Source organism: Aotus nancymaae, unplaced genomic scaffold (assembly GCF_030222135.1).
Source record: "Aotus nancymaae isolate 86718 unplaced genomic scaffold, 86718_ANA_hifiasm-v0.15.2.pri h1tg000065l, whole genome shotgun sequence".
In the NCBI taxonomy this organism is placed as follows: domain Eukaryota; kingdom Metazoa; phylum Chordata; class Mammalia; order Primates; family Aotidae; genus Aotus; species Aotus nancymaae.
Genome location: NW_026988480.1, coordinates 165844 through 236308, shown reverse-complemented (window position 1 = coordinate 236308; position 70465 = coordinate 165844). Strand labels below are relative to the sequence as shown.

General features: G+C 47.3%; 2 protein-coding genes and 2 pseudogenes across 6 annotated transcripts; 2 read left to right on the top strand and 2 right to left on the bottom strand.

The window, feature by feature from the left end:
• Positions 1–14118: 14118 nt before the first annotated feature.
• On the top strand, positions 14119–39107 carry LOC135270733 (zonadhesin-like). 5 transcript variants are annotated; one of them, XR_010338860.1, is made up of 8 exons: positions 14119–16008; positions 17419–17548; positions 18370–19235; positions 20164–20284; positions 22278–22454; positions 23079–23971; positions 24083–24135; positions 24219–24311. XR_010338860.1 is itself a non-coding variant. In XM_064366655.1 (6 exons), exons 2-6 carry the CDS (start codon positions 20218–20220, stop codon positions 24358–24360), a joined length of 444 nt encoding a protein of 147 aa, XP_064222725.1. In that variant the 5' UTR covers positions 17831–19235; positions 20164–20217; the 3' UTR covers positions 24361–24758. The 5 variants fall into 5 exon arrangements, 2 of the variants coding, with proteins under 2 accessions (XP_064222725.1, XP_064222726.1); XR_010338858.1 differs by lacking the exons at positions 14119–16008; positions 17419–17548 and adding exons at positions 30516–30580; positions 32450–39107 and having other exon boundaries at positions 17831–19235; positions 23869–23971; positions 24219–24289; XR_010338859.1 differs by lacking the exons at positions 14119–16008; positions 17419–17548 and adding exons at positions 30516–30580; positions 38488–39107 and having other exon boundaries at positions 17831–19235; positions 24219–24289.
• On the bottom strand, positions 30536–33802 carry LOC135270734 (ephrin type-B receptor 4-like). Its single transcript, XM_064366657.1, has 4 exons — positions 33684–33802; positions 32927–33120; positions 32590–32745; positions 30536–31015 (listed from the first exon to the last, which is right to left on the bottom strand). Exons 1-4 carry the CDS (start codon positions 33738–33740, stop codon positions 30886–30888), a joined length of 537 nt encoding a protein of 178 aa, XP_064222727.1. The 5' UTR covers positions 33741–33802; the 3' UTR covers positions 30536–30885.
• Positions 39108–52926: 13819 nt separating the features above from the next.
• LOC105707898 (methionine adenosyltransferase 2 subunit beta-like) lies at positions 52927–54019 on the bottom strand (annotated as a pseudogene).
• Positions 54020–56357: 2338 nt separating this feature from the next.
• On the top strand, positions 56358–58123 carry LOC135270724 (zinc finger protein GLI2-like; annotated as a pseudogene).
• The last annotated feature ends 12342 nt before the right edge of the window (positions 58124–70465 follow it).

Below are 70465 nucleotides of genomic sequence, written 5' to 3'. Positions count from 1 at the left end.
AGGTCAAGAGATCGAGACCATCCTGGTCAACCTGGTGAAACCGCGTCTCTACTAAAAATATAAAAAATTAGCTGGGCACTGTGGCGCGTGCCTGTAATCCCAGCTACTCAGGAGGTTGAGGCAAGAGAATTGCCTGAACCCGGGAGGCGGAGGTTGCGGTGAGCCGAGATCGCGCCTTTGCACTCCAGCCTGGGTAACAAGAGCCAAACTCCGTCTCAAAAAAAAAAAAAAATTAGCTGGCCGTGGTGGTGCATGCCTGTGGTTCCAGCTACTCAGGAAGCCAAGGCAGGAGAATCGCTTCAACCTGGGAGGCGAGGGTTGCAATGAGCTGAGATCGCACTACTGCACTCCAGCCTGAAAAAAAAAAAAACAAGAGCAGAGTTTCACTTTTGTTACCCAGGGTGGAGTCCAATGGCGCGATCTTGGATCATCGCAGCCTCCGCCTCCCGGGTTCAGGCAATTCTCCTGCCTCAGCCTCCTGAGTAGCTGGGATTACAGGCACTCACCACCGTGCCCAGGTAATTTTTTGTATTTTTAGTAGAGACGGGGGTTCACCATGTTGACCAGGATGGTCTCGATCTCTTGACCTCGTGATCCACCGGACTCCGCCTCCCAAAGTGCTGGGATTACAGGCGTGAGCCACGACCCTCGGCCTTTTTTTTTTTGAGACAGAGTCTTACTCTGTACCCCAGGCTGGAGTACAGTGGTGCGATCTCAGCTCATTGCAACCGCCGCCTCCCAGGTTCAAGCGATTCTCCTGCCTTGGCCTCCTGAGTAGCTGGAACCACAGGCATGCAACACCATGGCCTGCTAATTTATTCTTTGTTTTGTTTTTGAGACGGAGTTTCGCTCTTGTTACCCAGGCTGCAGTGCAATGACGCGATCTGGGCCCACCACAAGCTCCGCCTCCCGGGTTCAGGCAATTCTCCTGCCTCAGCCTCCTGAGTAGCTGGGATTACAGGCACGCGCCACCGTACGTAGCCAATTTTTTGTATTTTTAGTAGAGACGGGGTTTCACCATGTTGACCAGGATGGTCTCGATTTCTTGACCTCGTGATCCACCCGCCTCGGCCTTCCAAAATGCTGGAATTACAGGCGTAAGCCACCACGCCTGGCCTTTTTTGTTGTTGTTTTTTGAGACAGAGTCTTACTCTGTCTCCCAGGCTGGAGTGCAGTGTTTCCATCTCAGCCCATTGCAACCCCGGCCTCCCAGGTTCAAGCGATTCTCCCACCTTGGTCTCCTGAGCAGCGGAACCACAGGCATGCACCACCACGTCCAGCAATTTTTTTTTGTTTGTTTTTTTTTTGAGACGGAGTCTTAAACTGTCTCCCAGGCTGGAGTGCAGTGGTGCGATCTCAGCTTATTGCAACCCCCGCCTCCCAGGTTCAAGCGATTCTCCTGCCTTGGCGTCCTGAGTATCTGGAACCACAGGGATGCACCACCATGGCCAGCTAATTTTGTTTTGTTTTAGAGACGGAGTTTCGCTCTTGTTACCCAGGCTGGAGTGCAATAGCGAGGTCTCGGCTCACCGCAACCTCCGCCTCCCGGGTTGAGGCAATTCTCCTGCCTCAGCCTCCTGAGTAGCTAGGATTACAGGCACGGGCCACCGTGTCCACCTAATTTTTTGTCTTTTTACTAGAGACAGGGTATCACCATGTTGACCAGGAAGGTCTTGATCTCTCGACCTCGTGATCCACCCGCCTCGGACTCCCAAAGTGCTGGGATTACAGGCGTGAGCCACCACGCCCGGCCTTTTTTTTTTTTTTTAAAATTAGATGGCGATTATGGTGTATGCCTGTGTTTCCAGCTACTCGGGAGGCCAAGGCAAGAGAATCGCTTGAACCTGGGAGGCCGGGGTTTCAATGAGCTGAGATCGCACCACTGCACTCTAGCCTGAGACAGAGTACGACTCTGTCTCAAAAAAAAAAAAAAAAAAAAAAAAAGGCCGAGGGTCGTGGCTCACGCCTGTAATCCCAGCACTTTGGGAGGCCGAGGCGGGTGGATCACGAGGTCAAGAGATCGAGACCATCCTGGTCAACATGGTGAAACCCCGTCTCTACTAATACAAAAAATTAGCTGGGCACGGTGGCGCGTGCCTGTAATCCCAGCTACTCAGGAGGCTGAGGCAGGAGAATTGCCTGAACCCAGGAGGCGGAGATTGCGGTGAGCCGAGATCGCGCCATTGCGCTCCAGCCTGGGTATCAAGAGCGAAACTCCGTCTCAAAAAAAAAAAAAAAAAAAAAAAAAAAAAAATTTAGCTGACTATGGTGGTGTATGCCTGTGGTTCCAGCTACTCAGGAGGCCAAGGCAGGAGAATCGCGTGAACCTGGGAGTCGAGGGTTGCAATGAGGTGAGATCACAACACTGCACTCCAGCCTGAAAAAAAAAAAAAAAGGACGGACGGGGTGGCTCACACCTAGAATCCGACCACTTTGGGAGGCGGAGGCCGGTGGATCACGAGGTGAAGAGAACGAAGCCATTCTGGTCAACACGGTGAAACCCCGTCTCTACTAAAAATACAAAAATTAGCTGGGCACGGTGGCGCGTGCCTGTAATCCCAGCTACTCAGGAGGCTGAGGCAGGAGAATTGCCTGAACCCGGGAGGCGGAGGTTGCGGTGAGCCGAGATCGCGCCATTGCACTCCCGCGTGAGTTAACAAGAGCGAAATTCCGTCTCCAAAAAAAAAAAAAAGACAGTCCTACTGCGCAAAAACGAAGCCCTTCTCTGGCTGCCTGCCCTCGGAGAAAAGCTCCGCTCCCTCAGGCTCCAGGGCTCCCGGGGCCTGCCGACCCCCATTCCGGGGGCGGACCTGGAAGTCCCGAACTAGAGCCCCGCCTTAGTCGCCTACTCCAAAGCCCCGCCCCACCGCGCTGCACCGCGCCTGCGTCGCTGCTCCCCCGCCCCGTCTCGCTACACCGCGGCTGCGCCCCACTCCACCGCCCGGTTCCGCTCCACCGCGCCTGCGCCTCGCTCCACGGCCCCGCCCCGCTGCGCGGCGCCTGCGTCCTGCTCCACTGCGTCTGCGTAGTGAGCGCCAGTGTTGCAGTTGCAGTCCGTCGGGAGCAGTGCGCGGGTCGTCAGGCGGTTGCGGAGCCGTTGGCGTCCGCCGCGAGGGAGCGTCGGCGTGGAGGCGCCTTCTGGCTCGGGCTGGGGCCGGCTGGAGCGCGAACGAGTAACGGCGGCAACAGCGGGCATGGGGACGGCGGCCTCAGCGGCCAGCAGGTAAGGTCCGCGCGGGGGAGGGTGGGTCTTGCAGGCCCGTGACGGGGTGCGGGTTGCGGGCGTGCCAGGGTTGCGGCGGCCTGGCCAAGGGTGCAGGCGAGCGGGCTCCGGTGGGGAATTGTCCTTCCGGCGGCGCCTGCACCGCGCCCACTGCCGGCCGGTCCTCGGCGGGGACCCGGGCGGGGCGGACCTCGACCTCGGGGCGGGCGCGCGCTCCTTCTTCGCCGGCCGGTACTCCGTCTTTTCATTTACTCCGCCCCCAGCCAACATGGCCACCACTCTCCTGTCTCCACTTCCCTGGCCATTGCCGGCCTCTTAGCGCGCGCTTTGTTTGAAGCAGAACTGGGAGGCCGGCGGGCTCGGGATTGGCGGCGCTGTGCAGGCGGACGCGGGGACGGGGGAGGGGCGGGTTGGGTCATCCCGCGGACGCGGGCCTGCCCTCGGGCCACCCTTCCTAGGCCCGGGGGATGGCCGTGGTCCTTGCAAGCTATAGGTTGCCGGAACGCCCATCGGCCAGTCCTCGCGCCGGCGCAGCCCCCTTCCTGATGCGCGCGGCGAAACTTGCGTGCTCTGGAGAGCCACGCACTTTTCTTCTCCTTAGTGAGTGGCCTTGGATGTATTCGTCTAGGAGTGAGAGTGTTGAAATTTGCAATGCGGGACCGCGCAGCCCCTGTGGTTTGGCTTTCTCCGGCGTCCCTTGTGCGTTCTTGGTCTTACAGGTTTCTTTTGAGTAATGGCTTCAGTATTGTCAACCCCATACGCATTTGGAAGTTTGTTTATGCAATTGTTTTTACATTTCTCTTGTTATTTATAATGTTTGAATTAGATTTTGTGTTTTTGGAGAGATTTTCCGTACGTGGTGGAAGCGTTTTTAATCTTGGCAAATATGGATTGTCTATTTTATCATGTTGATCGGAAAGCAATACCAGGAACATTGAAACGTTTTAAAGGCTTTCACTCTCCACTGACTTGTGCAAAAGACGACGTACATACTAAAACGGAAATACCTGTCTGTTTTTCTATTGGAGTTTTCTGGAAGAAATTCTGTGCAATCTGAAAAGATTGATGGAGGATACAGTAATTGCTGTCTACATTGCTTTTGTTAAGCAGTGTAAATTAGACAAACTTGGAGATTTATACCTGGACATACTGAGTTTTTGAACTGTCTTGAAGTGAAATTTTGGAAAGGGCAGGTAAAATGAGGCTTCTTCCAACACCCCCCCCCCCACCCGCCCCAGCTTGGTTAACAGGCAAACACCAAAATATTGTAATATCTGGTAATTTACAGAACGTTGGTTATCAGATTTGATAATTATATATTAAGGTTGTACAATATTTGTATGTCAGAGTTACGGGTAGTAGGTCTTAGATCGTAGAGTCTTATGAATAATACGATTTTTTAATAATCTTCTGAGTAGCGAAATGGTAACTGTTACAATGGTTATGAATTGTCAAGGCAATAGGGCTGGTATATGTCTTCAGTCATGTTTTTATGCCTGAAATCCAGGAAACTGTGTAAATGGATGTTTCCTGAAACAGCCATTGCAATGCCATATGTATTGGTGTCCTTCCAGTATATCTCAGATAATGGTGTGTCTCCCTTACTTGTGAACTGCGGGGTCGTGATATTGCTGCGGCTTGTCTGTGCCCCTCTGCATTTTGTGGGTAGTGTCTCACATTTGGCTACCATATTTATAAGACGAGAGTTATTAATTTGGCTTTAACTGGAAGAAATTTAGGTGGTTTTCACTTCCCAGTGACTTAACTGATTGTACGTAGTTACAACGTTAATGGTTGCACACCTCAATTGCTAGCATCTTTTTTCTAGTGTGTTAGATATATATTCTTTTGGTTTATCATTTAAAAGAATATTGCTGAGAAAGCATATAAATGTTAAGATTGTATTTGTTTATATTTATTGGATGCTTAATTAAATGTTTTTTCTTTCCCTTTTCCTGAATGAAAAGAAACTGGGAGAAGAGAATCAACCATTTTGTGCAAGTACTTTGTTCAGTTGAGAAGACGTGGTATTGTGAAAACAGTGTAGTCTCTGGAGTTAGACCTGGAGTCAGAATGTATATCTAACATACTAGAAAAAAAGATGCTTGGAAGAATGGCCTTCCAAGTCAGAAGCATCTGGGTTGAAATTGAGCTCTACTCCATACTGGGCCAAAGCCATGTAACACATTCATCAGCAGCCTTTTCTTTTTTTTTTTTTTTTTAAAGAAAAAAATGTTTTTAATGTTACTCGAATATGTCAGTTTTATTGTTTCTGTATACACACATTTGTTACTGAAAATTGCAAAAATAGCACATTGAAAGTCCTTTTATTGGAGTTCAAACTTTTGAAAACAAGAAAATTTAATGATACTGTAGCCAGACTACCCAGTGTTTTCTTTACATTGTTGCCCCACAAGTTGGTTTCCTCTGATTCTTGATGTTGGGCTTCATCTCACTGACTTCAGGCTTCTGACACACATGGGAATCTTAGGAGCTACTGGCTCTTTGGGTCACGTCATAGAGGAGAGCTTATTGAAAAGGATGTATTGAGCATCGTGGCTCACACCTGTAATCCCAGCACTTTGGGAGGCTGAGGCGGGTGGATTGCCTGAGATCAGGAGTTGTGAGACCAGCCTGGCCAACGTAGTGAAACCCCATGTTTACCAATAATACAGAAAAATTAGCTGGGTGGGATGGTGCGCGTCTCCCGGGTTCAAGCGATTCTCCTGCCTCAGCCTCCCAAGTAGCTGGGACTACAGGAGCATGCCACTATGGCTGGCTAGTTCTTTTTTTCTTTTTTTTTTGGTAGGAGTTTTGCTCTTGCCGCCCAGGCTGGAGTGCGATGGCGCCATCTTGGCTCACCGCAACCTCTGCCTCCCGCGTTCGAGTGATTATCCTGCCTCAGCCTCTGGAGCAGCTGGGATTAGCCCAGCTAATTCATTTTTATTTTTATTTTTATTTTTGAGGTGGAGTTTTGCTGTTGTTGCCCGGAGTGCAGTGGCGCTGTCCTGGCTCACTGCAACATCCACCTCTTGGGTTCAAGCGATTCTCCTGCCTCAGCCCCCTAAGTAGCTGGAATTACAGGCACGCACTAGCACACCTGGCTAATTTTGTATTTTGAGTAGAAACAGGGTTTCTCTATGTTGGTCAGGCTGGTCTTGAACTCCTGGCCTCAGGTTATCCGTCCGCCTCGGCCTCCTAAAGTGCTGGGATTAGAGGTGTGAGCCACTGTGCCCTGCCCATGTCAGTTTTTAACATGAGTGTGCATGTAGTTGTTAGTATGTTCTTTTATTACCTGTTTAGTGACTACAGGATCTGTGGTTATATGTTCTCTTTCAGTGCTGGCATTCTTAATTTGAATCTCCTCTATTATTTTAGCATCAGCAGATTGTGAAGTTTACTGATTGTATTAAAAGAACAATTTTAAGCTGCGTGCTGACCATCGTAAAGGACTGAGCCTTTCTTCATTCTTTCCCATGGCTCTGATGCACGGTTTCCAGATACCAGTTAGGAAAGAAGTTCCTGAGATGATGGAACTTGTGCTAGTCCCATAGGGCTGCTAGGACAAAGTGACCATAGACTTGGGGGAGCATATTAAAAACAGAAATGCATTAGTCACAGTCTGGGGGCTGGAAGTCCAAGGTTAGGGTCCCAGTGTGGTGAGGTTCTGGTGAGGGCTCTCTTCCTGGCTTGCAGATGGCTGCCTTCTCACTGTGTCCTCGTGTCAGGGAGAGAGCTCTGGGGTCTCTGCTTCTTACCAGGGCCCTAATCCCAACATTAGGTCCCCACTCTCATGATCTCCTCTAACCCTGAAGAACTCCCAAAGGCCCCATCTCGAAATACCATCATCTATCCTGGATTAGGGCTTCAACACAGGAATTGGGCGGGAGAGGGGAACGAACATTCAGTCTGTCAGAGCCCCCCAGTCGCCCCTACTGTCCCCGTTTAGGGGCAGATTTTAGGCCTCAGGCGGGACACAGAGGTGGAGGAAGCACACGTTCTGCCTCCTGGGAGTGGTTGAGCCAAAACAAGGACAGGGACGTGGGGCAGACAACAGCCAGTGGGGTAACCAGCAGGAGTCCCGAGGTGTCACTAAGCCGAGGTGTCACTTTCATCTTTAGGTGAGGAAGTTGACTGAGCACCCACACACAGCAGAGTACAGACCACGTTCCCTTCAAACACGGCTCACTTACCATTCCTCAACCCTGCAAAGGGTAGGTGCTACCTCGTCTCCTGAGGATGGTCCTGGAGGTAGAGGAGTCACGGGAGCTGCACACATCACCCACCAGTGACTCTTCACTCCCCACGTTTTCCCCGATGGGCTGATGTGCGCTGAGCTGGGGATGCCTTGCCAAGATGAACTCTTCTTCCCAAAGGCCACAGAGGGCAGGCCTCTGACACTGCCCACATGGAGCACAAGTGATGGGGTGGAGGGGCATCCATCCCGCTGACTGGTGTATTCTGGGGGAGGATGGGGCCGGAGAGGCCCCAAACATGGCTCCCTTTGTCACTCGGCAGAGGGGCCAGACCGCCGTGTGCCACACAGCTGTGCCCCACCAGCCTCTGTTGCTGGGCCAGCCCCTGGCACCATGACCGCAGCTCTGCATACAGGCAGTGCTGGGACCAGTGCTCTGGCAGTCACCATGGTCCTGAGGCAACAAGGGCCCTGGGGAGGAATCGGAAGTCAGGCAGTGAAGAAGGTATTGGCCAGAAGGGAACCGGGGCGGGTGCCAGGTCCTGTCTGTGCTGGGATCTGAGATTCTGAGAGGTGGGTTAGGGGTAAGGGGGTAGAGGTCGGCCACATGGGGTGAGGGGAGTTCAGCAGAGATGAGGAGGACTGGACAATGTGGGAAAGAGCAGAGCATCCTCCCCAGCCTCAGTCCCTCTCCTGATGCAGTCGTCATCTCACTCTTAGACTCCAGAAGTCTCCCTTCAGCCAACACCTGGCCCCCGAATCCCAGGGCACTTCCCAGACATCCAGTGCCACATCCCAGGCAAGCCCTGCTCTGCTCTTGAGGTCTGTGCCTGGCAGAAGGGCGGCTGACCCTCGGCCCCTCTCGGCCTGGGTCCCAGCTCTCCCTGGCCCTGGGAGCAGCAGACACAGCCACCCTGCACCTGGCAGACTGGCCATGCTTGTACCCGTTTGTGATGGTGGATTGGGAGGGAACTGTTTGAGATACCAGTGTAAATCTGTGTCTGCATCAATTCCACACAAGAGTTGAGTTATCATATGGGAAGGGAATCATAGCTGTGGGGGGCTCCATGCAGCACCCCGAGGGCCCCTGAGGCCAGTCCCTGTGGCCACGGCAAGGAGTATCTGCTTCCGCCAGTTGGACAAGATTCTTTCCTGCCCAGAAACCGGCAGAAGGACTTTCTCTGCTCCCCACCCACCGTCGTATCCCAAACACACCCGTGTGGATGGATGCCTTGACATCTCCCCCCAGCCCAGGGCCTGAGCTCTTCCTGATGAGGGTTAAGCAGGAGCGGCCGCCTCTCCCCGTGTCCATGTTGCGGGCAGTTGCCTTCTCCTCAGCTCCCACGGGGCAGAACAAGAGCCAGCCAGCTCTCAACATCCCAGGATTTTCCAGGGATGCTGATAACTAAAGCAGGCGGGGCCTTGTGAGTGGGTGGTGGGAGGGATCAGGGTTTCCTCAGCATCTGTCAGTCCCTGGAGCATCTGAAGGGGCAGCCTACACCTGGAGGAACGAGTGGGGCTGGCCCCCGTGGGTCCCCAGTGCCTGGCATCTCCCGGTCCCTCTGCTCTCCCAGACCCCCTCCACTGAGCAGCACAGCCCTGAGGACAGAGACAGCAGCCCAGAGAGCGTTCCCAACACCACTATATTTATTCCTATTTACATATGAGACCCCCTAGGCATTGCTCCCACCCCCTTCCCCTCCCTCCTTCCCCCACCCTTCCCTATCAAGCTAAGGCCCAGCAAATCCGCACTGGGGGAGAAGCTTTTGTCTGCTTTGGGGCATCAGATGTCAGAGCCCCACCTGTGGGCTTGGCACCAGAGAGCCTGCCGTGTCCCCCTACTGGCTGCAAGCCCGCTTCTTCTTCTTCTTCCTGGAGACCACGGGGTCACCCTTTCTCTTTTGAGGCCACGAGGGGCCAGCCAGCCCCCAAGCCAGGGATTGCGCCCCAGAGACTCTGAGCCCAGGCCCTAGGTGGGGCGTCTGTTGAGCAGAGGATGGGCCTCCAAAGAGAGCTCGCTCCTGGGACTCGGTGGTGGGAGCCGCTGCTGGGCTGAGGCCTCCTCTCTGAGCAGAGGGAGACTGACGAGCTCCCTGGGGACCCTGTCCTTCTGGGCTGAGGCGGCCTTGGGTGGCAGGCAGGGAAGCCTGAGGCAGCTGGGCTTCCTGTCAAAGACAGAGGGTGTGGCTGTGCCGGCCATCCCGTTGGGCCTCACTCCAGTTTGCATCCTGACTCCCCTCCCTGGCTCCTCTCCATCCCGCTCCATCTGAACCTGCACCTCCCCACCTCGGAGTGGCTCCCCAAGAAGCCGAGCATGCCCCGCAGGGTGGGGTAGACAATCAGGTGGGGCTTGTGTGCCGGGTCCCTCCTGCCCCCGGGGTACCTGGGTTCCCCTCCCTCCCTGCTCTACCTGGGCAAGGGTGAGTCCTTCCTCCTGCTCCAGCTCCTGGCTTAGGGCCAAGAGATCCATCTGTGGATCTGGGGAAAGCAGTTCTTCCAGGAATCGGGGGTGAATGATGTCCTCCACCTGGAAACAGAAGGAAGACGGTGAGAGCTACCTGGGCAGGGAGTAACGTGGAGCCAAGGACACCTGGAGGAGATGCAGAAAGCAGCGAGCGCCCCGTCCCCACCCTTCTGGAGCTGTCGGAGTAACGTGGAGCCAAGGACACCTGGAGGAGATGCAGAAAGCAGCGAGCGCCCCGTCCCCACCCTTCTGGAGCTGTCTCATAGCATGGCGACCACCAGGTCCACACACAGACCACAGACCTGGTAGCATACACACATGCAGACAGAGACACACAAACAGACCCACATATGACACAGGAAAAGACACAGACACAAGTAACGTCCACACTCCACACTCACACCCACGCAGACACACAAAGAAACACAGTAAGAAATGACAGGCACAAACATACAGCAGAGCTTAATTCCAAGGACCTGCGAGTGACCCCCTTACCCACCCCGGAATCCTGCAGACCCCAGCACTTCAGGCCAGCCCACCTTGCTGAGGAAGTCTTCCTGTGAGCACAGCTTTTCAATGTAGCTCAGGAGGCCTGGGTCTTCCCATTGTGCCTCGAGCTCCCCCGTGGCCCCAGCAGGAGGCTCCAGCAGCTCCTCCATGATCTCCGTATACTCCTGTACCAGTTCAGGGGGGATCTCCTCGGGGACCTTGGTGTTCACTGGCCGCCGGGGCGGTAGTAGGTTGGTCTTGGTCTTTGCTGGCCGCTGGGGCCTGGGTGGCGGCAGGCAGGCAGGTGGGGCCTTGGGGCCGGCCTTCCTCGGAAGGTACACTGAGGCAGGGAGGGAGGAGGATGGGTGTGGTGAGGGCTGCTCCTCCTCCCCGCGCCACACAAGGGAGGGCAGGGCTTGGGGACATGAAGTGGGACCCAGCTGGGTCAGGAACACCTGAACCACAGCGCCCCAGAGGAGACGCCGCAGGAGGGGCACATCTGAGACAGCATCGTTTGGGAAGAAGTTTGGAGCCACCGATATGCCGTGTACTCGACCCGCTCGTCCCTGTTCCTGGGAGGATTGTATGTTGAGTTTTGGACAGGCGAGGGGAGAGTAGCTAGGAAACCTGACCAGGTCAATACCCTCCTTGGTGACCATGGTCCGCCCACGAAGTGACCTGGTCGGTACCCAACATATGCCCTTGGGAGCTGTCCTATTGGAGGAGCACATCCCTCTCTTGAAGGAAGGCATGGGGTGTGGGGACAGTGGCCTCCCTCGGCCCCTCTGGCCTTTGCCGTGGCTCCTATGGGAATGTGGGAAGCCGTACCTGGCTGCTTGACCACCTCAGGGGCCAACGGTTTCTGAGGTTCAAGCCTCGGCAGGGCTGGAGGAGGCAGGCACTGGGGCCCCTTCATCCGCTGTGAGTTCTGAAACCGCGTCTCCTCCTCAGCCTCAAACTCCAGGAACCTGGGGTGAAAAAGGTTACAGGCCGTGTTGAGAGGGTCCAGGCCCCCTGCCCCCAGGACCAGGCAGCAGCCGATGGCAGGGATGGGAAGGCGTGCCGTGGACGGGCTGTCCAGGCCCTGCCTGGGGCCTGTCCCCCAGTCCCAGAGGGAGCTTCTCCCAGAGTTCTGGGCTCTCCCTCCCTCACCCGGCCCCCGCAGAGCCCATGGCATCAACAGGGCTTCCTGACTCAAGTCAGGGCCACGAGGCCCAGGAGGGCACCAGGGGGACCCCTCCTCCTGGCTTCAGCTGGCCAGGGGTGGGGTTTATGGCAGAAGGTGTCAGGAATGTTGCCCAGATGCCAGGAGTCATGAGGTTGGGACTATGGGTCCCTGAAGTATAACCCAGGAGCACGAGGCCTGGGAGACCCCTGGTCAGGAGGAAGCAAAAGCTGGGCCCAAAAGTCAGGGCCCCTTTCCCCCAAGGCTCCAAGGCTGCTGTCTTTCTGTCTTAACGGAGGGGACTTCCCAGGAGCAAAGGCAGGGAGGCCAGAGATGGGTCTCATGGTGTCCTGGACGCAGGTCGCCCCTGACCCAGTGCAGGTTTCTCCAATCCTGGCCAGGCCGGGATTGGTGAAAACCGACTTGTGGCCACTGCTGTGAGGAGAGTGCATCCCGCTCTGTCTATAGTCGCCAGCCCCGCTTCTCCCCATCCCCACAGCTGGCGGTGATCTCCTTTGGGCTGTGATGCTGGCTGCTCCCTCCATGACCCCCAGTGTCAAGGCAGGGGTTGGCCCCAGGCCAAGCAGGGCGTGGCTTCCCACCAGGGCAGTATAGAGACCCCAGAGCACTCTAGGAGGGAGGAGCCCAGGAGGGCCTGTGTTTGTCCACACCCTCATGCTCCACGCTGAGAAGCCACCATGGCCACCGGGCCTCTGTCACCTCCTCTTACCCTGCCATGCGGGCTCTGCCCCTGCATCCCAGACTCACTTTGCCGCCATCTGGTAATAGATGATCCTGTCAGACTTGCTGATGTGCTGCCATTCCCGCATGGCCCGCCACAGTTGCTCCTCCAGGGTCATGCTGGGCTTTCGCCGGGCCAGGGTTCTGAGAACTGGGCTGTAAGGTGGTGCAGTCAGTCCCAGTCCATAAGCCTACCCTCCATCCCAAGCCCACCTGGTTCCAACACCCGGCCCCTGTCCTCCCCACACCTGTCCTGCCATGTGTCCCCATCCTGTCCTGTTTTCCCCCACGTGGGCTCCTCAGCCTCCAGGACACGCCCCCAAGATCGAACATCAACACAAGCCACTGGGTGGCCTCTCCTACTGCCCCTCGAGTCCTCAGTGTTGAGAAGTGAACTCAGTACTATGGGTGGAACGTGTGTGTCCCCAGCATTCCTGTGCTGAAGCCCTGAGCCCCAGTGTGTCGGTTCTTGGAGTCAGTCAGGGTTAGAGCAGGTCATGAGGGTGGGTTCCTGTCATGGCATCCGAGCCCCGATAAGGGCAGGAGGAGACAGCAGGGCTGTCCCTCTCAGCCACAAGAGGACACGGCCAGAGGCAGCCCTCTCCAGCCAGGACACCAATCTGCTGTTGCCTTGATCTGGGACTTACGGCCTCTGGAACTGGGAGACGTGACTGTGTCCTGATGAAGCACCCAGTCTGTAGGATTTGTTATGACAGAGCCCGAACTGACTGAGACAGCGCACACACAGAATGACCGGGGAGCGAGGGTTAATGTGCAGGTTCCAGGGCCCCAGGACTGAGCATTTAAGCAGCTTCCTGGGGACTCTGGAGTAAGGTAGCCCCTGGGGACATAGCCTCAGGGTCCTGGAGAGGAGTAGAAACCAGAACCAAAGCAGAGCGGCATCGAAGCCCACTCCACGCCAAGCCTGTGAGCCTGGGGCGACTCCACTCTGAGAATCAGGGTCCCCAGTGCACCGGGACTCAGCTCCAAGGGAGAATGCAACCAGTTCCAGGATGCAGGGGCGGCAAGATTTTTGGGAACAATGATGGGGCCTCCTTACACCTACAGCCTGGGCAGGGGACTTGCCTAGGGAGTGGCCAGTGTGTTGCCTGGTGGTTGTGCTCAAGCTCCCGTGGAGTACGGGTTTGCTCATCAGCGGAGGACACAGGGTCACAGAGGCCCTGCAGGATGGAGAGAGGCAGGACTGGGACTGAATCGACAGACTCTCAGATCTGAGGCGTTGCTGCCTCAGTCACCACAGTCCACAGCCCTGAACTGCTGGGCTCGTGGGCTCGTGGACTCGTGGTGCACTGAGAGCCATCACTGGAGCCCGTGGCTTTGGGGAGCGCTGTCCTAGATGGCCTAGTTCTGATAGTGATAGCAATAGGGACAGTAATCATAACAGCTATCATGTAATGTGTCCCAGCATGTGCCGGGCACTGTGCTATGTGCCTCATATGTGAGCTCAAGTCACCTCCTCACCATCCTCTGAATGAAGCATCATTGTCCCTTCTTCTAGAAGGGATCGAGGGCGAAGCTGCAAATACCTGCCCAGCGTGGACCCTAGTGCGGGGCCCAAGACCATCCCTTGTGCAGGCTCCACCACCGCTGTGCCAGCTGGACCTCAGCAGAACAGTGGGCGTGTGCCGGTTTCCTGCAGCTCCCACCCCCAGCTCCATGTGATGTGCCCCTGGCCTTTGCCACTCAGGTCAAGGGGAGGCACTGGGGTGCACTAAACCCAACCCGTGGCTCATGTTGGACCGGGAACCCTCTCTGATCTGGGTCTTCTGTAAACATTGTCATGAGAATGTTTGAAAGTAAGGATTGGCCGGACTCAGGACAGTGAGGGGCAGGTGAGATGAGGCCCCTGAGAGTCTGTCCTGAGCGGCAGCCAGATTAATGTTGCTGAAAATGTGCCCTTCCATAGCTCCACCCGTCACCTTCAAGACCACCCTGCAAGCTTCCCTGAATGGCGTGACCTCCCGTCCATCCAGCAGCCTCTTTATGGGTGAGCTGCGAGGTGAACTCCGGTGCCCCGAGGACACTCACATAAAGAAGCAGGAAAGCGCTTCCATGTCCGGACTCTGGGGAATGTGCCTCCGGGCCAGGGTCTTGTAGTGCTGCCAGAGTCAGAAGTTGTCATACACGCTCTTGCAGGAGTCGTCCGGTTGGGCCTTGGCCTGGGAGGGAGCCTGGCTGCCCTCTCCATGAGCCCCTTGTGGCCATGGACAAGCATTCCCTGGGGCCATGACGGGGGCGGGCTGGGGAGCCGGTGGTGGTGCTGGAGGAGGAAGGCTCTGGGACCAGCCTCCCTCGCAGGCCCGGGTGCCCCCAATGACGTGGGCAGCCGTAGCGGGCACCGCAGGGGCAGCTGCTAGGGGTCGGGGAGGTGGACAGGTGACACCCCCGCAGAGGGTGCCTGGAGCCTGCCAGACGAGGGGTGCCTGAGTTAGGACCAAGGTCTGTGCCTGAGGGGCCTTCATAGGCCCCGCTTCTGTCTTTATCTGGAGAAGGGCGTTGGAAGCCCCAGCCCAATTCAGGCCTTGGCCATCCTGTCCTGCCACCAGAGGGGTGCTGGGGAAGGCAGACAGCACCAGAGAGCTGCCTGGAGGAACCACTGTAATCACGAGGGTCGGCCCGTGTGCTGGGCTGGGAGCAGGTGTGGTGAAGGGCAGAGCCGTGAACACTGGCATGGAGGTGCCAGGGTTCTTGGTCACACTTGGGTCCAGCACTGGGCATGCTGTGGAGACAAAGGAAAGAGGTGAATGAGCTGGGGTCTCCAGGTCCGCACTAGTCACTGGGAATCAGAGGGGTGTCCCAACAGCTGAGGGTGTGGGACAAGGAAACTCTGCAGCTTGTAAGTGTCCGTGAGTGTGTATCGCATGCTCTGTTCCTCCACGGGAGGGTCGCTTCACTAGAGAGCCTGGCCCTGGCTCCACTAGACTCCCTGACCCCTGTCTGCCAAGAAGCAACAGCCAAGCCTTCGCTGCCTCTGAGGGTCTCCCTGGCAGACCCTGTGAGCCTTACAGGCATCTCCCAAGCCATGGGTCAGGGATGAATCTCTCGCTGGCTTGGTGGCCCTCAGCATGCTCAGCAGCAGGTGAGGGGCCTCCCCCAGGGCAGTGCTATGCACTCAGAAGGCCTATAGGAAGCCAGAAGATTCCTAATATTATGGTCCTGTCTCCTCTTCAGTCTTCCTTTTCCTGAAGCTCTTGAAAACCCCTTTCTGTCCTAGCTCAGCACAACAAAATAAAACCACTGATTAGAGTGGGTGTGGCGATTCATGCCTGTAATCCCAGCACTTTGGGAGGCCGAGGTGGGCAGATAACCTGAGGTCAGGAGTTGAAGACCAGCTTGGTCAATGTGGTGAAACCATGTCTCTACTAAAATACAAAACTCAGCTGAGTGTGGTAGTGCATGCCTGTAATCCCAGCTACTCAGGAGGCTGAGGCAGGAATATTGCTTGAACCCAGGAGGCAGAGACTACAGTGAGCCAAGATTGCACCACTGCATTCTGACCTGGGTGACAGAGCAAGACTCTGTTAAAAAAAAAAAGAAAAAAGAAAAAGAAAGAAAGAAAAAGAGAAAGGGAGGAAGGAAGGAAGAAGGGAAGAAGGAAGGAAGGAAATCATTGGAAAGAAATCTGTCCCAAGCCAGCACCCTGTGAACCCTGAAGATAACCCATATGTGTTATGGCCAGTGTGCAAGTGATTGTCCTGGCACCATGTACGGTAAGTGCTAAACAGGGGTCAGATTTGGGCCACCCTTTCCTCAGTGCTCGGTGGTCCTGGCTGCCACTCAGTTAGCTGTGTTCCCAGGGGGCAGGTCTGAGAAGCAGTGGTGGAACTCCCTGAGATACTTTGATTGCTCAGCCAGCAACAGCTGCACACGATTAGAGCACAGCCAGGAAGCAGTGAGCAGTGGGGCTGTCAGGGGAGGTGTCCAGGGATTTCCACAGCTGCTGGTCATGTTAGAATAGGTCATGGGACAACGAGCCCGTCTCTGGTCCTTTTCCTTTGAGCTCCCAATAACTGAATCTAGTGACCAACCAAGAACCAGAGGTTCTTGGGCCACAGGCCAGGTGTGGCAAAGTTGTCTGGAGCTCATCCCCGTTCACTAGGACCTCATGCAGTCTCCAGTCAAGGGGAATAGGGATACAGCACATGCACCTCATCAGTCAGGACACACATCCTGACTTGAAGGAGAATAATAAGAGGACCATCTTCCTATTTGTACGCTACTCTCCTTCCTCTACTGAATAGGAAACCAGTCTTTCCAGACCCTTCCCCTGAGAACCAGCAAGAGTCCACACCTGACCCCTGTTCACGAGGTAGTAGACATGGAAAAGAGGCAAATTCTTCCTGTCCACAGTAACCCAAAGTGCAGAGGACAGGCCATGAGCTAGCAGACAAAGGAAGTGGGTCTGAAGACCTGAGCTTCCACAAAAGGACGAACAATTCAGAAGAAGCTGGGAAGCCCAGGCCGTGTTGCCTGATCTTCCCCAACTGCCCCCACCCCTGTTAAATGAGAGCCAACAGCCACCTGAACTGACGGAGAAGCCACCTCTGGGGAGGGAGCTGAGAGGCTGCGGCAGTTACGGTAGCCCCAGCCTCGCCCACCCAGAGGCGGTCACTGCATGCTCTGTCACAGACAACCCACCCAACAGTTTTCTGGCTGAGCCCACTTCTCCCCACTCTTCCCTAAGATCTAGAAACGTCCAGTCCAAATCCCTCTGAACAATATGGAAGGGCACCTTCCAGGTGCCTGAAGACACAACACAGGGCTCAGACTTGCCTGTCATCCTCCCTGGGCCACCAGCACAACACGATCCCACCACTCCCTACAAAGACACGGCGATTTGACTTGTCCCCCTCTAGAAAGAATCAATACATCCACTCCATCCTTTCCCCTACATGGTGTATTCCCCCGGGCACCTTGGTCCACCTCTAAGGAGCCATCCTCCCTAACCACAGACTCAGGGTGCCATGGCCCTCCCCAGGTGTGATGTATTTGGGAACATCCAGTGCTCCCTCCCTCCTGGACATCAGCCCTATCAGCTGTCCCCTGGGGCACTGTGAAATTTGAATTCCCAAGGATTTTGAAACATGGCAGAGAATTGGATAATGCCCTTGTCCCTACAGACTCACCTCCATTTGAAGCCATCGCCTCAGGCTGGGTGCTGACCACCGCTGTCTGGCAGTTTCTGTGGTGAGAAAAGTCAAGGGCAGGACCCAGAGAGTGACCTGCCTCAACAGATTCTCCTGAGTTCGGGTAGGTCAGGTAAAATTTGAAAGTATGGCAGTTTAGAACATAGGACCCAGACATTCTGCAGAGGGGGAGGGGCGCTGCAGTAAGTACCGGTCGCGGCAGGGGACATTCTGTGCAGGGCTCCAGTCAGTAGGCAAGAGCTGAGCTTCCCTTCCAGCTGGAGGGCAGCAGCGCAGACTGTGTGCGCCTCTTTAGGCAACTTTTAAATTGTCCTTCTGACTCACAGCACAAAGCTTCAACCTGATGTCCCCTTTTCTTCCGTTCTTTGTCAACAGACTTACTTTTGTGCCCCTCAACCCATGCTCCTTCCCATTTGGGCTCTTTCCCTCTCTTGATGAATCTCAACAGGGGCTGCACTTCCTAAACACAATTTAGGACACTTCCTAAGAAGCCCTGTGTTTGTCAGACGATCCACATCTGGATCCTCTGCCTGGTTCAGGCAGAAAGCCTTTCCTGGAAAGCCTCAGTCTGGGAAAGAGTGGCTCTGCGGCCAGAAAGCCTTTGATTTTGTTTCCCAGCATGTTGTGCTTGTATTAAATATTTATTTTTTATCTTTTAAATGGCTTGAATTTAACCAAGCAATACTTTTGCATGGTTCGAAATTCAAATTGTGCGCAGTGGACTAGGCAGTGACCAGTCTTCCTCCCACTTTTTTCCTGTCCACAACATTTTGTTTCCTGTAACAAACGGGTGTTCTGATTCTTTTTCATCTTTCCAGAGATATATTATAGAAACGAAAGGATAATGAAGCTGTTTTTGCTGTCTGCAAACGCTTTCAGGTTTTTTGGGGTGAAAGTTGATATATTAATATTAATACGTTCCAGTATTCTGACACTTCCCGTTGGCACTTATGAAGCATTTGCCCCTTCCTAAGACAATTGGACTCATGCAGGCAGAGTTGCAAGACAACATAACCGGGGCCACACTGCAGGGAAGGCGGCGGATTGCAAGCGTGAAGCCCAGGGTTCTCCCCTCCTTGCTCCGGTTGTGTGAGAAACTCATTTTCTAACTCCTGTCCGATATCCCTCATGAGTTCTCAGTTTGATCCCGATTCTGAATGTGAATGGTCCTTGAGCATTTCTATGAAATGCCTCCACAGTGGCCACTGGGAGGGGAGCGACCTCCACGCAGTGCCTGCCTGTCCGGGTGCTCCCAGGCCTTTTGTCCTCTGAGACAGAGCTGCCTTCTTACACGCAGCCCTCTTCCGCCGTGCAGCTCACCTCGATCTTAGCTGAGAAGATTGGTGGAGAGCAATTCAAGCAAAACGATGGTAAACTTACCAAAACAACGTCCCCAGTAGTGGGGATTCCAGGTGTGCACCACCACACACAACTAATTTTTGTGTTTTTAGTAAGAGAGGGGGTTTCACCATGTTGGCCAGGCTGGTCTCGAACTCCTGACCTCAGGTGGTCTGCCTGCCTTGGCCTCCCAAAGTGCTGGGATTATAGGCGTGAGCCACTATGCCTGGCCTGTTAACGCTAACTTCTAAGTTACTCCTTCCCATTTCCTTTTTTGTATTCCTATTTGCAAATGCTTTGTATCCTTATATATCAAGATCATCTGTGATATTGACTGACTTAATTGGCATCTCCCTTTTGTTTTACAAGTGACGGCCAAAAATGAGCAAACGGAAAAAGAATTATCCAGATCCAGTTTCCATCATCCAGAAGTATGGTGCTGATGCGCGCAGGTACAGACCGGTGCTTTGCCTTGTGTGTCTTTATTGTTTTATATGTAAGCGTCTCCTATACTATTAGTCAGAATTGTTAGGTTTGGTTTATACTTAGGTTTTTAACAACGCATCTCTGTTATAATTTGGGTGTTATGTTGGTGTGCTTGTTGATCTTCAACTCCCCAAATAGTTTTCTAGATGATAAAGGCATTTTTCAACCTAGAGGTCCGTTTGGGGAAGAGGACCTCTGTTGGGTGTTGGTCGAGCTGTCCAAGTCCTCCCCAGGCTAGATGTGGATTGCCTCTGCCTTCCTTCCTTTCTAGGTTCCCTGTCTTGTTGGTATTCGAATTCTCTTTCACCATTTATTTTAATTTTGTACCTACAGAGCCATGTGAGATATATCTATGCTGGAGCTAATATGTGTATGCTAGAGCCTGGTTGTGGTGCTGCCAGAGAAACAAAGCAGGACCTGAGTTCTGTGTGTGGAGCAGGGACTTAAGATCAAGGAGGATTTTGCAGAGTGGGATAGAACATTCTGGGTAAAATGAACAGCTTTAGCGTGGCAGTTCCTTCTCAGTACTCATTGTGAGTTTGTGGACAATCATTCAGTCCTAGACAGTTTTACTGTCCTTCCTTCCTGAGGTTTAAAGGAATTAAACCCTGCACTTTCTGACAAGGTTTTAGAATCTCTCTCAATTCTTAATTACTATTTGGTGCAGAGAAGTAATGTTTTCCTAAACTCTCTTCGGTTTACTCAAAAACATAATCGAGGACTTAATGTCGTACGTTGGTGCTTATGTTGAAAGTATTGCTGAAAATCAGAAATTCACAGTGCCAGCAGTGTTTGGGATTTTTGTTATTTGTTTGTTTAAGTGATTGTAAAAGTTTATTTCCTTATAGTAACTTACCCCAATGTGCAAGTGTTTAACTGATTGTTCATTCCTAGGAAGAAGAAATAGAATTTCTCTCCAATGAGAACACAGTTAGAAAAAGCCCCAACATGATGGACCAGTGGATCCTGTCCTTCATGCGGTCTCTCATTGGCTTCTTTGAGACTGAAATGGCAGGTGAGTCTCTCTTGGTCTGTCCTCCCAGAACTACTCTCTTTGTAACTGCCCTTCTGGCATGTGTCTGTCTATAAACATAGTGGAAATATTGAGAGAGACAGAAAATTAAATAATTACTTCCTTTCACCTCTCAAATGTAGTTTTGTTAAGGCTTGTTAATTGTCGGGATGTCTTTGTTTCAAGGCCCCGGGGAATTCTGACCTGGCTCGGTGGCTCACACCTGTAATCCTCAGCATTTTGAGAGGCCGAGGCAGGTCACCTGAGGTTAGGAGTTCCAGACTAGCCTGGCAAACATCAGTGAAACCCCATCTCTACTAAAAATATGTTAAAGAAAAAGTTAGCTCGCAATAGAGGCGGGGCACGTGTAATCCCAGCTACTCAGGAGGCTGAGGCAGGAGAATCGCTTGAACCAAGGAGGCAGAAGTTGGAATGAATCAAGATTGCAGCATTGCACTCCAGCCTGGGTGACAAGAGGGAAACTGTATCTCATAAAAAGGTGGGTCAGGGGGGATTTATCTAGCACCTTGTTTTTATAAGTGTGGACACTGAACTCTCTGATTTTTTTTGTTTTGTTTTGTTTTGTTTTTTTTGAGAAGCAGTTTCGCTCTTGTTACCTAGGCTGGAGTGCAACGGCGCGATATCGGCTCACCGCAACCTCCGCCTCCTGGGTTCAAGCAATTCTCTTACCTCAGCCTCTGGTGTAGCTGGAATTACAGGCGTCACCCACCGCGCCCGGAAGATTTTTTTTTTTTTTTTTTTTTTGAGACGGAGTTTCGCTCTTGTTACCCAGGCTGGAGTGCAATGGTGCGATCTCGGCTCACCGGAACCTCCGCCTCCTGGGTTGAAGCAATTCACGTGCCTCGGCCTCCCAAGTAGCTGGAATTACAGGTGTGAGCCACCGCTCCCGGAAGTTTTTTTTTTTTTGAGATGGAATTTCGCTCTTGTTACCCTGGCTGGAGTGCAATGGCGCGATCTCGGCTCACCGCAACCTCCGCCTCGTGGGTTCAGGCAATTCTCCTGCCTCAGCCTTCTGAGTAGCTGGGATTACAGGCCTGTGCCACCACATCTAGCTAATTTTTGTATTTTTAGTAGAGACAGGGTTTCACCATGTTGGCCAGGCTGGTCTTGAACGCCTGACCTCAAATGATCTGCCTGCCTTGGCCTTCCAAAGTGCTGGGATTACAGACGTGAGCCACTGTGCCTGGCCTAATTTTTTTTTCTTCAAAGTGCATGAAATGAACTAAGTTATTAATATTTTGTACAGATGGGGACGTGCTATGCTGCCCAGGCTGGTCTTCAACTCCTGGGCTCAAGTGATTCTCCCATGTTGCCCTCCTAAAGTGCTGAGGTTACAGGCGGGAGCCACCACACAAATCTGGGTTTTGTTTGTTTGTTTCATTTTTATTCAGACAGGGTCTTACTCTGTCGCCTAGGTTGGAGTGCAGTGACACAATCATAGGTCATTCTACTGCCTCAGCCTCCCGAGTAGGGGGCTACAGGTGTGCGCCACCATGCTTGGCTAATTTTCGTATTTTTTGTAGAGACAGAGTTTCACCATGTTGCCCAGGCTGGAAAATCCAGGGTTTTTTTGTTTGTTTGCTTTGAGACGGAGTCTCGCTTTGTTGCCCAGGCTGGAGTGCAGTGGCGCCATCTCAGCTTACTGCTACCTTTGCCTCCCAGATTGAATAACTTCTCCTGTCTCAACCTCCCGAGTAGCCTGGACTGCAGGCACACGCCACCATGCCCCCCTAATTTTTGTAGTTTTAGTAGAGATTGGGTTTATGTTGGTCAGGTGAGTCTCGACCTCCTGACCTCAAGTGATCTGCCCACCTTGGCCTCCCAAAGTGCTGGCATTATAGGTGTGAGCCACTGTGCCTGGCGGGAAAATCCGTGTTTTGATTGAAGTGGATGTCCAGTCAGCCCCAGGGAAGCCACATGGCCCTGCTCCTTCCTGGCCCCTCCCCTGGCTCACCTGCCTTCTCTTTTCCTGCAGGACCTTTCTCTCAGTGTCATCAGGTGGTGCCCCCTCAGTCCATCTTCGCCAGTTGTGTGCAAGGCCAGTGTGGGACCAAGGGTGACACCACGGCCCTGTGCCACTCCCTGCAGGCCTACGCATCCCTGTGTGCCCAGGCTGGCCAGGCCCCTGCCTGGCGGAACAGAACCTTCTGCCGTGAGTGAGCTGGCACCTCTTCCCACAGCCCGCAGGAGCCCTCCAGAGCCCTGCCCTCCCTTTCTTCCTCTAAATTCTTTTTCTTTTTGAGATGGAGTCTCGCTCTGTTGCCCAGGCTAGAGTACAGTGGCATAATCTTAGCTCACTGCAACTTCCACCTCCTGTGTTTAAGCAATTCTCCCACCTCAGCCTCCCGAGTAGCTGGGATTACAGGCATCCCCCACCACACCTGGCTTATTCTTGTATTTTTAGAGGACACAGGGTTTCACCATGTTGGCCAGGCTGGTCTCAAACTCCTGACCTCGTTATCCGCCACCTTGGCCTCCCAAGGTGCTGGGATTACAGGCGTGAGCCACTGCGCCTGGCTTCTTCCTCTAAATTCTGTGCCTCTGCCCTTCTCTGCACAGCCTGGCTCTCAGTGGACACGTTTTGCTTCCTCCATCCCCATTCCAGCCTCTCTGCAAGCCCAGCTCCATCTTCTACGGATCTCCCAGGGCCCTCCATTGCATTCTCACCTTCCCCAAAGTTCTGCCTTTATTTGGTTAATGTCTCCTCCTGCTTTTACCTGGGCTGGGCTCGTTCCCTTCCTTTCTTAACCAGGAACTCCTTTTTTTTTCTTCAAAGTTGTGGCAAATTTGGGAGGATGAGGCAGGAGGATCACTTGAGTCAAGGAGTTCAAGACCAGTCTGAGAAACACAGCAACATCCTCATCTCTACAACAAAATTGAGGAATTTGGCCAGGCATAGTGGTTCACGCCTTTAATCCTAGCACTTTGGGAGGTGAAGGTGGGCGGATCACTTGAGGTCAGGAGTTGGAGATCATCCTGGCTAACATGGTGAAACTCCATCTCTACTAAAAACACAAAACATTAGCTGGGCATGGTGGCAGGTGCCTATATTGTAATCCCAGTTAATCAGGAGACTGAGGCAGGGAAATTGCTTGAACAAGAGGCAGAGGTTGCAGTCAGGCGAGATCAGATCAGTGCACTCCAGCCTGGGTGACAAGAATGAAAAAAAAAACAGGAGTGAAAAACAACAAAACAAAATGTTGTGAATGGATGATGGTAATGGCTGCCCAGCAATGTGAATGTGCTTAGCGCTGTTGAAGCGTACATTTAAAAATGGTTGGCCGGGCGCGGTGGCTCACGCCTGTTCATCCCAGTACTTTGGGAGGCTGAGGCGGGCAGATCACCTAAGGAGCCAGACCCTGTCTAAAAAGGCTTATGGGAAACAGAAAACATTGCAAGAGGTGGGGGTGGCACTAAGGCCTTGGAGTCCCTGGAGGTGAGAGCCTCCTGGAGGGAGAAGCGGACACACCTAGCGATTTAGAGAGATGAGGTCCCTTTGGGTAGCAAGCGATGTCCAAAAGGGAGTGCCCCTGAGTCCCCACCCTGTCTCACATCCCTGCACCCAGAAGCATCTAACCTGGTGACCATCCTATTGGGACTGCTGGTGCCTGTGGTGGTTGTAGTACTAGCAGTGACCAGAGAGTGCATTTGCAGAACAAGGAGAAAGAGGTGAGTTCTGGGAAGGGGAGAGGAAAGGCGGGTAGGGTGTGCAAACGGGGGAGCAGCCGGGCCCGTAAAGGGCAACTCGGGGAACCATGTCTGTTCCCCTCCTCCTTCTAGAGAGAAAACGCAGAGCCAGGAGGGAGACGGACTGGCCAGGCTGGTGGACACAGGTGAGAACCGACCCCACAGCCTGGAACGCTGGGGCCTGGGGTCTCCTCTCCTCTCACACACGGTTGTCTTGCTTTCTCCTCAGATACTGCTCTGGACTGTGTCTTTTAAATTGCTCAGTTGTGAGTTGTCTTCAAACAAGAAGATTAAATAAATGTATGTATATTTGTTTATTTGAGACAGGGTCTTGCTCTGTTGCCCAGGCTGGAGTGAAGTGGTGCGATTAGAGGGCACTGCAGCCTCGACCTCCTGGACCTCCTGCCCTAGCCTCCCTGGTTGCTGGGACTTCAGATACATGTCACCATGAGAGCTAAATTTTATTTATTTATTTTTTTTGTAGAGACAAAGGGAGGTCTCACTATGTTGCCCAGGCTGATCTCAAACTCCTGGCTTCCAGCGATCCTCCCGCCTTGGCCTCCCAGAGTACTAGGGTTTACTCATGCCAAGCATGAGCCAGGGCATCTGGCCAAAAATACTTATTTTTGTTTTGTTTTTTTGTTGAGACGGAGTCTTGCTCTGCCACCGAGGCTGGAATACAGTGGCGTGATCTCTGCTCGCTGCAATCTCTGCCACCTGGGTTCAAGCAATTCTCCTGCCTCAGCCTCCCGAGAAGATGGGATTACAGGTATGTACCGCCTCACCCAGCTAATTTTTGTAGGTTTAGTAGAGACAGGGTTTCGCCACGTTGGCCAAGCTGGTCTCAAACTCCTGACCTCAAGTGATCCACCCGCCTCGGCCTCCCAAAGTGCTGGGATTATAGGCATGAGGCACCATGCCCAGCCCAGAATTATTTATTTTTGAGATGTGAATGTCTACATGATCATGGTGGAGGAGGTTGGGTCTTGGAGGGAGGAAAATGAGGGAGAAAGGCATGTGGAGGCCTAGGTAGGGCTGGGTTCTGTGCAAAATGATGGGAGAGGAGCCTAGGTTGAGGTGAAGGTGTTGTCCCTTAGAGAAAGCCACATGGGGGTGGCCCGTTCAGTCCTGCGGACATCACTAGAGGAGACAGAAGGAGCAGGGAGGCAGAGGAATGGAGGGTGGGAAGCAGCCCCAGACCCTTGGCTTCTGATTTAGGAGAAGACTTCACCCCAGGAATCTGAGTTCTTAGAGAACGTGGCCTCTGGCCTTCCACCAAGGTGATTCTGAGAACTTGTACATGTCAAGTAGAGGCTAAGGCTGAGGAATATGGCTTTCTCTTTCTTTTCTTTTTCCTTCCTCCCTCCCTCCCTCCCTCCCTCTTTTCTTTTCTTTCCTTCTTCTTTTCAGGGTCTTGCTCTGTTACGCAGGCTAGAGTGCAGTGGTACACTCATAGCTCATGGCAGCCTTGACCCCTGGGGCTCCAGTGATCCTCCCACCTCAGCCTCCTGACTAGCTGGGACTACAGGCATGCACCACTACACCTGGCTAATTTTCATATGTTTTTGGAAGAGAGGAGGTCTCACTATGTTGCCCAGGCTGGACTTAAACTCCTGGGCTCAAAGAGATCATCCTGGCTCCACCTCCCAAAGCACTGGGAATACACGAGAGCCACCACACCCAGCCAAATGTGGCCCTTCCTTCCTTTTTCCCTCTCTTCCTGCCTTCCTCCCTCCTTACCTCCCTCCCTCCCTGTCTTACTCCTTCTTCTCTTCTACTTTTCCCTCCTTCACTCCCCCCTTCTTTTTCTTTCTTTCTTTCCTTCCTTCCTTTCCCTTCTCTTTCCCTCTTTCCCCCTCCCTCCCTCCTTCCCTCCCTCCCTTCCTTCCTTTTTTAGAGACAGGTGCTTCCTCTGTTACCCAGGCTGGAGTGCAGTGGTGCAATCATAGCCCATCCCCCAAGTCCCTCCCACACCTCCTCGGGGGTACAATATATGGGTGATGTATTGCCAATGGAAGAGGGGACAGAGGACTCAAGAGCCCGAGGGACTCCAGAAGTGGGCTGTGGAGGTGAGAAACTGAGGACAAGACTCCCTGGGCTGGGAAGGGCCCAAGCTGTGATTTGGGGTCCAGCACTGACCCAAACATGACAACAGGGGCCGTCTGAGGTGCAGGAATGGAAAAAGCAGGTTGGGCACGGTGGCTGAAGCCTGAAATCCCAGCACCTTGGGAGGCTGAGGTGGGAGGATTGCTTGAGGCCAGGACTTTGAGATCAGTCTGGGGAACATTATGAGATCCCCGTCTCTACAAAAAATAAAATATCAGTGGACATGGTGGTATGTGCTTGGAGGATTCCCAGGTTCTCAGGAGGCTGAGACAGGAGCTCAAACTCCTGGCCTCAAGCCTCAGCCTCTCAAGTAACCAGGACTACAGGTGCAGGTCACCCTTTGGCTGGGCTCTGTGGCTCTCGTCTATAATCCTAGCACTTTGGGAGGCCACGTCGGGCAGATCACTTGAGGTCAAGATTTGAGACCAGCCTGACCAACATGGTGAAACCCTTTCTCTATAAAAATACAAAAATTAGCCAGTGTCACGATTGCGACCTGTAATCCTAGCTGCTTGGGAGGCTGAGGCAGGAGAATCACTTGAACCCGGGAGGCATAGGTTGTAATCAGCTGAGGTTGCGCCACTGCACTCCAGCCTGGGTGACAGACTGAGACTCTGTCTCAAAAAACAAAAAAGCAAACAAACAAAAAAAAAAGCGGCTTTTTCCAAAAAAGCAAATCAGCCTGTGACCCTCTGGGGAGGCCCCCACCCTCAGCATTCTTCCATTTCCCAAAAGGGGATAGGGGTTACTATGGGAACTGAGGATGGGGGATGGGACGGGGAGACAGGGGGAGGGGATCTGTGGTCTGGGTTGCTGAAGAATTCCTACCTCTATCGTAGTAGGAGTGACCCACTCACCCCAGCCTGAGGCCAAGGTGCAAATGTCCTGCCCTCTCCCTCAGGACTCCTGCCTCCCATGAGGCAGGTCCTTGCTTGGAAGATAGGGCTGGGACATCCAGCTTGGGCTCCAGAAAGGAAAGGAAGGCTTGCCAGACCCAGTGGTTCACACCTGTCATCCCAGCACTTTGGGAAGCCAAGGCAGGCAGATCATTTGAGGTCGAGTTCGAGACCAGCCTGGCATGGTGAAACCCCGTCTCTACTAAAAATACAAAAATTAGCCAGGCGTGGTGGTGCATGCCTGTAGTCCCAGCTACTCAGGAGGCTGAGGTGGGATCGCTTGAACCTGGGAGGCGGGGGTTGCAATGAGCCGAGAGCGCATCACTGCACTCCAGTCTGGGCAAAAGAGCAAGACTGTTTAAAAAAAAAGAAGAAAGAAAGAAAGGCTGCCAGTTGGACTGGAGGAGGATCGGGATGTAGGACCCCAAAGGGGATTTGGGTTTGGGGATGTCGAAACAGGGAGGATAGGCTGGGTGTGGTGGCTTATGCCTGTAATCCCAGTGCTTTGGGAGGCTGAGGAGGGAGAATCACTTGAAGTCAGGAGCTGGAGACCAGCTTGAGCAACATAGCGAGTCCCTTCTGTCTCTAAAAATATAGAAAACATTCTTGGGTGCTTGAGGCGGGAGGATTGCTTGAGCCCAGGAGTTCTAAGCTGCAGTGAGTGCACTCCAGCCTGGGCAAGAGAATGAGACCCTGTCTCTAAAAAAACCAACCAACCAACCAGGGAGGATTCTGAGTTCTAGAAATATGTTTTTTTTGTTTTTTTTAAAATAGAGTCTGGCTCTGTCGCCCAGGCTGGAGTGCAGTGGTGCGATCTCAGCTCACTGCAACCACCTCCTCCTGGGTTCAAGTGATTCTCCTGCCTCAGCCTCCTGAGTAGCTGGGATTTCAGGTGTGCATCACCATGCCCAGCTAATTTTTTTTTCTTTGCATTTTTAGTAGAGACAGGGTTTTACCATGTTGGTCAGGCTGGTCTCAAACCAGGTGCTTCCCTCTGTCTTGGCCTCCTAAAGTGCTGGGATTGCAGGTGTGAGCCACCACGCACGCCCAGCTTAGAAATGTATTATCCTCTATGATCATCCTCTGGGATGACCAGCCCTTGGGGTCCCAGCTTCATGGAAGGAAGCAAGACCCAGCCTGGGTAAGGAAAGGGCCCCAAGAAGGGAGAGTCCTGCCCAGCGAGACTCTCCCTTGGCCTAGCAGTTAGAGCACTCACACTGGAGAGCTGGATGTGACAGGAAGGCTCAGGGCAGCCTGGACTGGATTGGATCTCAGGGAGTTCCTGCAGTCCCCTGCCCTCACCTCAGCTCCCTGCACTGGGTCTTCACTCTTGGCCTCACTGCTGTGCCTCTGCAGTGCCCCTTAAGTTTTCTTCTTCCAGCTATCAGCTCTCTAGGTCATGCTGTCTAGCCCCGATGTCTGGTTGGGAAGGGAAGAGGGTGGATCTGGGCAGCATCCTCTGGATGGACCCGAAGTCCCTCCCACACCTCCTTGAGGGTACAAAACATGGGTGATGTGTGACCAAGGGAAGTGGGGACAGAGGACTCAAGAGCCCGAGGAACTCCAGAAGAGGGTTGTAGAGTTGGGAAATTGAGGACAAGCCTCCCTGGGCCGGGAAGGGTCCAAGCTGATTTGGGATCCAGCACTGACCCATACATGTCAACAGGGGGCGACTGAAGTGCAGAAATAGAAAAGGCCTATTGGGCCTGTAATCCCAGCGCCCAGGGAGGCTGAGATGGGAGGAACCCTTGCCCCAGGAGTTCAAGTCATTCCACTGCATTCCAGCCTGAGAGACAAAAGTGAGACCCTGTCTAAAAAAAAAAAAAAAAAAAGAGGGCCGGGCTCGGTGGCTCACGCCTGTAATCCCAGCACTTTGGGAGGCCGAGGCGGGTGGATCACGAGGTCAAGAGATCGAGGCCATCCTGGTCAACATGGTGAAACCCCATCTCTACTAAAAATACAAAAAATTAGCTGGGCATGGTGGCACGTGCCTGTAATCCCAGCTACTCAGGAGGCTGAGGCAGGAGAATTGCCTGAACCCAGGAGGCGGAGGTTGTGGTGAGCCGAGATCGCGCCATTGCACTCCAGCCTGGGTAACAAGAGCGAAACTCCGTCTCAAAAAAAAAAAAAAAAAAAAACGGACCAGGCTAAACCAGCCTGATCCTTGCCAAGACCTGCCGCTGCAGGTCTCGGTGGGGGAGGCCAGAATGATCCCCAGAGGAAAGCACACAGAAAATGGTGAGAAAGAAAAGAAATCGAGGTATTTAGAGTGGGAATTGACCCTGTCCTCTTCCTATTTGGGAAGAAGCTGGGGAAAATCACGAGGTTCCCTTTCCCCTTCCCAAGAGGCTGGGAGAACCTGCCTGGGCAGCATCCTGAAAGGGAGAATTGTCCTCGGTCCAGCCGTGTGTGTGTGTGTGTGTGTGTGTGTGTGTGTCTGTGTGTGTGTGTGCGTGCGTGTGCACGCACGCACGCGCGCTCGAATGCATGTGCCTGTGTACACAAGTCGGGGGGGTCCCTTCCCTTCCCCCACAGCCAATGCAGACACACTCCCCAAATTGCCTCTAAATCTACCTCAGCTGTCAACATCTGGCCCCCATCTGTCTCCTTCAGCCAGCCAGACCCCCTGCTCCAGCTCCTGCCACCTCCTCCCTCTCCAGGGGCTGCAGGGCAGGCTGTGGGCTCAAAGCTTCCCCTCCCTCCCGCAGCAGCCCGTGGCCAGGGCTGAGGAAACAGGACAGGGAAGGGAGGGGACAGCACCACCCTGGAGGTGCCCCAGGCTCTTGGCAGAGCCAGCTGGAGCTGTTGGAAGCAGCTGCGAATGACTCATCTTGCTCGGGCCCCAACCCCACCACCTCAAACACAGCCTGGAGCTGAGAACCAAGCTCCAGCCCCCCATAGTCCTGCAGCCTCCAGACCTCTGACCCCACTCAGCCAACCACAAAGCCCTCCCTACCGAGCCCCACTCTCCTTAGAAATCTAGTCCATCACCTCCCATCACCCCCAGAGCTGGGACTCGTCCTATTTTCTTTTATTTATACAAAAAGTTATTTTTTTAAATATAATTTAAGAACCCCCTCCAAGCACCAGCGTCAGTTTCTGAGTTCCACCAGCACCTACCACCCCTTTCACTACCTCAGCCCGCACCCCTTTATGGACACAGCTTGGGGGTCCCAGGGGGGGTCCGAGGAGGTGGCATAAGCAAGGCACACTTCTGGAAACAGACAAGATGGGTCCCTGTTTCAACGTGGGCAAAGGAGGCGATAGTGAAATAGGTTCCTTCCCACACAGAGTTAGGACAAGGACTATAGAAAAACGAAAGGAGAAAACAAAAAGGGGTGGGGAGAAAAATTAAGACCAAAAACAAAACTCCAAAAACCTTCACTATGAAGGCAGCAGCTGGGGGAGGGGCATTTTCAAGGCAGAAAAAATGATTGATTGGTGGTGACAGCAGCGAGTTGGGACTAGAAACCCCATTGATTTCGTCACTGGGGCCTGACCCCGCTTTCTTGCCCCTGGGACAGCCACCCACTCTGGAGGTGGCAAAGGAGTCACGCGCTCTTTGGTCTGCGGGAACGTGCCCGTCAAGGTAAGGGGGGGGCACTTGGGGAGGCCGGGAGATGATGAGTGTTCCTTTTCCCTCTGGTCACACCCAGTCCCGAGGGAAAGGCGTCCTCACCCTTGGTCTGGAGTTCCCCAACGGGGATGAGGGGTGATGTTCCACTCCAGTATGGCAGAACCCCCAAATCCTGTCTCTCCAGATTGCCAACTCCCCACCCCACGGGTTCAAAGTGCAATCCAGCGGGGCGCAGGGCTGGGGGCCTCTAGGAGTCCCCATTCTGCCCCAGAAAGATGGGGAGGCCGCGCGTCCTTGGGGCGGGGAGTTCCTGCAGGTCAGTACTGTGTGGCTGGTCGTCCTTTCCCACCCGGAGCTCCCGGCTTGGCCTGGGACTTCATGTGCTGGACACTGGCCAATATTTTCTTCTGGTGGCTCACCAGAGCGACTCCGATTCGGAGCAGGTCCCTGTGGAAGGAAAGGAGAGCTCGGTGAGACCCTGGGGTTCCCGTGGCCGCTCTCCACGCTTGGCTCCTGAGCGGGTCCCAGCCTCAGGATTGTCAGCCAATCAGAAAAGCCAGCGGGGGAGGGAGACCCGAAGTCAACAATTGCCGGGCAGTTTTAGGAACCTGGCAGCCATCCTTTGCGCAGCCGCAGTAAAGGGTGAGGCTGGCGGGCAGAGGTGGGGGCTTTGGTTTGCGTGCCCAGAAAGGAAGGAAAAAAGAGAAAAGCCCGAAAAATAAGGTTAGGGTAAGAGGCCACATAGATTTCCGTAGAGGGGAATGGAGATGTGAGAAAGAAAAGGCCAAACTGGGAGAGGAAGAGCCTGGTGGAGAGGAAGATGAGATTGCTGATGGCTGGAGGCTGAGATAGGGGGAAAAAAGGGAGGAGGCCCCCCGGGTCAGAGAGAGGCTGGGAAGACTTAGGGAAGGATGTGCCCAGGCCCCACGTGGCAGTGGCAGACTGGCCAGGAACCCTCTGACTCTAGTCTCCTGAATGGCTGGGACCATAGGCGTGCAGCACATGCCCAGCTAATTTTTTTTTTTGGGGGGGGGGGGGTGTAGATATGAGGTTTTGCTATGTTGCTCAGGCTGCTGTCAAACTCCTGGTCTTAAGCCAGGGAAGCCAGGTCCACCTTGGCCTCCTTAAGTACTGGGATTACAGGCATGAGCCACCGCCCGGCCTTCAGATTTTTTTTTTTTTTTTTTTTGAGGTGGAGTTTCACTCTGCCATCCAGGCTGGAGTACAGTGGCTCAATCTCGGCTCACTGCAACCTCCACCTCCCAGGTTCAAGCAATCCTCCTGCCTCAGCCTTCTGAGTAGCTGGTATTACAGGCACACGCTATCATACCCAGCTAATTTTTGTATTTTTAGTAGAGATGAGTTTTCACGAAGCTGCCCATAATGGTCTCGAATCCCTGACTTGAAGTCATCAGCCCGCTTCAGCCTCCCAAAGTGCTGGGATTGCAGGCGTAAGCCACCGTGCCTAGTCTTTAGATTTCTATTCCTTCTATTTCTGTTATTCAGCCTGGGGTGAGAGGAGACCCTGGGAGAGAAACGGGAAGGCAGGAAGGGGGAGTAATAGACAAAGGCCAAGCAGGGATACGCTGCCTTTGAGAGGTGAGGAATCATAAAAGCATTTCACATAAAAGCTGGAGAGGAGCTCCAAAACCTAGCCAAATCTCCTTTTAGGGGTGGAAAAAAAGAACACGAGTTGACACGTTGTTACTGTGACAGCCGGGCCTGGAATGCAGATAGATGTACAGATAATTAGGGAATCAGAGGTGGAAGCACGATGGCCCAGGTCCGTGATGGCAGGAGCTGAGACAGGCAGGCTGGCCCCAGAGAGCCTTTGGGTCCTCAGTTCCAGGGGCTGTTACTACTCTTCTGGGGCCTTTCTAGGCATGGCATGAACGTAATGGAAGAAGACAGCGCTGGCACCCAAAGCTGACCCCTAAAGCCCCTGCAGACCCTGTGGGCCTGACGCCAGCCGCCAGGTGCCCTGCCCTCCCTGCCCCACTCCAGTTCCTGCTGCCACTTACTCGGCAGAGATCTGGCTCACCAGCTTGAAGGAGCCAAAGCCAGCGGCTGCGAAACTTTCTTCGTATCTTCCCATCTTGATGGCCCGAAGCCACTCACCCACAGAACCAAAAGCTGAGTAGTGAGGCTGCCGCTGGTCCAGGAGAGGGTGTGAGGCCCTGGGGGGCAAGGATGGGGAGGAATGCTGAGTACCAGGCGCAGGTCAGGGTAAGGAGTTGGAGCCCACCCTTGGAGAGGCGGACAGAGACCCCCCCCCACCCAACACCAAGGGATGGACCCTTCTGGGCGAGGAGTAGGGGCAGAGAGCAGGAAGAAGGGCCCATTCCCTGCCCTCATCACCTGCTGTTCTCCCAGGCCACGATTTTGAGGCTAGCAGGGTGCCGGATCATCTTGTCCAGGGCACTGACCACCTGGGGGAAGCGCGGCCGGGCATTCCGATCTTTCTGCCAACAGTCCAGCATTAGCTGGTGGAGGGAGGTGGGACAGTCTGGGGGTGGGGGCAGCCAGTAGTCCTGTTCGATAGCATTGATCACCTGGAAAGAGGGGAGGAAGCTCTGGTGCGGCTGTCCAGGGAGAGCAGAGACACTAACAGGCCCAGGAAACAGTGACTTGGCAGATGGCAGGATAGGAGCCACAGCCCCCCCCCGAAAAAAATCACAGATCCAGGAGTCCTATTAGCCAGAGCTGAGGCTGGCTGTGGCTGGAGGTCCCAGTAGCTCTTGGGCTGTGGTATAGGCATGTTATCTTCCAACCCTGCCCTCCATCTCTGCATCCTTCTGTGACCCAAATATGCTATATCCAACTCTTGAAAATTTATTTGTAGAATAGTAGGAGCTGGCTATGTTGCCCAGGCTGGTCTCAACTCCTGAGTTCAACTGATCCCCCCTCCTCAGCCTCCCAAAGAGCTGGGATTACAGGCATGAGCCATCAGGCCTGGCCCTGTACCCCAGGCCCTTTGATACAAAGATCACTTCTTTCTGTCATCTCCATGGACTCAAGGACCCAGCAATGATGACTCTCTGTGAACCCACCCTTCACCCAAATCCCAGGTGAGAAAATGTTCCAGGAAAGCTTGGTACCACCATGGGGCACTCACGTCCTGATTGCTCATGTCCCAGTATGGCCGCTCCCCAAATGACATCACCTCCCACATCACAATCCCATAACTCCAGGCATCACTGGCGGAAGTGAACTTCTGGAAGGCAGTGGCTTCTGGGGCTGTCCATCGGATGGGAATCTTTCCTCCCTGCAGGAGGAGGAGAAAGGTGAGCCAGGGGACTCACCGAGGAACTCACCAGACCCAGCACATTGGCCCCCCCAGCCTCCCACCCACCTCTCCTTTTTTCCCCCTAGCTTAGGCCCCAAGCATCCTACTCTCCAACTTTTTTTTTTTAGTTGGGAGTTTCACTCTTTTTACCCAGACTGGAATACAGTAGCAAGATCTTGGCTCACTGAAACCTCCACCTCCTGGGTTCAAGCACATCTCCTGCCTCAGCCTCCTGAGGAGCTGGAATTACAGACTTGTGACACCATGCCTGGGTAATTTTGTATTTTTAGTAGAGACAGGGTTTTATCATGTTTGCCAGGCTGATCTCGAACTCCTGACTTCAGGTGATCCTCCCACCTTGGTCTCCGAAAGTGCTGGGATTACAGGCATGACCCACTGTGCCCGGCCACCGTTCTTTTTTTTTTTTTTGAGATGGAAATTCAATCATTTTCCAGGCTGGAGTGCAATGTCATAATCTTGGCTCACCGCAACCTCTGCCTCCTGGGTTCAAGCAATTCTCCTGCCTCAGCCTCCCAAGTAGCTGGGATTACAGGCATGCACCCACCATGTCCAGCTAATTTTTTGTATTTTTAGTAGAGACAGGGTTTCTCCATATTGGTCAGGCTGGTCTCAATCTCCTGACCTCAGGTGATCCACCCACCTCAGCTCCAACTGTTATTTTCCTACACACCTGGAAGTCGGCTTCCTGGAGCTGACTGTCCCCCACCCACAGCCTGCTCCTGTATCCTCTCCCTGGAGCAAGGCTGCCAGTCGCTCAGCCTCCCACCTTTCCAACCTGCCCTCCCCACCTGGCCCTAAGAGGCTCACACCCGTGGTCCCCAGTGTTACCAGAGAGCTTGTGTAGCTGGGATTGGAAGAGTTCTCCAGGAATCAGGAAAGGCCAAAGTCAGACACTTTGCAGACGAGGTTGCTGTTGACTAGGATGTTGCGGGCAGCCAGATCTCGGTGCACGTAGCTCATCTCGGCAAGGTACCGCATGCCCGAGGCGATGCCCCGCCGCATGCCTACGAGCTGGATGACTGTGAACTGTCCGTCGTTTAGCTGCAGAGCAGAAGGAATGGGGGCTTGGTGAGGACCGCCCACTCACCGTTTCCCCTCCCATCCACTTCTTTTTTAGAGACAAGGTCTTGTTCTGTAACCCAGGCTGGAGTGCAGTGGTGCCATCGTAGCTCACTGCAGCGTCAACCACCTGGGCTCAAGTGATCCTCCTGCCTCAGCCTCCTGAGTAGCTGGGACAATAGGCACGTGCCACTATACCTGACTAATTTTTTTTTTTGAGCTGAGTTTCGCTCGTTGCCCAGGCTGGAGTGCAATGGCACTATCTCGGCTCACTGCAACCCTCTGACTCCCAGGTTCAAGCGATTCTCCTGCCTCAGCCTTCTGAGTAGCTGGGACTACAGGCATGTGCCACCACACTGGCTGATTTTTAGTAGAGACAGGGTTTCTCCATGTCAGTCAGGCTGGTCTCAAACTCCCGACCTCAGATGATCCACCCACCTTGGCCTCCCAAAGTGCTGGGATTACAGGCGTGAGCCACCGAGCCCAGACAAATTTTTAAATTTTTGGTAGAGAGAGGTTCTCACTATGATGTCCACACTGGTCTTAAACTCCTGGCCTGAAGCCATCCTTCTGCTTGGGTCTCCCAAAGCGCTGGGATTACAGGTGTGAGCCACTGCACCTAGCCTCCCGTCCACTTCCTAAACTATTTATCACTTCCAGACCCACCTCACAACACACCTGCAGGGCAAGCCCCCTAACTCTCCCAGGTGAGCCCTCCTCCTCTCTTTTTCCAAGATTTCTCAGCTCTTGCTACACTATCATAACACACCGCTTACAGTGGTTCCTGTTTGAATGCTAAGCATTTAATCTCTCCCAATTAGATTATAATATAAAAACCTATTTCAACTTTTCCTTCCATTTAACCTGATACACTGTTTTACACCCAGTAAATACTCAACAAATACTTTTCTGTTTTTTAGTTTTTTAGACACAGGGTATCTTTCTTTCTCCTAGGTTAGAGTGCAGTGGCATGATCATACTTCATTGCCGGCTTAAACTCCTGGGCTCAAATGATCCTTCGGCCTCAGTCTCTTAAGTAACAAGTAGCTGGGATTACAGATGCATACCACTGCACCTGGCTACGTAAAAAAATTTTGGCCAGGCATACTGGCTAACACCTGTAATTCCAGCACTTTGGGAGGCCGAGGTGGGCAGATCATGAGATCAGGAGTTTGAGACTAGCCTGACCAACATGGAGAAACCATGTATCTACTAAAAATACAAAAATTAGCCCAGCATGGTGGCAGGAGCCTGTAATCCCAGCTACCTGGGAGGTTAAGGTAGAATTGCTTGAACCTGGGAGGCGGAGTTTGCAGTGAGCTGAGACTACACCATTGCACTCCAGACTAGGTGATGGAGCAAGATTGTTGCAAAAATAAATTTATTTGGGAGGCCGAGGCGGGTGGATCAGGAGGTCAAGAGATCGAGACCATCTTGGTAAACATGGTGAAACCCCGTCTCTACTAAAAATACAAAAAATAAGCTGGGCACGGTGGCGCGTGCCTGTAATCCCAGCTACTCAGGAGGCTGAGGCAGGAGAATTGCCTGAACCCGGGAGGCGGAGGTTGCGGTGAGCCGAGATCGCGCCATTGCACTGCAGCCTGGGTGTTAAGAGCCAAACACCGTCTCAAAAAAAAAAAAAAAAAAAAAATCTTCCGGGCGCCGTGGCTAACGCCTGCAATCCCAGTACTTTTGGAGGCTAAGGCGGGTGGATCACGAGGTGAAGAGATTGAGACGATACTGGTCAACTTGATGAAAGCCCGTCACTACTAAAAATACAAAAAAATAGCTTGGCATGGTGGCGCATTCCTATAATCCCAGTTACTCAGGAGGATGAGGCAGGAGAATTGCCTGAGCCCGGGAAGCGGAGGTTGCGGTGAGCCGAGATCACGTCATTGCACTCCAGCCTCGGTAAGAAGAGCGAAACTCCGTCTCAAAAAAAAAAAAAAAAATTAGCTGGCCATGGTGGTGCATGCCTGTGGTTCCAGCTCCTCAGGAGGCCAAGGCAGGAGAATCGCTTGAACCTGGGAGGCGGGGGTTGCGATGAGCTCAGATGGCACCACTGCACTCCAGCCTGGGAGACAGAGTAAGACTCTGTGTCAAAAAATAAATAAATAAGTAAATAAATAAAAACGGCCGGGCGTCGTGGCTCACGCCTGTAATCCCAGCACTTTGGGAGACCGAGGCGGGCGGATCACGAGGTCAAGAGCTCGAGAACATCCTGGTCAACATGGTGAAACCCCGTCTCTACTAATACAAAAGATTAGCTGGGCACGGTGGCACGTGCCTGTAATCTCAGCTACTCAGGAGGCTGAGGCAAGAGAATTGCCTGAACCCAAGAAGCGGAGGTTGCGGTGAGCCGAGATCACGCCATTGCACTCCAGCCTGAGTAACAAGAGCGAAACTCCGTCTCAAAAAAAAAAAAAAAAAAAAAAAAGCAAGCTCTTATATACTACTTGTGGGACTCTAAATTTAGGTTAACCACTGTGGAAAACAGTTTGGAGATTTCTCAAAGAGCTGAGAATTGAACTACTATTTGACCCAGCAATCCCATTACTGGGTATATATACTCAAAGGAAAAAAAATTCTATCAAAAAGACACATGCACGTCTATGTTCGCTGCAGTGCTATTCACAATAGCAAAGAAATGGAATTAACCCAAGTGCCTATCAGTGGTAGATTGGATAAAGAAAATGTGGTACATATGCATCGTGGAATACTACACAGCCATAACAAACAATGAAACTATGTCCTTTGAAGGAACATGGGTGCAGATGGAGGTCATTATCCTAAGTGAACTAATGCAGAAACAGAGAACCAAGTATCACGTGTTCTCACTTATAAGTGAGAGCTAAACATTGAGCACATATAGACATAAAGATGGGAGCAATAGACACCAGGGAATACAAGAGGAGGGAGGCAACAGCGGGCAGAAAGGGGTGAAATACCACCTATTGGGTACTATGTTCTCTTCCTGGGTGATGGTTTCAATTGTACTCCAAACAGCATCATGCAATACATCTTTGAAACAAACCTGCATGTGTACCCCCAAATCTGAAACTAAAGTTGAAAAACAGAACAAAAATTTCCCCAAAAGATGAAAACAAAGAAACAAAAAAAGAATGATCTTGGGACAAACACCTATGAAAGGGAAAAGAAAGCATGAGATTGGATAGAACAAGCTTTTTCAACTGTGGCATAGTGACATTTCAGACTAGGTGTAACACTTTGTTGTGAGGCTGTTCTGTGCACTGTGGGTTGTATAGCAGCATCCCTTGGCTCTACCCAGTAGATACCAGTAGCACATATACGTAGCTCCTCCCCGTTCAGTTGTGATGACCAAAAGTGTCTCCAGACATTGTAAAATATTCTGGTGGTGGGGAGGGAGGGGACAGCAAATTACTCTCAGTTGAAAACCACTGGGGTAGAGAGAAGGGCTGAGCTTGGATATGTGCCTAACAGCCGTGGCAAACCCCAGGGGATTTCAGGAGCTGGAATAGCCCTTCTGAGCTGTAGGAAGTTCAGCTGATGTGGTGGGCCTTTTATTCTCCAGCATGGATCAGTCATTGGACTTGGGCTCCTGGAAAAGGGTGTGACATTTCACAACGACGCTCTCTGTGACTGGAGCAACAGGTTTCCTCATTGAAGGGGGATCCGGAAAGTATCAGTGTTCATGGCACGTGCCACTCTGCAGTTGTTCATTTGCTTCTCACCATTTTCCATTCAGTAGTAAAATTCTTAAGAATTGATACCACATTTTATTTAGTTGTGTATCATTGAAATCCAGCAGGCTACATGGGAATAAATATTGCTAAATAATGAAATGAAATCAGACAATAATTGGGTGGATATTTTTAAACTTAAATACTATAATAAATGGTTTTATTATGCATTTTATTAGATAAGAGAAATTTTCAAGAGATTTATCCATATTTATATTTAGTTGTGAGTTCTTTTTTGAGAAATAAAAGTTATTCAGCTGGTAACACTAAACAGTACTGAGCTAATCTTTAACAATGTTTTGAATTTCTGTAAATGAGATTATCAGTAATTTAAAAAGAGGATTAAGAAGTTTGTGTGGACAAAATCAAACACCGCATGTTCTCACTCATAGGCAGGTGTTGATCAATGAGAACACGTGGACACAGGGAGGTGAGCACTATACACTGGGGTCTGTTGGGGGGAAATAGGGGAGGGACAGCAGGGGGTGGGGAGTTGGGGAGAGATAGCATGGGGAGAAACGACACATACAGGTGAAGGGGAGGAAGGCAGCAAATCACACTGCCATGTATGCACCTATGCAACAATCTTGCATGTTCTTCACATGTACCCCAAAACCTAAAATGCAATTAAAAGAAGTTTGTGTGGAATAGAACCAACTAATTTCTGAGATATACACAGAATTTAAGTATTGGAAAGTTTTACTTTAAGATAGGATTATAAAAGCATTTTTTCCTGTGTAGAGCCCTATAAAATAATACCCATGTTGAGCCGGCAGAGGGCACAATTGTACAGAGGTATTGGAGAAATGCTTTTAAAGTTAAAAGGAAGTACCTCAATCTCTCAGTCATATGCTGCAGTGACACATGTCACTCACATGTAAATGATTCTGTACATCTAAAATTCAGTAATGTATGGTTTGTAGGTGATATTTCATTATTGCATTTCCAACTCTATTCCTTCACATTGTTTTTAAAGTTACTACATCTTCAACAAAATCCGAATTAGGTTAAAATTAATCTCTAAATAATTTTAATTTCAATTGGCTAAAATAATTTGAGGCCAAAAATGTGTAAGGCTTTTTTAGAGCATAATTTTACATATGTTACATTTTCTGTCCTCACAAGATATTTTATGGATCATTGACATAGAAACACAACTGCATATACTGTGCAGAATCACCCTTCTAGATTAAGAAAAAAAAAAAATCAGGTCATGTCCTTGCATATCGTCAGATTTTTCTTGGCATGGGCCTTGCACACAATGAGCTTGCATGGTAAAATGGATGAACCCCTGTCCGAGGGATGGAAGGTCTATCTTTGTCCCTTCCTGGTTGTATCACTATATCTCAGAGCTTGTCTATCTTCGTCTGTTAGTAGAGGAACAATGATGCTCACGGGGTCCTCTTTACAGATAGGAGATGTGAGTCCATGGTTTAAGAGCCATGGACATCCACTCATTCAATGCATGTGCTATATAGTACAGGAGTAACTGAAGCATAAGTAGGTGTCATGAAGTGTCCACTGGACGGTAGTCAGATTCTCTAGTTCTCCCTCTGTGAAGAGTTTGACTAAATGAATCTCTGGGTTCTTGAGCATTCAGGGAAGGGGAGTCAAGGCAAGTGAGAAGTTAAATTTCTGCTAATCTGGGGAGGAGGGATTTAATTGGTATTGCAACCTCATTTTCACCACAACCTCAACATAAATGCAAAATTAGTATTTATTCTGCATCTTTTCTTATAAAGAACCCCCAATAGGGCCGGGCGCGGTGGCTTACACCTGTAATCCCAGCACTTTGGGAGGCCGAGGCGGGTGGATCACGAGGTCAAGAGATCGAGACCATCCTGGTCAACATGGTGAAACCCCGTCTCTACTAAAAATACAAAAAATTAGCTGGGCATGGTGGCGCGTGCCTGTAATCCCAGCTACTCAGGAGGCTGAGGCAGGAGAATTGCCTGAACCCGGGAGGCGGAGGTTGCGGTGAGCTGAGATCGCGCCATTGCACTCCAGCCTGGGTAACAAGAGGGAAACCCCGTCTCAAAAAAAAAAAAAAAAAGATAATAACTTGAAGAAGAAACGAGGAAAACCCAGAATAGTAAATAAGAAGGTTAATATAGGAAAGTCTGTAAATCTATACTTGTTCTCTTTTCTAAAAGACAAAATTATAGAAAGTAATAACATAATTTACTGTTTGGTCGGTAACATAGAAAGACATAATATGCATATATAGCATCAAAAAAGGCAAAAGGATTAGAATCGCTTAAGAGTGATGTTTCTAGATCCATCTCAAATTAAGGTAGTATACATCTCAAATGGATTCTTTTTTTTTTTTTAAGTTTTACTCAGTCAACAAGCATTTATTCAGGTTTCACCATGAACCAAGCTGATAATTATATAATTATACACAGGGAGAGTGGAGAATATTGAAGGAGTGCCACTTTGTTTTCTGGCACAATTTCTAAGAGCACTGTCCAAAAACTAGAAACTGAATATATGCTTATCTCACAACTTTCTTTTTATATTTAAAAAAACATTTTCTGACCCCCTGTGTCAATTGCATCTATAAGTTCATCAGTATCTTTACTTCGAATATAATCTATAAGCTGCCGATGTGAGCGCTCCCCAGAACTATCTAATCTCCGGAGTCCTGGGATTCTGCCTGTAGATCCAGCATTAGACTTTGGCAAAGATTTTCGTCCTTCAAATAGCAGCACCAAGAGAAGGTCAACCAAATGCATAGTATCAAGCACACATCTTTCATCACCCTGCAATGCACTTTTGATTGAATGTGGAAGCTCTGACCTCAGGAGATCATGTGTTACTACCGGAGAGCCTCTGCAAAGTGTTGAGAGCAGACTTACAATTGTTGGCACCTGATTACTCAATTTGGAATCTGCAGTTGTGGAAGGAGCTCCTGTGGTGCTGTGACCTGGTTTGCGTGCTGATGATGGTCCTGATACAGTACCTCCGGCAGCAGCCATTCGAGATAACAGTTCTTCGGTTAATCCATGCTTGGCTAATGGAGCTGTGTCAACACCACGACGGGTAAATCGGTCAGCCAGTGATGCAAAGCCTCGCAGAGCTCCATCTGATACCTGATGATCTTCATGTTTTAATAAACTAGACAGAGATTCTACACAAATTTCTAAAGAAGAATCTGGAGGCTCCATTTTGCCACAGAGTCTTGATACCACAGCCATGGCACAGTGCAAGGTGTCTTTATGAACTAGATGTCCACTGTCACGAATGAAGGTAAGCACACAATTCAAACCGCCAGCCTCAAAGACTGCTCCTGACTCACGAGTACATATCAGTTCTAATACCTTTACACATTGTTCAACTAAGTCTCTGCTAGTCCTGTTGTTTAGTTCAATTACAACTAACCGATTACAAAGTGCTTTTATAGCTCCAACTACCCCAACAATCCTTCGGGTACATTCCGCAGATGCATCCGGGTAGTTGTTATGGCATGGGGTGTCACTTCTAATACATCGTCTGGAGCACTTTCATCAAGAAAAATTTTACAGAGGGCTGGTAAGAAAGTTCGAGGAGGACATGTTTCAAAACAACGATCCACGTTGCCAGACATCAAAAGCAGCATGCATAGCTGTTCAAGGGCTATTAGTTGCATGTCCCTTTCATCTCCCTGTCCCATCTGTAGCCATTCCAGCAAAGTATCTTGGTCCACATCTGCCATGGTTTTTTTTTTTTTAATTGCATTTTAGGTTTTGGGGTTGCATGGTTTTTTTAAAAGCCTCTTTGCTTAAATTTGAAAAGTAAAGGGGAAAAAGTCCTTTAAATGTCCAGGACTGATCAGCTTGGCCTTAAATGTTTTTTCCTTTACATCTGGGAGAACCAAATTTTCGCAGCGTCTTCCTCACTCGGCGCCGGGGTCTCGCTTTCCGCCAGTCGCAGGGCGTCCGGGATCCTGGTCCCAACGCAGGGCCCTTCCGACGGTCCGAGGCGCTCCCGCCTCCCCTTCCCGCAGGCTGTTACTCGGGCTTGTAGTCCCAAACTGCTCCAGTCCACTCCAGTCCAGCTCCCACCATGCTGCGGGCAGAGCCAGGCCCGGCCGCGGCCCTCGAGTTCCCGAGAAGCCGCAGGCCGCGCGGGTCGAACCGGGCAGGCGGCACAGGAAAAGCCGCGCCTCGTCCCTCCCCTTCCTCCTCGGGGACCTGGTGACAGGGAAGCAAGAGGTTCCTCCTAGCAGCCCTCAAATGGATTCTTATAAGTTAATTGTACATTATAAGCCCTATAATAAACACTAAAAAGAAACCTGAAAATGATACTAAAAAAAATCTTTAAAGAAATTAAAATGTTAAACTGGGAGGTATTATATTAATGCCAAAAAAATAATTAAGTAAATAGAAAACAGAAGACATTGACCAGGCATAGTGGCTCATACTTGTAATCCAAGCACTTTGATAAGTTGGGCATAGGAGTCACTTGAGGTCAGGAGTTTGAGACTAGCCTGGGCAACAGATCAAGGCCCTGTCTCTACAAAATGCTTTTAAAAGCTAGCCAGACACAGTGGCATGTGCCTGTAGTCTCAGCTACTAAGAAGACTGAAGCAGAAGGATTGCATTGAGCCAGGATTACACCTTTATACTCCAGTCCAAGCAACAGAATCAGAACCTGTTTCTAAAAAAATAGAAAACGGAAATAAAAGTGGCATGAGACAAACAGAAAACCTTAAAATGGCAGACATAAAACCAGCCATGTTAATAGTTCTATTAAACGGAAATGGATTAACCAATCAAAAGGCTCAGATTCTCAAACTAGATTAAATGAACACAATTCAACTATATGCCATTTACATAAGAAACTTCAGATTCAGATAAAAATAGGTTGAAAGTAAAAGTCTGTAAAATGATATCAAATGAACAGCCAATATAAGAGACCTGGGCTAGCCTCAACAAATTTTAAAAAATTAAAATCATACAAAAATTATGTCTTCCTACTACAATGGAATAAAATTAGATATCAAAAACATAGAATTTTTGACATTTACAAGTGTGTGGTACTTAAACAACTTACAACTAGGTTTATCAATGGATCAAAATCGCAAGGGAAATTAGAAAATGCTTTTTGACAAATGAAAGATAAAGATAACATATAAAAATTATGGTATGCAAATAAAACAATTCTTATAGCAATATTTATACCTGTAAAGCTATACTCTTAAAATAGAAGAAATCTCAAATAATAACCTAAGGAAAAATACCTGAAGGAATAATAGTATTAAAGTAAAAAGTACAATGACCTAAGCCTAAAGCAAGCAGATAGAAAGATTACATTAGAAATAAATTTGGCCTGGCATGGTGACTCATGCCTGTAATCCCAGCACTTTGGGAGGCTGAGGCGGGTGGATCAAGAGGTCAGGAGTTCGAGACTAGCCTGGCCAACATGGTGAAACCCTGTCTCTACTAAAAATACAAAAGTAGCTGGGCATGGTGGTACAACCTGTAAGAATGCTTGTGATTTTTGCACATTGATTTTGTATCCTGAGACTTTGCTAAAGTTGCTTATCAGATTAAGGAGTTTTGGGCCTGAGACAATGGGGTTATCTAAATACAAAATCATGTTGTCTGCAAATAGAGAAAATTTGATTTCTTCTCTTCATATTTGAATACCCTTTATTCCTTTTCTTGCCTGATTGTCCTGGCCAAAACTTCCAATACTAAGTTGAATAGGAGAGGTTAGAGAGAGCATCCTTGTCTTACACCGGTTTTTAAAGGAGATGATTCCAGCTTTTCCCCATTCAGTATGATATTGACTGTGGCTTTTTTTTTTTTTTTTTTTTTTTTTTTGAGACGGAGTTTTCCTCTTGTTACCCAGGCTGGAGTGCAATGGCGCGATCTCGGCTCACCGCAACCTCCGCTTCCTGGGTTCAGGCAATTCTCCTGCCTCAGCCTCCTGAGTAGCTGGGATTACAGGCACGCGCCACCATGCCCAGCTAATTTTTTGTATTAGTAGAGACAGGGTTTCACCATGTTGACCAGGATGGTCTCGATCTCTTGACCTCGTGATCCACCCACCTCGGCCTCCCAAAGTGCTGGGATTACAGGCTTGAGCCACCGCGCCCGGCCTTTTTTTTTTTTTTTAAATGAAGAAGAGGAAGAAAAAGGAAGAGAAAGAGAGAGAATGGGAGTATTGCTTTCTTGCCCAGGCTAGAATGCAGTTTACTAATGGGTATTGAAAACCTCTTTTATACCAATAATTATACTTGATGTAGACAGGAAGGAATAAGGGAAGAAAATAACAAACAAGCAGCCAACCAATATTTCATTTAAACCTATGAAATGCTATGCGATTACTGAGGAGTGATTTACTTCCAATTATGTAGTCACTTTTGGAATAGGTGTGAGGTGGTAATGTATGTTTTGTGTATTTGAAGTGGAGAGTTCTGTAAATGTTTATTAAGTTTACTTGTTCCGAGTCTGAGTTCAAGTCCTGGATGTCCTTGTTAATTTTCTGTCTCGTTGATCTATAAAATCGTTAGCTCTTCTTGTTACATTGATCCTTTTGCCATTATGTAAAGTCCTTCTTTGCCTCTTTTGCTCTTTGTTGCTTTAAAGTCTACTTTATCAGAGGCAAGAATTGCATCTCCTGCTTTTTGTTTATTTGTTTATTTTTACTCTCTGGTTGATAAATCTTCCTCCTTCTCTTTGAGTCTTTGTGTATCATTGCATATGAGATGGGTCTGGATGCAGCATACCGATGGGTTTTGGCTTTTTATCCAATTAGAATATATATATAGGTTTAATACTGGCATTTGATGCTAGCTGGCTGTTTTGCCCATTAGTTAGTGTAAATTTTTCATTGGGTTAATGCTCTTTGCTTATTGATATATTTTTGGAAAGGCTGATATTGGTTGTTCCTTTATATGTATAGTGCTTCTTTCAGAAACTCTTGTAAAGCAGGCCTGGTGGTGGTGAAGTCTCTAAGTACTTGTTTGTTCGCAAAAGATTTAATTTTTCCTTTGATTATAAAGCTTAGTTTGGCTGGATAGGAAATTCTGGGTTGAAAGTTCTTTTCTTTAAGGATGTTAAATATTGGTCCCCACTCTTTTCTGGCTTGTAGGGTTTCTGCTGAGAGATCTGCTGTAAGTCTGATAGGTTTCCCTTTATGGGTAACCTGACCTTTCTCTCTGGCTGCCCTTAGTATTTTCTCCTTCATTTCAACCCTAATAAATCTGGCGATTATGTGCCTTGGGGTTGGTCTTCTTGAAGAATATCTTTGTGGTGTTCTCTGTATTACCTGGAATTGAATATTACCCTGCCTTGCCAGGTTGGGAAAGTTTTCCTGAATGATATCCTGAAGAGTATTTTTCAACTTGGATTCATTCTCTTCGTCACATTCAGGTACACCTATCAAATGTAAATTAGGTCTTTTCACATAGTCCCATATTTCCTGGAGACTTTGCTCATTCCTTTTCATCCTTTTTTCTCCATTCTTGTCTTCTCGTTTCATTTCACTGAGCTGGTCCTCGACTTCTGATATCCTTTCTTCTGCTTGATCAATTCGACTGTTTAAACTTGTGCATGCTTCGTGAAGTTCTCGTGTTGTGTTTTTTGGCTCCATCAATTCACTTATATTCTTCTCTAAATTGTCCGTTCTTGTTAACATTTCGTCAAACCTTTTTTCAAGGTTCTTAGTTTCTTTACATTGGGTTAGAACAAGTTCTTTTAATTCACAGAAGTTTCTTATCACCCCCATTTTGAAACCTGCTTCTGTTATTGGAACACACTCATAATCTATTAAGCCTTGTTCCGTTACTGATGAGGAATTGTGATCCCCTGTAGAGGGAGAGGCATTCTGATTTTGAGTATTCTCTGCCTTTTTACACTGGTTTCTTCCCTTCGTTATATATTTATCCATCTGTTGTCTTTGTAATTACCGACTTTCTAACTAGGTCTCTGAGCTGACGTCCAACTTGTTGATTCCCAGCACCAAAATCTGAGCAATCCACTGCGCCGGCCAAAATAGCGGTGTTAAGATTGATGGTGCTTTTCTGCCTGGGAATCTCCGGACTCTGCACCAAGAACTGGCACGCTGAGGTGCCAGCAAAACCGCCACGCCGGCCACATGAGTCGCCCTGGCGACCCGTGGGGCTCCTCTCCTGGGAATCTCCGAGTCTGTGAGCAACAAATATTCGTCTGAAAGTGTGGTGTCCTCTCGTTCTCTGCACTTTCAGTGGGAATTACGAGCCCGAGCTGCTAGTGATCAGCCATCTTGGATCTCTCTCCTTGACTGTGGCTTTGTCATAAATAGCTCTTATTATTTTGAGACACATTCAATCAATACCTAGTTTATTGAGAGTTTTTAACATAAAGGGATATTGAATTTTATCAAAGGCCTTTTCTGCATCTATTGAGATAATCATATGGTTTTTGTCATTTGTTCTGTTTATGTGATGGATTGCACTTATTGATTTGTATATGTTGGACTAGATTTGCATCCCAGGAACGAGGCCGATGTGATTGTGATGTATGTTTTTTAATGTTCTGCTGGGTTTGGTTTGCCAGTATGTTATTGAGAATTTTCGCATCAATGTTCATTAGTGATATTGACCTGAAGTTTTTTGCTGTTGTTGTTGTGTCTCTGCCAGGTTTTGGTATCAGGATGATTATGAACTCATAAAACAACCCAAAACCATAAAAACCCTAGAAGAAAACCTAATAGATACCATTCAGAGCATAGGCATGGGTGAAGACTTCATGACAAAAATGCCGAAAGCTATTGCAACAAAAGCCAAAATTGACCAATGGGATCTCAAAAAACTAAAGAGCTTCTGCACAGCAAAATAAACAATCATCAGAGTGAGCAGCCAACCTACAGAATGGGAGACAATATTTGCAATCTACTCTTCTGACAAAGGTCTAACATCCAGAATCTAAAAGGAACTTAAATAAATTTACAAGAATAAAACAAACAATCCCATTCAAAATGTGGGTAAAGAATATGAACAGAAACTTCTCAAAAGAAGACATTATGGGGTCAAAAAAATATGAAAAAAGCTCAACATCACTGATCATAAGAAAAACACAAATCAAAACCACAATGAGATACCATCTCATGCCAGTCAAAATGATAATTATTAAAAAGTCAAGAAACTATAGATGCTAGTGAGGCTGTGGAGACAGAGGAATGCTTTTACACTCTTGGTGGGAATGTAAATTAGTTCAACCATTGTGGAAGACAGTGTGGTGACTCCTCAAGGATCTAAAACCAGAAATACCATTTGACCTAGCAATCCCATTACTGGGTATATACCCAAAGGAATATAAATCATTCTAATATAAAGACACATGCACATGTATGTTTATTCCAGCACTATTCACAATAGTGAAGATATGCAAAAAACTCAAATGCCCATCAATGATAGGCTGGATAAAGAAAATATGGTACATATATACCATGGAATACTATGTAGCTATAAAAAGGAATGAGATCATGTCTTTTTCAGGGACATAAATGAAGCTAGAAGCCATCATCCTCAGCAAACTAACACAGGAACAGAAAACCAAACACTGCATGTTCTCACTCATAAGCGGGAGTTGAGCAATGAGAACACATGGACACAAGGAAGGAAACAACACATACCAGGGTGAGTTGGGGGATGGGAGGCACAGGAAGGGAGACCATTAGGACGAATGGCTAATGCACATGGGCTTAAAACCTAGATGACAGGTTGATAGGTATAGCAGTCCACCATGGCACACTTATACCTATGGAACAAACCTACACATTCTGCACTTGTATCCTCAAACTTAAAGTAAAATAAACAAAAAACAAAAACAATGAAAACATAAGCCACAGATGAAAAGAATATACTTAACAAAAGACATATCAGATAAAGGACTATGAGCCAAAATAGATAAAAACTCTTAAAACTCAACAATAAGAAAATGAATTACCTGATTAAAAAATGGGCCCAAGATCTGAACAGATACCTTATTAAGAAGATGTACAAATGGAAAATAACCTTATGAACATATGATCAATATAATGTCATTAGGAAATTTTACATTAAAACATGCTATTACAGAAAAACCAACTACCATATATTCTCACTTATAAATGGGAACTAAGCTATGAGTACACAAAGGCATACAGGGTGTTATACAGGACTTTGGAGACTCAGAAGGGGAAGAATAGGAGAGGGGTGTGGAATGAAAAACTACGCATTGGGTGCAACGTACACTACTTCGGTGATTGATGAGTGTACTAAAATCTCAGAATTTGCCACCGTATAATTAATCCAGTGACCAAAAACCATTTATACTCCAAAATCTATTGAAATTTTAAATTTTCTTTTAAAACATATCATTACACACCAACTAGAAATGTCAAAATTCAAAATATGAACAGCACACAACCCCAAATGCTGATAAAGATGTGGAGTATTAGGACTTTCATACTTTGCTGATTGAAATGCAGAATGGCACGGCCACTTGGAAAATACGTTAACAGTTTCTTACAAAACTAAACACATTCTTACCATATAATCCAGTAATTCCACTTCTTGGTCTTTATCCAAATAACACAAAAGCCTGCTCATGAATGTTTATGTCAGCTTTATTCATAATTGACAAAACTTGGAAGAAACCAAGATGTCCTTTAGTAGGTGAATGGATAAATAAACTGTGGTACATTCAGACAATGGAATATTCTTTTTTTTTTTTCATTGTGAAATAGTATTTATTAAAAACATGGTTTATATTTCAGCTCAGTCAAGCATGTCTGAGTAATTCAAGGTACAAATAAGGCAATTACTTATTCAATGAAACAAAACCAATTGTTTTCTATCCCTAGGGAAATAGTTGTTTTTTAAAAAAATAACCAATTGCATTTAATTCCAGAAAAAAAACTAAAAATATGACAAGAATGTAAGAAGAAAAAAAGTATGCATAATCTACCTTTTAGGAAAAAAAAAACAAGTTTGTGAAACTACTAAACTTTGCTTAGAGGAGAAACACTGCATGGTTTTCTTCCTTTATGAGAGTTTAAAACATATATGGTGTATTAGCTTCTACAGATGCCATAACAAATGACCATAAATTCAGTGGTTAAACAGCACAAATCTATTATCTTACAGTTTTGAAGTCCAGCAATCCAGAATGAGTCTCATTGCGCTAAAGTCAAGGGCAGGGCTACATTCCTGCTGGAGTCTACTGGGCAGAATTTATTTCTTTGTCCTCCCCAGGTTAGTCTTGAGAACATCTACATTCCTCCATTTGTGGCCCCCTTCCTCCATCTTTAAAGTTAGTGGAGTTCTGGAATCACATCACTCAGACATTTTACATAGTCACATTTTCCTCTGACTCTGACTCCTCTTCTGACTCCCTCTTCCACTCTAAAGATCCTTGTGATTACATTGGTCTTCCCCAAATAATCCAGTATTATTTTACCTAGTTAAGATGAGTTTAATTCCATCTGCAAACTTGATTCATTTTTGACACTGATAATGGTTTCACTCTGTCCCCACCGAAATCTCATCTTGTAGTTCCCATAATCCCCATGTGTTGTGGGAAAGGAACCAGTGGGAGGTGATTGAATCATGAGGGCAGTTACCTCCATCCTGTTCTTGTGATAGTGAGTAAGTTCTCATGAGTCCTGATGGTTTTATAAGGGGCTTCCCCCTTCACTCAGTTTTCATTCTTCTCTCTCCTGCCACCAAGAGGTATACACTCCTAGAAGGATGTGTTTGGCACTCTCTCTGCCATGACTGTAAGTTTCCTGAGGCTTCTGCAGCCATGCTGAACTATGAATCAATTAAACCTCTTTCCTTTATAAATTACCCAGTTATGGGTATGTCTTTTTTTTTTTTTTTTTTGAGACGGAGTTTCACTCCTTACCCAGGCTGAAGTGCAATGGTGCGATCTCGGCTCACCGCAACCTCCGCCTCCTGGGTTCAAGCAATTTTCCTGCCTCAGACTCCCGAATAGCTGGGACTACAGGCGCACGCCACCATGCCCAGCTAATTTGGGGGCCGCGCCGGGGCCCGGCGGCCTCTCAGGGCCGCGTCCTCCGGTGGCGGCGGCGGCTGCTCCGGAGCCCCATGTCCGTCGGTCCGTCCTCGCCTCTCCCCGGGGCCCAGGGCCCGGGGCCAGGGGGTCGGGCCGCCCCCCCCGCCTCGCCGCCTCACCGGGCGGCCATGGCCCCTTCCCCTCCCTTCTTGTCCCGTCGCCGCCTCCTCCTCCTCACCTCACCCCGCCCGCCGTCCGCGCGCCCGTCCCCCCGCCCCCCACTCCAGCCCGCCTCTCCCGGGCGGGGGGTGCGGCGCGAGCCCGGAGCGCGCGCGCGTGCCGCGACCGGAGGATGGATGGATGGAGCGAGCGAGAACGCGAGCGTGCGCGCGCGCGCCCCTCTCCCCCTCCCTCCGCGCGGGCGCGAGGCCAAGCGCGAGCGCGCTCCAACCTCCTCCTCTTCCTCCTCCCGCCCCTCCCCAACACCCCGCCCTCGCCCTCCCTTCCTCTTCCTTCTTTCGCTTTCGCGCGCCCAGCGACTGCTCGCGCCTGCTAGAAGGGCCCGAGCGCGTGCATCTCGGAATATTCTTCATCACTAAAATGAAATAAGTTATCAAGCTATGAAAAGGCATGGAGGACCCTTAAAATGCATATTTTAAGTAATTAACTGAAGATTTAAATGAAAAGTCTGCATATTAAAAATAAATGAGGTGCAAAAATATATTCTTGAGATTCAAAACTATAAAATCTCACATAATTTTTTGAAATAATTCTGGATCCCTTTTTTTGGGGGGAGGGGACAGAGTCTTGCTCTGTCTCCAGGCTGGACTGCAGTGGCACGATCTCAGCTCACTGCAACCTTCACCTCCCAGGTTCAAGTGATTCTCCTGCCTCAGCCTCATGAGTAGCTGGGACTATAGGCATGTACCATCATGCCTGGCTAATTTTTGAAAATTTTTTTTTAGTAGAGATGGGGTTTCGCCATGTTGGCCAGGATAGTCTTGATATCCTAAGGTCACGATCTGCCTGCCGCGGCCTCCCAAAGTGCTGGGATTACAGGCGTCAGCCACTGCACCTGGACTGGAGCCTTTTCTTATAGATGTTTAAAATGTGTTTGCTTACATGCCTTTAATGAATACATGCCCCGAATTTGTATGTTCATTATCCAATTCTTTTGAAAGTTAATATTAAATGCCTATACATAAAAAATTCATAAATCAAGCACTTATTGCTTGTCAGCTAATGTGCTAGGTACTGGAGAATAAAGATATCAGTAAAAGCTGCAACTGCCTCAAAGGATTTTATATTTACAATACAGGCTAAGCTTCAACATAGAGAAAAAGTGTATGATGACAAGGCTTAGAAGTCTCCAGAACTACATCTGATTGAACAGAAAGGGAACAAATTGACAAGACAAAGGTGAAAATTAAGGTAGTTTTTCTGATTGAGCATTGCCTATGGTAGTGGTAAGTCAAACACAAAGTGATTTCTGTGTGTATTCTACATGCATTTTATCATTAGAACCTCTTATCACACTTTTTTTTACATGCCAGCAGGACATATTGATTATTCATAAATGGTCAAAGGACTTACAAGGCCTCTTATTATGAGTATAACCACACATATGAAATATCACTTAGCAACATGGAATGAAGAGGACAGGTATATATTTATATTAAAAAGATACACATTTGCATTCAATGTTTGCCTACAAAAAAAATACATGTACACACACTCTTTCAAATGCTCCCTATAAACTACTATAAAAGCAGGAGGCATCAAGCCATAGAAGTTCCAATATACATAACATGTTGAAATATCTCAAGCATAAAAACTGTACGTAACTTGCAAAAATAAAGTTCCTTTCTTCAAACATTTTGATCTGAGTTCAAGCAAAGCAAATAATGAACACCAATGATTTTTATACTATTTCACACAATTTAAAATAATCAACATGAAAAGGTCAACAGCTTCAAAACTCCTGAAAATATGGAGGTTATGAGAATGAACAATGCATTTCATATGAAAAGTATACAGCAGATCTGCTTCATCCTGGCTCTCAGATTTAAGGATCATAATTTACTATACTCAAACCACAAGTTTAGTCAGAACAAACAAAATGATAAAAAGAAAAATTACTGCAAACAGGGCATCATTGCCCTTTAGTTTCTTTAGATAATTTCACTAGTGCAAGCACATTATTTTCCCGAAAGATCTTAAGAGTCACAATTAAAGTACTCATGCAAAACTATTTCCTTTGTTCTTTAAAAAGTGCCACATACTATGCTTTTCATTTAAAAAAAAAACACAAATAAACTAATGAAAAACTGTTTGTCTCCATCTCTTATCGACGAGGAAGGGCCAAAGTGATTATTTGATTCCAATTTGAAATGGTGTTCACTGGCCAATGCCCAAGGTCTATAATTTGGAGCAGTCAAGCTGAGCATTTCTTGGACGTTGTGCTCCTAGGACAGGGCTGTCAGTAATAGGTCTTAAGTGACTGCTGGGGAGGTTGAAGGCATCTGCAATTGCACATGCCATTTCATACTTAGTCATCTGTTCATTGCCAGACCAGTGAAAGGTTCCCTTAATTGATGGATCCAGCATTCTCTTCTCCGCTAGCTGCCGGCACACAGTGGCCACATCTCTGACGTGTGTGGGGAACCTCTGCTGTCAGTGACCCGTGTTTGCTGACTTGTTGCTGAACTGCACTTTATCAAACATAACAGTCACAGCACTTTCATTAAGCTTTTCAACTTCCCCATACAGAATAGGAATCCTCAAAACAGCAGCTCCTAGATTGTTCTCCAGGACAGCCTTCTCTCCATCTAATTTTATTTTGCCATACAAATTTAGTGGAGTTGGTATGTCTTCCTCTCCGTAAGGTGGATTTGTTCCAGCAAATACGTAATCTGAGCTAATGTAGATGAGAAATGCTCCAACAGCAGCTGCTTCCTTTGCTAAATTCCCAGAAGCATCCACATTAAGTTGAGAGGCAGCATCTGGCTGATTTTCTACAACATCTGGTCTTTTCTCTGCTGCACAGTGTACTATAACATGGGGCTGAAAATCATGAATGATGTGATGAACTGCATTAGAATCCAATAGGTTAAGCTGTTCAAATTTTGGTCTTGCTCTTCTAAAACCACAGCCAACAGCATGCCAATTATTCTGCTGAAATTCTTTGTGTACAGCTCTGCCAAGAAGCCCAGTGGCACCAGTAGCCAGAACCCTCCTATTGGGGATGTTAACTTCCTCCTCCACCAGCCGGCAGCTCCCGGGAACAAAGTGTATAGAGAGCTCTTTCTCCCGCCCCACCATGCCCGCCGTCTTCACACTGCAGCCTCAGCGGCCACCAACTCCTCCAGCCCAGGATCGACGCGGGCCGCAACTCCTCTTATCACACTTTTGTGTCAGCTTTGATTGTTATCCCTCTTTGAAAACAAAGAATAAGAACAAAAGAAGAATCATATTCTTCTCCCAAAGTTACCCAGAGATAGTAAAATTTCTGAGGCAAGGACTTAGAGACCTCAAATCTGACTTCATGGAGCTGTTTCTCCACACAAGCTTTCCCTAGACTAACGAGTAGTACAATTGATTCCACACTCTCTCGAAACCTTAGTCCTTCAACAGCTGCAAACACACTGCTCTGCAAATCCCTTAAATATCTAGTTAAATTAGATTTTTTTTCTTTTTATGCCAGCAATGACTTCTGAAAGGAAAACAGACACCCTGGTTCTTCTATGCGATCAGAAAAAAATAGATATCATATAATAAAAAGCAACAGATGATATAATTTCTGTGATCTCACATCATACAAAGTTGAAACATATATGAAAAATGTATTAAAACCATATGATTGAACATTCACATAAAGGACCAAAGACCAAAGTTTAGAAAATAAATTTCAAAATCCTATTTCTGCTCATATATCTAAGCTTTTTCTCTTGATCATAAACACTACATAGAGAAGGCAACTTTGCTCTTAATGATACCTGAGTATTGAAAATTGTTTTCCCTAAAATAGCTTCTACCATACATGCATTCATTCTTTCAGTCATTCATTCACTCAATATCAATCTAATACCTAGAATGTTTCAGATCTTGGAAGTGTAATAACTTAAGAACAATAACTTATAATTGAGAAAAGAAATACCAAATATTGGTGATGAAGTTGATTTTTACCTAATTTCTACTTTTGAATTTATATACCATTAATAATTTATGAAATACATGAAATAGAATAGTCTATAACTTTTACTTGTGAATTTCTAACATCCATCAATTTCTGGCCCACCTCTTTGTCTAATAAGTATTTGGCTAATGATCAAATGGGAAATAGAATTTGGTAAAGGTGTCCAAATAGGGAAAGGAAGGTGTTTACAGGGAGGACAACATGAGAGCCCAGCACTTTATTTCCCCACTACACAATAGCAGGTGTTTCCTTAAGGCCTCACACCACCACTAGAGAGCAACAGTTCACATGTGAACTGAAGGTCTAACTACAGGAGCCCTTGCTGGAATGCAAAACAGGAAGGTGTGAGGCGGGGACTTTGCGTCAGAAATTGACCTGAGGGGTTCATTTACTCTAGGCAGTTATCTGAAACACAAAATCAAGTGATGTGCTTTAATTCGCTGGCCCTGGGGCCTCTATTATTTAACCTGATTCTTTTTTTGAGTCATGAAAAACAATTACTCTAACTATTTTTAAAAAAATATTTTTAAGCATCTGTGCGGATCTGGTAATTGTGCTCAGTATTATCTATTATTATCTGCCTGCATTCACCATCTGTTATACAGCAGAAATAATGAACAGTTTCAGCTTCTAAAATTTTTAAAAAATTTTCTAGGATTTTCTAGGATTTTTTCCCCAGAAAACATTGAAATGATTAGAATCATATAAATTAAAGTAATTTTGATTTAGAATATCACCCTACTATTAAATACCTAATAAGACAATTGAATATGCATTTCAAGTTTATGAATGCAAATAAACATATATATTATTGATTAGGCATTCTCTTGTATTAAAGTCAAATGTCCTCAAGCTGGAAAAGAAATCAGAGTTTCTTTTTCTCAGCTTTATTATATGAAAAGTTTATATGCCACAAATAGACTAATTTGATTGCTTTACAAACATATTGCCTTTTTAAAATACAAAGTGAAATAACTTGCAAAAGGAACTTGAAAACTGTCAATGTCAATCTGTTCTAGCACACCATATGCCAAATCTTCAATAGAACTGAAAATTCCAGCATTACTGTAAAATCATTTCTTTTCTTTCTTTCTTTAAGAAATAAAAAGCAGAGTTAGTAACTTAGTCTGTTAGGAATTGTGCCAAAGTAAGTTCCACTAAGATTTGTGTAAACATTCTAAGTGATGTTTATTTTTTTTCTGAGAATTCTGTCCTAAATGATGCTTACTTCCTGTGTAACACTTACTAAGTAAACAATATGCGGAGGAACCGCGGGAGGAGCCAAAGGAAAGAGCGCGGGCAGCGCGGCGCGCCGAAACCTCGGGGAGCCGCCCGCTCGCCGGCGGTAGGGGCTGCGGGGCGCCCGCCAGCCTCTCGGTCCCCTCTCCCGCCTGGCCCGCCCCGCCCCGGCTGGCCGGAGCCCCGGCACCAGGCAGCCCGCCGAGGGTCGCCGCGCCAGCCAAGGTGGGATGGGGGCCCACAGCCACCGCCCGGAGCCCGAGAGGCCACCTGCGTGCTCGAGGCAAACTTTTGTCTCCCTCGGGTAACCACCCAGGACGATGAGCGGCTGAGATGGAGACATCTGCCTCAGCCACTGCCTCCGAGAAGCAAGAAGCCAAAAGTGGGATCCTGGAGGCCGCTGGCTTCCCCGACCCGGGCAAAAAGGCCTCCCCTCTGGTGGTGGCCGCAGCGGCAGCAGCGGTGGATGCCCAAGGAGTGCCGCAGCACCTCTTGCCACCGTTCCATGCGCCCCTACGCATTGACATGAGACACCAGGAGGGAAGGTACCATTACGAGCCTCATTCTGTCCACGGCGTGCACGGGCCCCCCACTCTGAGCGGCAGCCCTGTCATCTCTGACATCTCCTTGATCCGGCTTTCCCCACACCCGACTGGCCCTGGGGATTCCCCCTTCAACGCCCCCCACCCATATGTGAACCCCCACATGGAGCACTACCTCCGTTCCGTGCACAGCAGCCCCACGCTCTCCATGATCTCTGCAGCCAGGGGCCTCAGCCCCGCTGACGTGGCCCAGGAGCCCCTTAAGGAGAGGGGTCTGTTTGGCCTCCCTGCTCCAGGCGCCACCCCCTCAGACTATTACCACCAGATGACCCTCGTGGCTGGCCACCCCGCACCTTACGGGGACCTGCTGATGCAGAGCGGGGGTGCTGCCAGCGCACCCCATCTCCACGACTACCTCAACCCAGTGGACGTGTCCGTTTCTCCAGCCCTCGGGTGACACCCCGCCTGAGCCGCAAGCGGGCGCTGTCCATCTCCCCGCTCTCATACGCCAGCCTGGACTTGCAGCGGATGATCCGCACCTCACCCAACTCGCTGGTGGCCTACATCAACAATTCCCGCAGCAGCTCGGCAGCCAGCGGCTCCTATGGGCACCTGTCGGCGGGCACCCTCAGCCCAGCCTTCACCTTCCTCCACCCCATCAACCCCATGGCTTACCAGCAGATTCTGAGCCAGCAGAGGGGTCTGGGGTCAGCCTTTGGACACCCATCACCCCTGATCCAGCCCTCACCCACCTTCCTGGCTCAGCAGCCCATGGCCCTCACCTCCGTCAATGCCACGCCCACCCAGCTCAGCAGCAGCAGCAACTGTCTGAGTCACGCCAACCAGAGCTAGCAGAGCAGTGAGTTGGCTGGGAGCAGCACCGTCAACCCCGCCGCCATTCACAAGCGCAGCAAGGTCAAGACTGAGCCTGAGGGCCTGCGGCCGGCCTCCCCTCTGGCACTGACGCAGGAGCAGCTGGCTGACCTCAAGGAAGACCTGGACAGGGATGACTGCAAGCAGGAGGCTGAGGTGGTCATCTATGAGACCAACTGCCACTGGGAAGACTGCACTAAGCAGTACGACACCCAGGAGCAGCTGGTGCACCACATCAACAACGAGCACATCCACGGGGAGAAAAAGGAGTTCGTGTGCCGCTGGCAGGCCTGCCCGCGGGAGCAGAAGCCCTTCAAGGCACAGTAAATGCTGGTGGTGCACATGCGGCGGCACACGGGCGAGAAGCCCCACAAGTGCACGTTCGAGGGCTGCTCGAAGGCCTACTCACGCCTGGAGAACCTGAAGACGCACCTGCGCTCCCACACCGGGGAGAAGCCGTACGTGTGTGAGCACGAGGGCTGCAACAAGGCCTTTTCCAACGCCTCGGACCGCGCCAAGCACCAGAACCGCACGCACTCCAATGAGGTACCCCCGAGGGGCACACACTGGGCATGCACACGGGGGCCCCACCAACACCCCATGGCTCGTAGGCATCTGCAGGCCAGTAGATAGCCGGGTGCCTGGTGTCCCTCCCCTACCCCTGACCGGCTGCACACCCTCAGACACAGACCAAGACTCAGACCTGGACAGACCAGTCTCTCTGAGCCACATCCTCTCCTCTAAAAGATGCCCCATGAGGTCCCATGCTGTACTGACCCTCTCTGTGCCTCCATTTCCTTATCTCTATAATAAATATAATAGTGCCCTCCTCAAAAAAAAAAAAAAGAAAGAAAGAAAACAATATGCAACACATCCTTTAGCTCAAGTTATAATGGAGTTATTACAGCTCATTAAAGCCAGTCCTTGCTACCCAAGATTAGATGGATAAAAGGCTGATCACTGGCCCCTGCCTTTTGAAAGTTACCTAATTGTAAACCAAAGCATGTATTAGATTGGTATAAAAGTAACTGCAGTTTTTGCCATAATTTCTGTGGTGAAATGAATAGGTCTGCTCTCCGCAAAAATGTGGTTGGAATACTTGTAAAACAAAGAAGAAAAAATTATTCACAGAGATCTAAAATCCTGAAACCAGCTCAAGTAATATCTGAATGTCTTTATATTGTTTTGAATTGAATAAAATGAGAAGTGAAAACAAAAAGAAAAAAAAAGATGTCATTTCTAATTTATTCTGTGTCCTGGAAATAAATTTTCTCTCATTTTTTTCTGTAAAATAAAATTCATATACACAGACACACACACACAGGGGAGGAAATTAACAAAATATCTCTAACCAGTGAGTATAAAATTTTAGTGCAGCATCATGAAAATAATTCATCATAAATCCTCCACTCACAAATCAGATTACATAGGAAACTACAAATTATAGTTACAATTATGACTACTTTGAAGAAAACATGAAACAAAGAACAACCCTTATGCATAATTCACATGAAGAGATTGATAGTGGTAGAGTCGGCAGAAGTATTACAAGTGGTGAAAATGGTGATGTTGATATCAGTGGTATTAATGATACTACTTCTCTAGCAACCAAAGGAAGAAAGTATATAAATGGGAAGATGAGATTTTAACATTTTAAATTCAAAATGTCTGCTTGACACTGAAGTAGAGAGGGTGACTAAGCAGTTGCCAGACAAATATGAAATGCCAAAGTGAGGTCAAAGCTGAAAAACAGGCTGTAAGAATTTGGATGGCATTAATGCTATTGGCTGGATGAGACAATCTAAGAAGCTGGTGTAGATAGAGCAAGTAGAGAAAACAGAGGGGTAAAAAAGCATCTTCAGAGAAATGACTAGGGACATAGAAGGAGAGAAGTTTCGTGCAAACCAAACTGAAAGAGAGAAAGAGAAAGAGAAAGAAGTGGAAATCAAGACGAGAACAGAACCAGTCATTAGTCTTGTAAAATGAAGGTCATTGGGAGTCTTGATGGGAACAGTTTAAAGGTGGAGTACTAACTACAAAAGCCTGTTTCAAGTGGGATACATTTTTTAAATAAAACCTTTCAGCATGATTTTGTTATTTCCCTAGCTAACTAGACCTATTCAGTTGCAGGTATAATGTAATCACAGAAAAGTGGATTTAATTGCAGGAGAATATTATATAAGCAAAATTGTATTAGTCAAGTAACACAACTGTGACAAGAGACAGTAATTTCATCATTGTCATGATACAAAGGTGATTCGGCTATTACTAACAGAATTTTACAATCCCAGCCGACTTAGTGCTCATATAGACACAGATATTTTAAGAAAAACAATTTGTTGCTTCACTGAAATTTAAGATATATTGGTTCTATATTTATACTTCTTAATTTTCTCATTTTATCTTCTTTTAAATTTAATTATTTGTTAGTTTGACATACTTTGTATTAGGCTTCTCTTTTACTAACAAGTGTAACAAATTATGACAATAATTAGAACATTCTCTCAAACCTTGAATGAAATTGTAAACCACCAATACCTCTAAAAATAGCCTTGAAATTAGTAACTTCTTGTTTCTAAGAAAAGAAGTTCAATTGACTTCCTATAAATTACATAGTTTTTGTGGTGAAATGAAGAGAAACGTGTATAGGAAACAGATGTGCAGGAGCTATATCCTTATTTGGTTACAAAGGATTCTGAAGTTTTGAAGAAAGATAGAAGGTGAGTTCTCCTAAAACCACGACACTAAAAACCATTCCAACATCCAAAGCAAGATTGAGAAGTACATTTCCTACAACTGGTTTATCCAATGGCCCCTTATTAGATCTTTTCCTTTTATCACCTTGTGTAATTGTGTAATCTTATTATTTTACAATCCCTTTTTTTGCAGGTAAAATGTCTTATTTATAAGGCTTATATATATAATTCAACTGTAGGCACACAGGTCAGAGACTATGGTATTCATTTTTTACCTCCCAGGGTTTTTACTTTTCTGATAGTCATTGTGAAGCATGGGGCAATAGTACTTTTTGGTGTTAACATCTGGATAAGCAGAGATATCTCCTATTTTATGCATCAATTTAATATTAGATATGTTCTGCTGTTCTTCTGGATACAAAGTGCTCATTGATTTTATCATTCAATTGCATTTGACTCAGTACAACTATCACTAAATCCAATCATGTGGTCAATGTAAAAAACATAGATACACAGCCTTAGCCACTATAATCAAAATTATACATTTTGCCTTTACAGAATTTTGCGTTCTATTTCTTTGGAAAAAAATCATCTGCCCACACAATATGGTCCTGGGAGGTTTTCAGTCAGAATACGCCATTCTCTTGGTTGAAATGATTGCTTTAAAAATAGGCAGATGAAACTTCCTATGAAATAAAATATGGATCTACATACTCTGGCCACAGTAAATAGAACTATGTTTGTTTTTTATTTGTATGACCCATGTTTACCGTTTCCTACAAAATGTTCATTTCCATGTGTTTATCAGAAAGTCAAAACATTCCTTATAATTATCCCCAAAAAATACCAGATGCAAGGAGTTGGAGAATCAGCTGTTGTTGAGCTATAGGCTGCAGAGAAATTGTTTGCTCATTCTTTTATAGTATTGATTGGTATGGCTCCTAGGCAGTAAAATTATACGTATCATACAAAGAATAAATGTATCAAGAATGATATGCCAATTTTTGCTAGGATTTGTCCCCAGATTTCTTCACACTGTGTTGCAGGTCAGGTTTCTCAAACACAGACTCTCAGATGAAGGATTACATAAAGGGTGTTAAGTAGGAAAGGAACTCAAAATCCACGTGTGGATGAGAAAGAAAGGATTGGGCAAAAGAAGACATTGAATTGTGATGTAATAACAACGAAGTCTTCAGCTAACATCATAGGGAGCTCTGAGGCTGAATGCCCTTCAAGTTTATCCTGATACAAGGCAACAAGTCCAAGCTTTTGCAGTCCCACACAAACCAGCCGTTTGATACATCTGGCACTGGGAGAGAGTGTGACTTCAAGAAGGCAGTTCTCTTTAGCTGAGAGCCATACAGGGAAGATTCAGTTGAAAGCCTCTGACTCCCAGGTCAGTCAGAGAGAATGAAGCTTCACTCCAAAATGGAGACATGCCATTGGATCCACTGTATATGGAAAATCACTTTTTAAATCAAAAGATAAGGCAGACATATATACATATATGCACATAGATAGAGATTGACAGATAGATAATATAGAATTTTCTTGATCAGGCTCCTTTGCTTAGGGCTAGCACCATATATCTGAAAGTCCACTAAAATATCCAACTCAATCTCCCACATATTCCAGAAACAAAAGTGATCATTTTGTAAATCTAATTTTTATCTCCTATTTTCTAACCCATTTGAAAAATACTGCCCACAGTTTTAGGAATGAAAGCATGAAGCCATCCTTGACTCTCTGTCTGCATCTTTTATCATTAAATGCCCCCATCTAATAAATCCTAGACTATAATGACTAACAATGTCTTTAAGTCAACAACTTTCCTTCATCTCTACTTCCACTGCATTGGTCTTAAAGGCAGTCATCTCTCTATGGTATCCCTTTATTTTAGTTCATCTTGCACCTGTTAGCCTGAGTGATAATTCCAAAAATTAATACCTAATTATAATTAGTCACAAATTTGTAACAATTTATTACTTTCTTTCTGTACTTCGAATAATTCCAGACTGTTTAACAGCATTTATTTCACGTCATAATCTGGCTTTGTCTCTTGCTCCATTCTTTTTTTTTTTTTTTTTTGAGACGGAGTTTCGCTCTTGTTACCCGGGCTGGAGTGCAATGGTGTGATCTCGGCTCACCGCAACCTCCGCCTCCTGGGTTCAGGCAATTCTCCTGCCTCAGCCTCCTGAGTAGCTGGGACTACAGGCACGCGCCACCATGCCCAGCTAATTTTTTGTATTTTTAGTAGAGACAGGGTTTCACCATGTTGATCAGGATGGTCTCGATCTCTTGACCTCGTGATCCACCCGCCTCGGCCTCCCAAAATGCTGGGATTACAGGCGTGAGCCACCGCGCCCGGCCCTCTTGCTCCATTCTTTAGTCTCATTGTAGTAGGCCATTCTTTCTCCCATCCCTAAGACTTGTACATTTTGCTCTTGTCTACAAAGTTTTTGTTTTTTTTCCTCCCCTGCCTTATTCACCTGGCAAAGTGTCTCATCTTTCACTTCTTAGATTAAATACTTACATAATTTTGTAGAATGCTGCCTTGAGAATAAATTCTCCAAGATGTGTTCTACATGCTCTCATAATTATCTGCTTAATTGTCTTGCCAGACCTTAGCAGAAATAGTAGAAGAAAGGCCTACAAAAAATGATTGCTTCATAACATCAACAAGAATATTCACAAAAATTGTCAAAACAAACTTCCTCAGAATACTGTAAATTAACCAAAGACTTGCCAAAATCTGGCAAGCATGTACTCAAGAAAATAGGTGAATTTAATTGAGAACAGTGGGCTTTGTGGCAATTTAACTTGCCCTAGTCCCATTCCACTTTCCTTAGCTTCAAAGTAGGCTGGGCATGGTGGCTCACACCTGTAATCCAAGCACTTTGGAGTCCTGAAAAAGTATAGTAGGTCTTACAATTATAGTAGCAATAGTAAACAGTAGCACAACAGGCCTTGGGGGGAAGAAAGGATTTACAAGTCCTCAAAAATTATTCTTAAGGTACTGTCATTATTTACACTCTCCAACATTATCTTGGAAATTCCCACGTACAACTTTATTTGATCTGAAACAGAGCTTGCTCAATGCAAAGGGCTTTTTCCCTAGCAGGTATTTGACAAAAACAATCAGCACCTATTGCTGTTTGTAGCTGCTTAATGTGGAAGCAGCTGGGGCAAAGAAAAAGCCGATCAAAAAACTTAAGAGGGAAACTTGAGGGATGGGCTGCCTATAGTAGGGCATTGATATGATCCGAAATACTGATACGACTCCAATGAATGGAGGAACACCAGGGTCCTTTGTCTCGCATCAATTTAGATAACACAACATGGACACACATGGAGCACATGGAGTGGTTTTAAGGAGCAGAGAGTTTAATAGGCAAGAAAAAAGGAAGAAGTTCTTAGGTACAGAGATGTGGGGGTGGGGGACAGTTTCCGAGCAGACAGAGGAAACCCCAGTGCATAATAAATAGTAGGTTATATTTAGAGACTGGAAAAGGTGGTGTCTGATTTGCATAGGGATGAGGGGATTGGTTTAACCAGGTATGTCATTCACATAGCCTACAAATAAACTGGCTCTCTTACCCTAGTCTTTTAATATGCAAATGCACAGTGGAGACCTCTGGGGGTGGACATGATTTGTGGCACACATGATAACAAGGAGAATAGGGTGGGACTCGCCATATTGGATGGACCCAGTTTCTAATGGCTGGCATTTACATATCAAAGCTTGCTGGCCTTGCCCTTCAAGTTGTTTTATTTTTACTAGAAAAGAAAGCTTTCTGGAGCTGCTTTTATTAAAAGAAACAAACCTTACCAAGAACCACTTATACTGTCTGCCTAAAATAATTTCTTGATAATTCCTATAACAATATGAACAATAATATCATGAAAATGACCACACTGTCCAAAGCAATCTACCGATTCAATGCAATTCTTGTGAAAATACCCACATAATTTTTCACAGAATTACAGAAAACAATTCTAAAATTCATATGGAACCAAAAAAAGAGCCTGAATAGCCAAAGCAATCTTAAGTAAAAAGAATAAATTTGGAAGCATCACATTACCTGACTTCAAGTTATACTACAAGGCTATCATAAACAAAACAGCATGGTACTGGTATAAAATTAATTATATAAACCAATGGAATATATTTACCAATATATTTACCAAAAATTAAATATATTTATGAATAGATAGATAATCCAGAAATAAAGCCAAATACTTATAACCAACTGATCTTTGACAAAATATACCTAAATTGGGGAAATAATTCAACAAATGGTGCTGGAAAAACTGGACAGCCACATGCAGAAGAATGAAGCTGTATCCCTATGTCTCATGATATACGAAAGTCAATTCAAGATGGATTAAAGACTCAAATCTAAGACCTGATGCCATAAAATTCTTGAAGAAAACCTTTAAAAAAACTCTTGTGAACATTGGACTATGCAAAGAATTTATGATTAATACTCCCAAAGCAAAGGCAACATAAACAAAAATAAATAAATAAATAGGACTTCATTAAACTGAAAAGCTTCTGTACACCAACAGAAATAATCATCAATGTAAACAGATAACCCACAGAGTTGGAGAAAATATTTGCAAACTATGCATCTAACAAAAAACTAATATCCAGAGTCTACAAAGAACTCAAATCAGAAAGAAGAAAACAAACAATCCCACCACAAGTGACCAATTTGTACGTAGATCTGCCATTTGATGTACCAGGATTAACAATCCAAGTTAAATAGAACTAAAAGAACTCATTATTAGCAGATTTGTCTTACAATAAATGCTACAGAGACTCCTTCGGACTGAAGTAAAAGAACAACTAGGCAGTAACTTGAATCCAAATGAAAATTAGAGATCATTGGTAAAGGTAACTATATGAGTAAATATAAAAGACAGTATTAATGTATTCTTAATAACTGCATTTTATACTAACTTATTAAAATAAAATTACATAAAGCAATAATTATAAATGTGTATTTGTATGACAACAATAAAGAAAGAGGGAGGGTCCAGAGCTCTACAAGAGTAAAGTTTGGAGATACAATTCAAATTAAGATTGTATTAATCTCACCTAGATTGTTACGAATTAGAATGTTAATTATAATTTCTAGAAAAAACACTAAAGAAATAGCTGAGAAAATATATTAAAATGAGACAAAATAGTTAAATTGGAGAAAATATCTATTTAACACAAAATAATATAGTAATGGAATGATAAAGTAAGAAAATAACAAAAGTGAGATTTAAATGCTACCAAATCAGTTATTACACTAAATTTAGATGGATTCAACACTGTGATCTAAAGGTGGATATTGGTTGAGGCTGGGAGCACTGGCACAGGCCTGTAATCTTAGCACTTGGGAGATTGAGGTGAAAGAATCACATGAGGCCAGGAGTTCAAGACCAGTCTGGGCAACATAGTGAAACCCATCTCTACAAAAACAGACAGACAGACAGACACAGACACACACACACACACACACACACTCACTTTGTTTAAAAATTAGCCAGGAGTGGCGGTGCACACCTGTAGGATTAGACAGGAGGATCACTTAAGCCCAGGAGTTCAAGGCCACAGTGAGCAATGATCATGCCACCGCACTCCAGCCTGGGAGACAGAGTGAGACACTGTTTCTGGAAAAAAAAAAAAAAAGTAGGCAGATATGGGAAAAATGAACAAAAAATGGGACCCAATTGAGTGCTGTATACAAGAGACACATCAAGGTTTAAAATACACAAATTGTTAGAATATAAAATAATAAAAAAGGTATACCACAAATGCAGTTATGAAAGATAAAATGGGCTTCAAAAAATTATTTCTAGGAACCTAAAAAGACATTTTACAAAGATGAAAAGGTTAATCTGTCATAAAGACATAATAATTTTAACCCTAAGTACACCTAAAAATGTACTCTCAAATTTATAAAGCAAAAACAGAATTAAAGGCAGAAAAAAAGACAATTAAGAGCTAATAGTTGAATGAACTGAACCAAACAGAAGACTGTAAATTGTAAACCAAGACCAAAAATGACTGAGAAAATTCTCAATCAGTTTTAGGGTTTATTGGGCCAAGGTTGAGGATACACCCAGGAAAAAAAAAGGCAAGTTACAGTACAATCTGTGACCTGCACTTTTTCCAAGGAAGGTTTTGAGGGCTTCAGTATTTAAAGACAAGAGAGTGAGCAGAAAGAGAAAGAGGAAAGAAAAGCAAAGCCCTGCTAACTCTTTTGTCTTTAAATACTGATATCTATCCTCAAAACCTTCTTTGGAAAGGGGTTACATTCTTGTGTAACCACAAGGTAACTGGTTACATTCTTAGGAGGTTTTGATTCACATCACTGAATCTACATTTTACATGTAAAAAGATAAAAAGAAATGGAGGAACCAACTGTTAATTATGCATTTGGATTATACTCTGTTAATCCACATTTTACATAACATAAAGTAAGCATGTAAAATTGTATCTCTTGTAACAAAAGCAAATCAGTTTTTGCATGACTGTTCCCAAGCCTAACTTTCCCTTTGGCATAGTGGGTTTGGGATCTTGAGATTTTATTTTTCTTTTATGTATTCCCACTACCATTGTTCAAAATATTTTGGTGAAAGCATTGTAAAAGAAAATGAGTTTCTGGTCACAGACTTGATCTGATCCCTTGTCACTAGGATGCTTTATTCCTAGAAGGATAGGTCCTACATTGTAAGGAAGGCTTATTGCAAAAAAACACTCTAAACTGTAAATTCTGTAACTTTCTACTGCCTGCCCCAAACCTATAAAACCAACTCCTATCCCACCGCCCTCCACTGACTTTCTTTTTGGACACCCAGGTGAACAAACAGCCATGTTGCTCACACAAAGCCTGTTTGTGGGAGTCTCTTCATTCAGAGCACGCATTTAACACCATCATTTACCAAACATATCCTGCTTTCCTTTTACATTTTTTTTTTTTCTTTGAGACGGAGTTTCACCCTTGTTACCCAGGCTGGAGTGCAATGGTGCGATCTCGGCTCACTGCAACCTCTGCCTCCTGGGTTCAGGCAATTCTCCTGCCTCAGCCTCCTGAGTAGCTGGGATTACAGGCACGGGCCACCATGCCCAGTTAATTTTTTGTATTTTTAGTAGAGACGGGGTTTCACTATGTTGACCAGGATGGTCTCGATCTCTTGACCTCGTGATCCACACGCCTCGGCCTCCCAAAGTGCTGAGATTACAGGCGTAAGCCACCACACCCGGCTCCTTTTATATTTTGTATACAGAAATTTTTTATATCCATTAGCTGTATGTACATATATTATAATGTTAACTCATTGTAATTCTTATTTTTAGTGAAAACCTAGAAGGTTGGAGATTTTAATTATGTATGAGGAGCAAAGCACAGGACAAAGGACAATGCTGGAAACTAGGCTTCATCATGGCTCCTAATGGCTTGTATCTAAACACCTAAATTTATAGGGAAATAGAAGCAAGGTTTTATACCTTAAAGCATCTAGCAGAGACAACATCTGACCTGCTGGAATAATTCAAATGAAACGTCCAAATTAAATTGAAATCATTCAATTTATTTTATCAAAATTTTGCAAATTATCTCTATTTACTAAAGCTTAGTAAAGTCACGTGAACTAAAAGGCATTTGCGTTAAAATTTTTATTTTTCTGTTAAAATATTTAATTTAAATGCTTCTTATTTTAAAGCCAATTAATTAGAGCTCTTTTATATATTTTGGTAGTAAAACATCACATTCAAATGACATGTATAAACACATAGGCCTTGAAGCAGATATTATAGATTTATAAGTTCATTATTTGCCTCTGTTTTAAATTCTTCTCTCCCACTTTAGACTATCAGCTTCTTTCAATTACCTGTCTTATTGCCCTAGGCAATCGTTGGCTTGGCAACCTTCAATTTGCATTTCTTTCTTTTTTTTTTTTTTTTCTGAGACGGAGTTTCGCTCTTGTTACCCAGGCAGGAGTGCAATGGCGCGATCTCGGCTCACCGCAACCTCCGCCTCCCGGGTTCAGGCAATTCTCCTGCCTCAGCCTCCTGAGTAGCTGGGATTACAGGCACGCGCCACCATGCCTAGCTAATTTTTTGTATTTTTAGTAGAGACGGGGTTTCACCATGTTGACCAGGATGGTCTCGATCTCTTGACCTTGTGATCCACCCGCCTCGGCCTCCCAAAGTGCTGGGATTACAGGCGTGAGCCACCGCGCCCGGCCCTCAATTTGCATTTCTAAAGGAAAAACTTGTGTAAAATAAGATGGAGAATTTATTTATTTGTTTATTTTTTATTTTTTTGGAGACGGAGTTTCGCTCTCGTTACCCAGGCAGGAGTGCAATGGCGCGATCTCGGCTCACCGCAACCTCCGCCTCCCGGGTTCAGGCAATTCTCCTGCCTCAGCCTCCTGAGTAGCTGGGATTACAGGCACGCGCCACCATGCCCAACTAATTTTTTGTATTTTTAGTAGAGACGGGGTTTCACCATGTTGACCAGGATGGTCTCGATCTGTTGACCTCGTGATCCACCCCCCTCGGCCTCCCAAAGTGCTGGGATTACAGGCGTGAGCCACTGCGCCCGGCCGAGAATTTATAATTTAAAATCACGAAGCTAAAATATTAAGCCTAAATATTGCATCATCATTTGTTCAAACCAAGGGGGGGAATGCTGTAAGTAAAATTTTGATTAAGACAACCAAAAATGTACTTTAAACAAAAGCGTATCTGTAAATTTACAACAATGATAAGAATTCCTAATGTACACAGGTAAGCACACTTACAAGTGAAGATTTCCTTAAAGACATAAATTTCTTTGTAGGATAGCCAGCGAATGCTACAAAGTTTTATTTTGACTTTCATTTAGTCTTGTTTCTTAATTAAATTACTGGTTTCAAGGTCCAGCCCTTTCGTAAATATGGGAAGGAGAGCATGCAGTCTTTAGAACCTAATGTAACCAGGGGAGCCTATCCAACTCCCAGAGATCAGAGGTTCTTGGCCTTGCTAACCCTGAAGAATGGGGAAAGGGGCTCCAGAGGTGCAGTGAGTTTGCCATTCGAATAAATACTGTGGGCTCAAAGAGTTTTGCAGAGAAGCTATTTATTAGACAAAGAGAGAAAGAAAGATAGCTCCCATGCTGTTGTGGGAGAGGACCCAGAGAAGGAATCTGTTAGGTAGGAACAGCTGGAGTTTTAACTTTTGAGTTATTCACTCTCCATTCGTGTTCTCATCAAATGAAAGGAGTTCTTTCAAACTTCCTCTGGAGTGATTGATCTTTGACTCTGATATCAGATTGGCTACTTGGTCCACAGCTCTGAGTTACAGAGCCTCCTCCTCCCAGAGTTTTTGGCGGATTTTTTGGGACAAAGAAGCCTCATCTGACTTTCCCTACCCAGCCCGCAGGCTGGAAACCTAGACAAAAAACTTTACATTTGAAACCCCTGTGTTCCTGGATGGAGGCATGGAGCTGGGAAACTCCTGCCTTTGAAACCAAGCACTTCATCGACCAGGAAGAGAAGCTTCTATAACACAGTCCCTCATTAATATTTAAATATGTAAGAAGCAGCCATAGCTCGAAGGAAAAACAGAGATCCAGCAAAATAAAAAATCTCATTTTTACATTGAATCCTGGGATCAGAAAAAGAAGGAAACATGGGATGAGGCAGTGCAATGCTTCCAATGTACCTCATTGTAAGGATATTTCACCAGGGCTGTGGGGCAACCCACAGCCTACTCAAATGTCAGCCCATTTCTTAGCCATCATAAAGAGCAAAGGTCAAATTTTCTTATAAAGCAAAGTAATTTCTGGTACCTCCCAAAGCTGAAAAGATCAAGTATCACAATGCAAATGAATGCAGAGTTTTAGACTTGAGAAGTGTCTACCTATTGTGGTAGGGGTTATTATGAAATTATTTTAGTCAGATAAAGAGGAAAAGGCATCATTGGAAACTTTTCTTTTACAGCAGCTCCAGAAACGTTTCTTGTCTAGCAGGAAAGCCCTGGCTCTTAATGCCAGGTGGCAACCTTAGATATGCAAATGCAGGCCGTTAGAAACTGGGTCCACCCAAACAAGGTGATTCCCACCACCTTCTTGCCCTTGCCCCACATGTTCCTGGCAACATGGCTGCCCCCACATATCACCACTTGTGTAGAACAACATGGCACCCTGTATTTGCGTATTGAAAGGCTAGGGTAGGAGAGTCAGTTTTTTCATGGACTAGGTGAGTAACTTGCCTGGCCAAATCAATCCTCTCAGCCTTATGCAAATAAGACACCA

Bases quoted from the DNA above. Each gene is read 5' to 3' on its own strand.
- LOC135270733 (XM_064366655.1), top strand. From the start codon at position 20,218: ATGATGGACCAGTGGATCCTGTCCTTCATGCGGTCTCTCATTGGCTTC. The intron at 20,285-22,277 runs GTGAGTCTCTCT...CTTTTCCTGCAG, and splicing joins CTTTGAGACTGAAATGGCAG to GACCTTTCTCTCAGTGTCAT. The intron at 23,972-24,082 runs GTGAGTTCTGGG...TCCTCCTTCTAG, and splicing joins TGCAGAACAAGGAGAAAGAG to AGAGAAAACGCAGAGCCAGG.
- LOC135270734 (XM_064366657.1), bottom strand. From the start codon at position 33,740: ATGTGGGAGGTGATGTCATTTGGGGAGCGGCCATACTGGGACATGAGC. The intron at 33,121-33,683 runs GTGAGTGCCCCA...CCCTCTTTCCAG, and splicing joins GGGACATGAGCAATCAGGAC to GTGATCAATGCTATCGAACA. The intron at 31,016-32,589 runs GTAAGTGGCAGC...TTCCTTCCACAG, and splicing joins GTGAGCCAGATCTCTGCCGA to GGACCTGCTCCGAATCGGAG.